This window comes from Zingiber officinale, chromosome 3A, assembly GCF_018446385.1.
Source record: "Zingiber officinale cultivar Zhangliang chromosome 3A, Zo_v1.1, whole genome shotgun sequence".
NCBI classification, from domain to species: Eukaryota; Viridiplantae; Streptophyta; class Magnoliopsida; order Zingiberales; family Zingiberaceae; genus Zingiber; species Zingiber officinale.
The window spans coordinates 135320488-135379295 of record NC_055990.1 but is presented as its reverse complement, the minus strand read 5'-3'; the positions used below and the strand labels follow the sequence as shown (position 1 = coordinate 135379295).

General features: G+C 39.9%; 1 protein-coding gene and 1 long non-coding RNA gene across 6 annotated transcripts; both read right to left on the bottom strand.

Annotated features, from left to right (window-relative positions):
- Positions 1 to 834: 834 nt before the first annotated feature.
- LOC122052505 (receptor-like protein 4) lies at positions 835 to 4699 on the bottom strand. Of its 4 annotated transcripts, none has more exons than XM_042614052.1 (9): positions 4399 to 4699; positions 3051 to 4106; positions 2734 to 2881; positions 2320 to 2391; positions 2126 to 2197; positions 1663 to 1734; positions 1507 to 1584; positions 1193 to 1377; positions 835 to 1075 (listed from the first exon to the last, which is right to left on the bottom strand). In XM_042614052.1, exons 1-9 carry the CDS (start codon positions 4514 to 4516, stop codon positions 960 to 962), a joined length of 1917 nt encoding a protein of 638 aa, XP_042469986.1. In that variant the 5' UTR covers positions 4517 to 4699; the 3' UTR covers positions 835 to 959. The 4 variants fall into 4 exon arrangements, 2 of the variants coding, with proteins under 2 accessions (XP_042469986.1, XP_042469985.1); XM_042614051.1 differs by having other exon boundaries at positions 835 to 1079; positions 4399 to 4697; XR_006132038.1 differs by having other exon boundaries at positions 934 to 1075; positions 1193 to 1360.
- Positions 4700 to 36240: 31541 nt separating this feature from the next.
- LOC122052504 lies at positions 36241 to 38863 on the bottom strand. 2 transcript variants are annotated; one of them, XR_006132036.1, is made up of 3 exons: positions 37911 to 38863; positions 36630 to 37681; positions 36241 to 36468 (listed from the first exon to the last, which is right to left on the bottom strand). It is a non-coding gene; the product is annotated as an uncharacterized LOC122052504 (long non-coding RNA). The 2 variants fall into 2 exon arrangements; XR_006132035.1 differs by having other exon boundaries at positions 36241 to 37681.
- Positions 38864 to 58808: the final 19945 nt, after the last annotated feature.

Genomic DNA, 58808 nt, shown 5'->3' with positions numbered 1-58808 from the left:
GTTTAATTTTGGTGGTCTAAATTTTTGTCAATTAAAATTGTATTGCAGTAAAATATGGTCAATTACTTTGATACTATAAATAAATGATGAAGTAATACGACAAACAAGACTTCGCTAAATTTAAATAGTGGTGTAGTTAAAGAAACTATTTACTTCACTACTGATCAAATTTATGAAGTAGTTCATATAAATTACTTCGCTACATTGAATTTTTTGTTGTAGTAAAATATACTCTATTACTGCTATACTACCATGAAGTAATACAATAATAAATACTTCAACCAAGAAAAATTATGCAGAAGTAAAATTAAACTTTTACTGCACCAGAATTCAAAAATTGTGAAGTTGTATACCTATTTTACTTCGTCAAACAACGAAACCTATGAAGTAATATATCATCAACTACTTCAGTCATTTTACTGGTCTCGATGAAGTAATAGGGTTTTTTTACTTCGAAAATAGTCCGATTTTGAATCGATTTTGGACCGGTGATAGACTTCGATAAAAGTGCGGTGAAGTAAAAAATTGACCCTTTTACTTCACGTGCGTCTAATTCAGTAATTATCTACCTATTACTTCGGATAATATCCGAAGTCTATTGTCGATTTTCACATACTCTTTTTTTTTTCCCTTTCCATCCTTGATTCTCTTCTATTTATTTGACAAGGATGCTTTACTAGGATGGAATATAGGAGACGAGTTGAAAAAGCAAAAGACTCACAAAACTATACATACATTTTCATGCCATTTCTCCTCCTCCCCTTTTCCCTCCAATCTTTCCATCCAAGTAAATCCATCCTAAAATAGTCTCTAACAGCTTTTATGTTTTCTTAGGATAAAACTTCTTGTGTATTAACTCTCTTAAGTCAAAAAGTTACAATCTAACCTTACTAATATAAAATAATTACTATAATTGCAATGCAAACATTTAAAGGGGTACATAAACTCAAGTTATAAGATCAAGTTGGATCCGCTCTCAGTGTGATTCTGAGCAGCTGATTCGTGTTTTCGATGATGCTTCGCCATTTGAACATCGCGCGTAAAATGTGTTCTTGCTTTGGCGTAGGGTGCTTCTCTTGCTTCAACAAAAGAACAAGAAAGAAGTCAAGTCACAATTAGTTCATGCAAAGTCTTCAATTTTTTATTTTTTGCCTTTCTTTTTGATTTTTGAATATAGAAGATGTTCAAGTACCGGCGGCTATCATTTGGGCGCGAAGGATGTTCTCTCTTCGTTTCCACCAGACGAGAACGATAACAAGTGCTAGAAGGAATGCAAACAAAGCCCCAAAAGCAATGCCAAGTTTAGCTCCAGGAGATAGATGAGGGCCACAAGCCGGCAATCCAGGAATTCCACAGAGACCTGCATTACCAGTAAAACTGATACATTTCATCTCAGTAAGCATTCTCATAGTGCACAGCGAAGATTTATCGATCAATCAATATCCATCCTGAACACTACAAACCCTCAGAAGTTCACATCATAAAGTCATAAGAGAGAGTTCTTACTTGAAGCTAGCCCGGTGCAGTGGAGCTCCTCCGAGGCTTGCAGGAACTCTTCCGGATAAAAGGTTTCCATTGAGATTTCTGCAAGAATGTGAAGCAAAAATTCAGAATCACTGAGCAACGTCGAATAATAAATTCCTGCTTTGTAATCCTTCTTACAGAATCTGTAACAATGTTAGCTGGCCAAGGCTCTCTGGAATTGATCCATTCAATTGGTTGTAGGAGAGGTCTCTAACAATGGAGAAACATAGAGTTAAGAAATAATTCATCTCATTCGCAGAGTTGCAGTTAAGATTGTGAAAGACCGAATCTCATAGCTTCAGAATGGTAACCTTAAAACATGAACAAGAGAATCATTCTTAGCATTCCTAGTACTTACTACAGTTTTGAAAGTATGAACAGCTTAATCCTAAGAGAAGATGAATTCATTCTTAGCATTCCTGGTACTTACTACACTTTTGAAAGTCTGAACAGCTTAATCCTAAGAGAAGATGAATATTGAACTTTGTTTAGACAGATACCGAATGAATGAGTGAATGAGTGATGTTCAATGACTACGACCATTTACAGTAACTGCAGTGTATAAAGAAGTTTTCATGTCAAGGATGGTAGATTAACTTACAGTATTTGCAACCCAGTAATATTGCCAAGAGAGGATGGTATTGACCCAAATAGGGAGTTCTCGCTTAAGTTTCTGCAGAAAATAAGGAAAGAAACAAGTAAATTAACTATTAGCTTCTCGCTTAAATTGTTTTTTAGACGGATAATGGAGACACTAAAACACACAAAAGACACAAATCTACTAGATACACTTACAAGTTCTGCAAATGTTGCAACGTAGCAATATCATCAGGCAAGGAACCTTTCAATCCTTGATTATCAAGACCTCTGCACATTAAAAAAAAGTACATATCGTTAGCATTCTCGATGTTGTTAAATGGCAAATCTCTTCAGATGTATGCAGAACAATGCTGAAGGTCTAATGTCAGTACTGAAGATTCAATTAGTAAGTAACTTTGTATGAACTTAAGTCAGTGTCATGAAGGTGCCAAGTGGTATAGTTCACTAAAATCCTCTATTGCCTTGTTAATAGGTGGTCACTTGGAAATTCTAAAACAAAACGAAGAAGACAATACCACAAAACTAACCTCTAAACAATGTAAACTAAGCATTCAGTTTGTGTGAATATTAGAGACTAAAAGGGAGGAAAATATAAGGTTGAGAAAGTACAATCCGTAGATGACCCAATTGTTACTAGCGCTGTCGAATTGGCATTCAACTACACTCCATGGATGTTCTTGAGGAACACATGGATCACCGTGCCAGCCAAAACGACTTGGAAGCCCCAAAGAGCTCTTCAAAATTTGCAAAGCGCTCACTGCAAGAAAGGGTTTCAAAGATAGTTAAACTGTGAAAAACATGAGCTATATATGCCATAACCACTGATTCACTTAGCATGCAGGACCATGAATTCTGAACAAATGTGAGCAACAAGAACCAATAGTACACAAAAGATGCAATTTCTTATTTTACAAAATGAGATTTACCTTCCTCAGCTGAAGTTTTAAACTCTGCCAAAATAACCTCAAGAACCTCAATTGCGCTTATGATTGCATGACTTCCATCCGCACAGCGTAGCTCAACTGTGAGTGTCCTTCCACTCATCTGGACAGTTTTATTCAGCACAAGGGCTACATGACTTCCCCCTGCCATACTAATAATGTCAACACTTTCAAAAGCAACATCACCATTTATCACTATGTCGAAAACTCTTTGCTGTTCTTTAGTTATTCCCGGATCAATCTCACAAAAGTGAAGCCACAATGAGTAGTTATTATTTGGATCAAGGTCCATTTGGAATGATAAATCAGGCTGTAGATCATCCCCTACAATGGCAGATTGATATAGCATCTCTGAGTAGTAGTTTGGCGAAACTGATGCGCGAGTGATATTATGTTCGGTCGAGATTGACTGACTAGAATCTGCAAATGATGAAACTCCAAACCAGAATCTATCACCACCCCAATGGTTGCCCCCGTAATCTTCGTCATATGCCGACTTCCCAGTACCACATGTCAATCTTCTTGCTGTTCTAAGAACTGTCCCCTTACTCCATATCGGACCGATACCATAAGCATCGTCATCTACTTGAAGGATCTCAATTGTGAGAATGGATGGATCACCATGGCCAGTGCTATGAAAACAGGTAGTCAAAGATGTGTTGTTAGCAAATACCAAAGCATCCACAAATGACTGCTCATCAGTGGTGCTCCAACCAGACTGCAAAGAGTAGATTTGGGTCCCTTCTATCGATACATCGAAAATGGGTTCACTGTCATAGTTTGAATCGTTGATGAGCGCAAAAAACAATCTCACTTGGTAATGACCTCTAGTGATGTTACCAATGGTGTAGCAGTTCTCAGGGCCATCCGACAGAGGAAAATACCGAAGAGTGGTCAGATGAGGTTCGATATAACTAGGAATCTTGGCGTTCGCCGATTTTCCACCAGTGTAACCAAAGTCTCTGTGCCATAAGGTACTTGTAGGACTAGTAGTAACATCCTGTTGAGATCCACAGCTTATGCGCATTGAGTATGGTTCTCCTATTCAAGAACAAACAAGTCAATGGAAACCCCAACAACACGTCTCTCAACAATAGTTTCTGGAAAATGAACTGAAAATTTTAACATAATTGCATTGTAGATTCATAACCATTTTTGAATCACTGAAAGAAAAGAACAAATGTGATTCATTACGATTCCAAATCTTCTGCTTCTTCCACACAGATCAAGGCCAATAAATTATCGCAAAGAAGAGAGGGGAAGAAAAGAACAAACCATGCCAAAAAAAACCAGAACGAAGAGAAGAAAGGAAAATTAGTTTATAAGCTCTAACCATTTTGAGCAGCTGCAGTCCCAATAGCAGATAAAATGGTGGAGAGAAGGAAACACCGGTAAACAAGAGACCTAGGAGGCATTATTGATGTTTGCAACTCCTGTTTTTTTCTTTGCATCAACCCTTCAAGAACTTAATCTCTGTCAAAAGAAGAATGGAAGATTGTTGAAGGCATTGAGGGGGGAGGAGAGTGCTTGCAGTGATTGTTGGAGCACGCGTAGATTTTTCTTCTATTCTCTGCAGTGGAAGTGGGGATGGAAAGGAAGAAGCATGAAAAGGCAGGAGTTGTGATCATGTTGTCTTTTTTGAAAACTTAAATTTTGTGGAATCGTAGTTTATTCTTCTTGGATTGATTAAAGTTAGTCAATTAGTGGTGCGATTTTTGATGATCGTGTGTTGTCTGGCATGGAGTTGGCAAGCAGAGTTGACTTGGGTAAACAGCGGCTTGATTACCGGCAGTCGTGCCGGCCGGCACTACACGTCCAAAAGGTCGTGTGGACGTTTTTTGCAGATATTTTTTTCAGAATATAATGCGATTTCGCGTGGACGTTGGATTTGGAGTGGGGTAATCATTGCCGCACGATCACGCTTTGCAGGCTTATTTAGTTTTGGACAGGATTCAATTAAGATAAATTAGAGAAAAATCTCTCATCATAATTTTAAATTTTACATGTAATCCTCAATCATAAAAAATAAAATTTTATTTCCACTCTCTACATATAAAATTATATTTACTTCAACTTCCTCATCGTAATTTTAAATTTTACATGTAATCCTTAATAATAAAAAATAAAATTTTATTTCCACTCTCTACATATAAAATTTTATTTATTTCAATTTTTTCATGTAAAAATTATAATCTAATTACCCTTCAAATTTTTGAAATATAAAAGGTCAAAAAATAATATAATTCCCTTTAAAGTCAATATTTATATTAGAATCGAGCATACTTTCTATCAAATTTGCCCATTATATTTTTTATATCAAAAAAATCTAAAAATAAATATAATTCTTATTAAATTTAGCACTTTATACTAAAATGAGTATATTTTCTATTAAAGAGCAAGATTTTTTTTCTGTTTAATATAATTTCTCCTAAATTCAACATCATTTAAAGAAAATCTAGTATATTTTCCATTCAGTTGAATATCATTTAAAGAAAATCTAGTATATTTTCCATTCAGTTGAATATCATTTAAAGTAAATCTAGTATATTTTCTATTCAATTGAGGTGGAAAAAGAATCGTGCTCAATTTGATAGAAAATATACTAAAATTAATTCTCTTAAAGTTAGCACTTTATACTAGAATTGAGTATATTTTTTATTAAAATTACTCCTCACATTTTGTAGGTACAAATAGTCTAAAAACGAGTATAATTCCGGTTAAATTCAATACTTTAAAATAGAATCGAGTATATTTTCTAATAAATTGAGTATGATTTTTTTCCTGCGTAATATAATTCCTCCAAAATTCAACACCATTTAAAATAAATGTAGTATATTTTTTATCCATTGAGTATCATTTAAAAAAAATCTAGTATATTTATCATCCAATTGAGGTGGAAAAATCGTACATAATTTGATAGAAAATATACTAGATCTAATTGAGGTGAGAAACAAAATTGTACTCAATTTGATAGAAAATATACTAAATTTTAATTTAATGTACTGAATTTAAGAAAAATTATATTTTTTATGATTTTTTATAAATAAAAATATAGATAATTATGTAAATATATTTAACTAGAGAGAGTAGAATTTTTTTTTAATACGTACCACATGTAAAATTTTATTTACTAAAATCTAGCATGTAAAATTTTATTTACTAAAATTTAGCAGCATCTTCCCTATACCGATGATATTTTTTTGATATCAGAGTATGATTCGAATCAAATGTTGAGTTATGTGTTTACTTTCAGTGGTGTGAACTTATTATACTGTGTGATTGTGTATTTACTTTCAGTCGTGTGAACTTATTATATTGTATGATTGTATTTATATCCAACTGTATGAACTGTTGAATATATTATTTGTCATGTATATGTATATTATTTTGTATTATCATCGGTACAGAAGAACTCCTATCGGGGATGACACACTGTCAAATGTTGGAACTGCAGGTAAATTTTCAACGATGTCACTGAATTGACAACAGCAGCTTAATTTAAGATGAGAAATGATAGTTTTAAATTAAATATAAAATGACTCTTGGCTCTATACTTTTTCAATCCAGACATAAAAGATTAAAATTAAAATTTACTATTTATTATAATAATTAAATTATCTAAAATTTAATTTTATATTTATCATAATAATAATAATAATAACTTTTTTTAAGCAAACATGTTTTCACAATTTTTTTAAATGTGATTCCGTTGTACGAAGAATGGGCAAATTAAAGCAACCGTGTCTGCATCGTCCCTGCTCCAACTCACCTTCCTCGGCCGCCGCCATCGCCGGAGCCGCTTTCAATCCATCCTCCTCCTTCTTGAGTCCTCGGAACATTCGTCCCAAGCCCTTCCTCCGATTCCGTCCACAGAAGCTAGGAGACGGCGGCCCGATCACCTCCAGATTAGGTCGTGATGATATCCTTCCACAATCTGCCTCCTTCGAGGCTCGAGGCCCCTGCGAACCTTTTGGTTCTCTCCTCCTCCAGAGAAACCTCTGTAAGTTCAGGTAGTTCCTCTTCCTCTTTCGAGTGCTAAATTCGAAAGGGTTGTTATAGGAATGTAGTCATAGATTGAGAATCGGAAGCAAAGTGCAATTTTGATTCATCATCCTCTTTCAACTTCTGAGGAATTCGCTATAAATTTATATTCTCTGTTGTTTCCTGATGCTCATCCAAGCAATTAGCTACAAATTATGCTTTTCATGCTCGATCTCCTCGTCGATAATATTGCCCTTGATATCATTCCTGATTGTAATACTGACAAAACAGTCCGAGAAAGCTACGTACTCATCTTCTCACTTACGTTTACTGAAAATCCAAATGCATACAAGACGAAACTCTACCTCATTCAGTCACACTTGAGATGACTCTTTGAGTCTCGAGGCTTGATTTAAGAAGAGTCATTTGATGACTTTTGCCTTAGATTTAACTTGAGAACGAAATTTGAAAGAAGATCGAGTGATGCCATGTTTAATTACTACTTAATTCAGGAAATAATTGTTGCAACCCATCTCATATTCTCATTTAGTCATTCTCCTCCTCAGATAAAAAAATCTTTCGTGAGATGGATGAATCTCACATTTGAGAAATGTTCAATATTTTAATATTAGTCTGCGCTAATACTTCGCACTGGTGTAGGATCGTGAACAAAGAAAAACTAAACAAACTAAATAAACACGATGAGGTATTAGAAATATGAATTCTTTTACCAACTGATCATAAACAATTATATTAAAATATTTACCATGAGATTCCACTTGCAGCCATTTATTGATATAAAGCTTGTTAACATGGTTGTGCATGTGTGCGTGCCTTTTTTTGTTTTTTTAGTTTTTTCATATATATATATATATGAATTGTGCTTGCCTATGTTAGAGGAAAAATTACATTGCGTGATGAGTATAATTTACATGCTGATTCACCTCCTAGATTGTAACTTGTGTGCATTAGTTCCTACTTCCTAACAATCCTTAAATAAACTTGGACACTGAAAAAGTTTGATTTTGACACATTCATTTGATATATTGACCAACTTAACCTTTATGAGTATAAATCCTCCCATTGAAGTTTTCTGTAATCAATAGTACTGAACTGTGTTCAGACATTCCAAGAACATGCTCCTCCACCTCTCTGCACGATGACTCAAGATAATTAGTTAGCTTAGCTAATATGACAATCTAAGTTAAGAGACAGTGGTGAAAGTTAGGATATATATAGTTGAACGAACCATTTTTCTTGGATAGGGCTTTCAGAATAAATTCGGGCAACCCTAGAGTCGGTCGGATTTATGGGACTTAACTTCCACTTCTCATGGACAATGCTCCTAATATAAATCCGAGTGGCCCTAGAGCCGGTTGGACCTACGAGGCTCAGCTCCACACTCCTCATGGACAAGGCGCCGAACATAAACCCAGGTGACCCTAGAGCCGGCCGGACCTATGAGGCTCAGCTCCTCACTTTTTATGGGTAAGACTCCCAGCATAAACTTGGGCGACCCTAGAGCTGATCAGACTATAGGGCTCAGCTCCTCAAGGCTTCCAGCATAAATCCGGGCGGCCCTAGAGCTAGCCGGACCTACGGGGCTTATCTCTCCACTTCTCATGGGCAAGACTCCCAATATAAACCCTAGTGACCCTAGAGCTGGTCAGACTCCCTCGAGGAGACAGTGTTGTCAGAGAATCGCAACTGCCTATCAGATAATAACGGCTACTCGTCAAAGAATATTCTATTACTCTGACATATACACACAATGGAGCATTCCTCTATCTAGAGGAAGACTGTTGTACATCCTCCATCATCCGACATATTCTGACACCAGACAGTCTTTGACGTCTCATTATTACGGAGGTTATGAGAGGCAGTATAAAAAGGGAATCCTTTCCGTTGGCCAGGTGCGTGCACTAATGCACACACATCCATATTTACTGTTCTACTGTTCATCTTCTTCTCCATTTTTGCTCGACTACTATTCTGATTTGAGCATTAGAGTGCATGCACAAGGGATCCTGATAAGATCTTACTGTCGTGATACAATATCAAAAAAATTAAGTACCGAATCTATCTACGCTAGTATAGTGTAGGGTCAACTCGAGTCATCTCCCAATAAATGCAACGATGGAATGATAACTATAAGATTGTATGCTATTTATGTTTTTAGTTTTTTGATATGAAAATGGAGATTTTGGATTTTGATTCTAAATCTAACAAATGAGATAGTAAAACAAGTATAAAATTTACTCTAATGAAATAGACAACATCCGATCTACCTATTAATAGTGATCTCATAACACATTGTCACTCTATGCTACGATTTCACCATCAATGTAATTAAACTACGGAATGAAATTATGAACACTAAAAGGAATTGTAAACAAATAGAAATATGATCTAAAGCAATCTAATGCAAGTAAGCAAACTATGAAACTGAACTAATTGGCTCTTAAGAAATGACTAAACTACTTAATGAAAATTCAATTACAACTAAACAAACAAAAATACTAAGTCTATGGAATTTAACTTAGCAACTAGCAAAAGAAATTTGTTCTACAATTGAAATACATGAACTAAACAACAAATGCAGGAAATGAAATGAACCAATCTCTCAATCGCAACTTTACAAGCAAACCCTCTTGCTATCACACAAGAGGCCGAAGATGAAATTGTTGGACCCTTTGACAGTCAGCAAGAGGGGGGTTAATTACCCTGCAAATACAAAGACACCTTTCTCGTACTTTACAGCGTAATTAAAACTAACACTTGCATAAAAGGAATTAAGAAACTAATTAAGAAAAAGAGGCACAGAATTTACTTGGTTTGCAATTAGAAGATTGCTAATCCAAGACCTTGAAAAGCGCACTAAGATTCTCTTTTAGGCGGAGTAGCCTCTTACAACGTTGAAGCACATAATTACAAAGCTAGACAAAAGAAATTGATTACAAGTGTTTTGTTTAAGCTTTTGGAACCAGGGCAGTATTTATAGCCTGGTCGGAATGCCTGGAAGGGGGTCTAGATGTCTGGAAGGGGATAAACTTTTATCCCCGTCGCAACAGGATGCGCCATGTCACGTTCAGGATAATTTTTGGTTTCGGGTGACCAAACCAGAAAGTCAACTTCTAGTTGTCTTTTTGGTTCGGGTCTTCTGCTCTGGTCCCGCTCGAATTGGTCTGGATCTTTCACTCCAGCTTCGTTCGCTTGGGTGATCTCGGCCATCCGGAATAGGGCTCACCCAAACCCAACTTCTGGCCTTCGAGTAAATTTTTGCTCCGGCTTCTTGTCCCTCGGAAACGTCACACACCTTCTTCTCGTTCACTCGCGTACTATTACACAGCATCTCATACCTCGGACGCATCGAGCCCGTTGGCTCTCTCCCATGTCATCCTTCTCGCTAGCTGTTTCTTTCGATCTACTTCCTACGCTCCTAAGTTCCTGCACACTTAGACACAAGAGTTAAATACTAACAGGACCTAACATGACTTGGTTGATCACGTTAAAACTACCACGAGGTACTTACAATCTCCCCCTTTTTAATGTGAGCAAATCCAAGTTAAGTTAGGATAATCCACAAACAACTAATAGTTATAATTTTTGCAAGTCAGAATTTGCAAGTAATGCGCAAAAAAAAATTTGTAAGTACAAAACTTAAGAATTTGTACTACCCTCTCCCTATATTTAATTTTCACTACTCTCCTTTTGATCACATTAAAAATGGAGGTACTGTTAAAATGACTTTAGAAAATTTAAATTAAAAGTCTAAGGAAAAACCAAAATTTAAAAAAAAAAACTCCTTAAAATATTAACAAGGGTTGAACAGGAAAAAAAATTTCTTTAATTTTAGGCAAAATTTTTAAAAAAACTACATTTTGATAATTTTTTAAAAAATTTCCAATGGGCAAAAAAAAAATTTCAAAAATTGATCGTTAACATGATAAGAATTCACAGAAAAATAAGATTTACAAAAAAAAATTCACTACAAGATATAATTTAAAAAAAAAACGATTCAAAGATAAAAAAATTCTAAATTTTTCTTACTGATCGGTGTTGAACTCCTCTTTATCATAAGAATTTTGGATCAAATTAATTTCAAAAAGAAAAGTGATATGCTCAAGGAAAAAATCTCAATGAAATGCTCAAGGATAGACACATAAAATAATGGGACCCACAAAAAGTGAAATGGTGGGCCATGAATTTATGTGTCTATCTTTGAGCATTTCATTAAGATTTTTCCTTGGGCGTATCATAGCTCTTTCAAAAAATTGACAACTCTAAGTAAGAAAATTAAGTCAAGTAAAATCTGCAAGAAGAATTTAATTTAAGCATGAATGATGTTTTTTCAATTTAAAACTGACTTTAGAACTCAATATAGGTTCCTACCTACTAGATTAATAAAAAAGTTATTAGGAATATATTTTCTATCAACTTTTGCAATATGACCCTTATGATATTTAAAATACCAATTAGGCCTTCGATGATGTTTGTAATTTCTTTCTAGAAAATGCCAAAAATTTGAACATAAAATTTTCTTTTTTATTTTATCTTTTAATTTTACATTTTCATCTATTAATTTATGAAATTCTTCTTTTAAGTATGCATATTCTTTCTTTATTTTTACATACTTTGTTCTCTTTTTATATAATGATTTACTTAGTATTTGCACCATTTTAAATAATTACTTTGGAGGAAGTTTACTTACCTGACTTACCATATATTCATTGGTAGATGCTCCCCCTACATTGTTGCTTTCTTTTGTAGTGTCTTCTCCTTCATCGATGCTCATTTTTGAGGTACTTTCTTTATCTTCTAGTAGATATTCGGCTATGAGTGTTGTTTCGGCAGATTCCTCGATCTCGGATTCTTCCGTCGATAACTCAATGCCCATCGAGGAGTTGGATTCGACTTCTTTTAGTTTTTTGTAGAGCTCCAAGAACTTTTTCCAAAGTTCTTTTACACATTGGTAGTTACCAATTTTGTTGAGTTCTTGAGCAAGAAGAAAACTCAGTAGGTGGAACTCAGCCTACCATTTGCTATGAATTTATCACGTTGTATCTGAGTCCAAAGATGCTCCTCGAGTTCTTTTCCATCTTTTTTTTTGGGGACATCAAAATCAAATTTCATAGAAAGTATTATATCAAAATTAGTTTTAAAAAATACTTTCATTTTTCGTTTCCAGAATAAGAACTCCCCCTCAAATGTTGGCGGGTAGATGCTCGGTCTGACCATCGATTTTGCTTCGGTCGATGGTTAGTCTTTCTGAAGTGAACCTTGCTTTGATACCACTTGTTGGACTCTTTGACGGCTGACAAGAGGGGGTTAATTACCCTGCAATTAGAAAGGCACCTTTCTCGTACTTTACAGCGTAATTAAAACTAACACTTGCATAAAAGAAATTAAGAAACTAATTAAGAAAAAGAGGCACCGAATTTACTTGGTTTGCAATTAGGGGATTGCTAATCCAAGACCTTAACAAGCACACTAAGATTCTCCTCTGGGCAGAGTAGCCTCATACAACGTTGAAGCACACAATTACAAAGCTAGACAAAATAAATTGATTACAAGTGTTTTGTCGAAGCTTTTGGGACCATGTCTGTATTTATAACCCTAGTCGGGGAGATTAGAAGGGGTCCAAGCATCTGGAAAGGGATAAACTTTTATCCCCATCGTAACGGGATGCACCACATCATGTTCTGGATAATTTTTGGTTTCTAGTGCCCGGAGTCCGGGCGCTCGGACCAAGTCTGGGCGCATGGATCAGAAAGTCAATTTCTAGTTGACTTTTTGGTCCAGGTCTTTCACTCTAGTCCTGCTCGCATTGGTCTGAATTTTCTGCTCCGGCTCCACTCACTTGGGTGATCTGGCCATCCGGAATAGGGCTCACCCAAACCCAACTTTCAACCTTCGAGCAAACTTCCGCTCCGGCTTCTAGTCCCTCAGAAATATCGCGCGCCTCCTTCTTGTCCACTCGCGTACTCTTCCGCAGCACCGAGCCCGTCAGCTCTCTCTTGTGCCGTCCTTCTCACTAGCTAGATCTTTCGCTCGACTTCCTACACACTTAGACATAGGGATTAAATACCAACAGGATCTAATCTGACTTGGTTGATCACATCAAAACTACCACGGGGTACTTATAGAAACCCTCATCTCTGGTAGTCAGGGAAGAAGCACTAGTAAGCTCTGAACTCTGGAATCAATTTGAAGCTTGCAATCTCTCTTGAAGAAACCCTCTCCAATGAATCTTACAAGAACAAATCGAAATTGAAAATTCAGATATGGAATCTGAAATTCTGAGCTGACTGGATGAAATGGGATGTTGTGAATGAACAAAGAGCTTCCAGGAATCACCAAAGAACCACTCTGATGATCACTAATGTCCAGATGATGAAGAAGCTGAGGTATGGTGGAAATTCAAGAACGGTCCATAATTCAGCAAACTCGTCATTAAAATCCTCTTCGACGAGCTTCTAGCTGATTGAAGGTGATCCAGAAGCTGCCTTTAGCCTCCACTCCAATGTTGTAGCTTGAGAAGAAGGAAGGAAGAAGAGATCGGAGGCTGTGGTGAAGAAAATGTGGATGAATACTAACCCGTGCCACTGTTCATCCATATAAAATTGGGTTTTTATACTATGACCTGAATTGAGATTTGAGTGGGGTTTAGGTTTTTGGAGCAAGTGAGGTTTTAGGGATTTGGTGTAGGAGGGTTAACTTGGGTTAAGATCAAGGTAATGGTGTGGGATAAAATTGAACCAAGTAGGGGTTTAAGCTCCTTAATTTAGTTGGATGAACCAAGATTCCCCTTGCGATTCCATCTTCTCTTAAACCATGTAGCAATTTGAACCAACTTCTTTGTTCTACAAGATCAAGTTCAAATATGTATCGGATAATATCATAAATCAAGGAAGAAAATACAATGATGTTAAAAATAATCTTCAACTCATAAACATAGTTTAAGACGTACTTTAAGTATGCAAATGGATACAAAATACCAAATCACCACCCAAAACAAAGTATCAAATAATGACTTATCATTCCCCCACACTTATTCTTGTATGTCTCGTGCAAGTGAACAAAACTAAGGAAACAACTAAGGTTGTACCCCCTAATCATTTTCAATCATGTTTAGAAGATATTAAAAGAAAGTTACTTAGGATTGTCAAGTTTCAACAATTCAAGCATTCATGGTTTCAATTCTTACCTTGGTTAGACATAATGACTTCAAACTATCATGAATAAACTGAAAATGATATCAATAAACTAATCCTCACAAGGAAATTTTTGGTGGCTCTCAATCCTAATCTCAAATTCATGTAATGGTGGAGCAACTCAAGCTACTCATGTTCATGTACTACCATATGTTTGCTTATCTTCTACTCTTCACCACTATCCTGAGCCTTTGAATACATAATTATGAAGGTTGATGACTAAGAAATAATGGATCAAATGAAATCAAATTATAAGTGTTAAGGCAAGAAAAGAAGTCAATATGATTCAAATGAAAGTGGAAGACATGAATACAATGAATGCTATATAGATGAATGCCCTGCCATATTTCCTTCTTTTCTTTACTTCGTAAACTTACTTCCCAATGTATTGATCAGTACTACGAAGAGGGCTTGACACACAACCAAGTTTCAATTTTAGAATTCCAGAATTTAGATTTTAAGTTCAGTGGTGTCGTTTCCTAACTATTTCCCATTTCAAGTTCAGGTTTTGGCTATAACTTTCCAATATCCAAGGTTCAGCTTCAGGATTTAGTTCTAAAATTCAGGATCAGAAAGGGAAATTCTGATATGAAATTGATTTTTGTACTTTTAGTTTTTTAATTCCCAATTTCAGAATTTGAACTTAAAGTGATTCTTGCCTTGAACCATGAAGAATTAAACTCGATAAAAAGTTTCATTTAGCATTGAGTTGATAGAAATTTCAATTCAAAACAATGTTATTCAAAAATAGGATAAGGATTTGGCACACATAATCAGGCTTTGGAGTAGACTACTGTAACAATTCAAAAATTAGATTCATGCTTCAGTTCCTGGCTTCAAAAATCAGATCTGTAGAATCAAATTTCTTTGAACTTTATACACTATATTCCTTTCATTTCTGAAACTAGGAAATCAGAGAAATCCAGAAATAAACTGTATTTTGGATGTTGAATTTTATTTCTCAACTTTAGTTTCAGAATTCCTTGACTGAATTCCAGACCTCATACAATGAGTGTAACTTGTTGTTTCTTTTAATTTTAGCATCAGAAATTTTACCCCACTTACTGTATCATAGAAATCTAATCATATTCTGAATCCACTAGGTGCAAGGATTGGATTCCTTCATCGTTGATTCTTGTTCTGCAATTCTAGATTTCAAATTCAGCAACTCTGGTTTTCTTCTTCCTTTTTCTTATCCTGATGTAGAAATTGGAATTAATGTTAAATAGTTTGAGGCATATGTTCATATAGTATAAGTGGGGATTTCTAAATTTCATCAGCTTAGAAATCTAGTTTTAAAATTTAGATTTAGATCTTCAAGAGTGATATTCAGATAAAGAAATAACCAAACAATCCAATAGCTAGTTAAGTCTATTACATTTCTTAAACAACTCTGATTTCTGGATTCCCAATTCAGATTCAGAATTTGACACGGTTTCAATTTTAACCTTCTTGTTCTTTGTACTTGTTTGCTTTTGTTGTCTTATTGTGCATTCAATCAATGAAACAACTTGGGCCATACCTCCTCCACACTTAAAACTTTGGTCATCTCAAGCAATGAAACTCAACAAGATCACTCCAAGTTGATACACTAGTTCCAAATCTATAATTTTTTATACTATTAACAATTTTCTTTTCTTTATAACAATGAGGTTGTCATACATAATCTATCATTCTTTCTCCTATTGTTAAATACCTTTTGGTTGAAGGATTAAATTCAACCCAGCAATGTGTAGTTCAAATTTGACAGCCTTCATCTTCAAGAGTGCTATTCAGAAAAACCTTTAAATAGATGGTACATCTGCTGTGTAGAATTTAGTCATTCCAGCATATTTCAACACTTACAAACCATAGTCGATATAGCAAGGCTCGAAAATAAAAGCATTAATCCCCCCCCCCCCCCCCCCCCCCAAACAATAGCTGCATAGTTTTCCTTCAAGAGTTTATAGTAAAGAACTATCTAAATGAATAGGACCAGCAATGATAATTGTCCAATTCCTTGGTGGTTCCATTTACTTCCTCAAATAGCATCAACTATGTCATTCTTACTTGTCAATTTCTAAACATAAATCCAAATCCTGATCTCCCTGATTCCCTGATGATCAAGCTTTACATTTAAGTTCTATAGTAACATCTCATTAAACATTCAATCAATTCTAGCTTGAATCCAATCGATTTCAAATCAGGTGATCCTGTTCGAAAGCGTAAAGTTGGAAAGCCGGGGATGTGGCAGCTTTTCTGACTGGATGAACACCTCGCTCCTCCCAAAATGATCCTATCTGAAAGCGTGAAGCTGGAAAGCCGGGGATGTGGCAGCTCTTCTGACTAGATGAAGACCTCGCTCCTCTGTAAAACAAACCGAGCCAGGGAAGGGGTCACTGGTGTTGGCCCTCCGACGATCAAGTTAGAAACAATAGTAGGAAAAGAAATCAAGAATAATATAGACAGAGATCAATCCTCCCTTCTTCATAGTTAGCATACTCTTTTATACCTTTCTTAGTGACCCTCGATCTCCCCCCATTTAATGATATTAATTACCGACAAAAGACATCTTTGTTTTGGCTTCTCACATTCATGGAATTAGTATTAATCATCGACAAAAGACTATTTTGTCTTGACTTCTTTGCATTCAATGATAGATGGAATGTTTTCTTTTACTTTCTCTTCCCTTTATTAAGTATCTTAGTTTTTTCCTCTTTTATTATTTTATCAGTTCGTTATTAATACATACAATTCCATATCCTGAGCCAGACGGGTAGCCCACTCGGCCCATTCTCCTACTAAATGGGCTGACCAAATACTGGTTATCCGGTCGACAGATTGGATAGTGGTTCATCTGATCAATCGATGTAGCCACCTTCCCCCCGGGTTATGTAGACGAGCCTTGCTTAAGCCCTAGCGTTGAACGCCCTAGCTTTGACCTACACCGTGGCAATTGACTCGTGCTAGGTGGGCTCTTCCTTATCGTTGCATCACAAGCCTCCCTATTAAGTCTAGTCGAAGTAGGTTGCAAGTCTGACTGACTGGACAGGTTATGTCTTAGGCGGATTCCACGTCCGATCAGACTGTAAGTGATCCCCAATCTCTGATCGATCCATAAGATAATGCCACTCAGCTTCATTTTGTCGTGTTGGGCCTGTAGCTCTCTCGGGTCATGGCTGGGGCATATGGTGCATTGGATGTTAGGCCCTATGACCCATCCTCTGTGTCGATCAGGATGATGGGTAGCCCTGACCCATCCCCGATGTCAACAAAACGATGGGCAGCAACACTTGGCTAAAACTTCTCCTTTCCCTGCGCTTCCATGGGCGAACGTGGGCTCGGCTGACATCATCCAAATTTCTTGAAGATCGTGTAAATCCATGATAATTATGGCTGAGCACACAACCATATCTTTTAATTAAGTTCATTAAATGTTGTCTGATGATCGAAGGACATGTGTCCCACACTGCTATTGCACGCTTGATGTGACATGCGAATATCTGCTCGCTACGCGATGTGGGCCTTTTCAAATTCAACGGCTAGATCTGTTTCTAGGTTTTCGCAACCCTGGATCGGACGATGTAGGTCGATTGGCCGCGAGGTTTATAAACTGCGTGTCCGTCACCTTCCTCCACACACCTTCGTCTTCGAGTTCTCCGGTGACATTTCATTTTCTTCTGTTTCTTCGGCGATCTTTCCAGTAAGTTTCCTTCCCCTTTCAATCGGATCTTTTTGTTGCACCTTTTCAATCTCTTCATTTTTCGATGTCTAGCTCCTCACCACCTCCCGTCACCATTCCTGGGCTCTGGTACACGCCCATCAAGTCCAGGTTTGACGGTAGCGACGCTGAGAGTTTAAGAGCTGCTTATAAATTCCCAACCGACTATCAAATCGGTCTTCCTTCGACTTTTGACCGTTTGAACGAACTGCTGCCGGGTTTTTTATGCTTCTTTAGGGACCAATTTAACGCTGGTCTGTGGTTCCCGATCCACCCTTTCTTTTCTACCGTTTGTAAATATTTTCATATTTCTCTCCATTAATTAGTGTCGAACTCCTTTCGACTACTGTGCGGGGTCGTCGTTCTATTCCGCTTGCACTATATTCCTCTTACTGCTCGACTCTTCCACTATTTCTATTATCCCAAATTGTCTGAGTTGGGGACTTTTCTCTTTCAAGCCCGAGTGGGCCTAGTCTTCTTTGACAAGATGTCATCCTCCAATAAGCATTGGAAGGACTACTTCTTTTATATTCGCTTTCCTGAACGACCGAACTTTCCAACCAGCAGGCAATTTGAGGCACTGAATCCTCCAGAGCTCAAGAAATACAAGAGTCGATCGGACTACCTCTATACAACTTCCATATTGGCCGATCAGAAGTACCATATCCATAAGTTGATGTTGGTGGCCGTCCTCTACGTGTTCGGCCTGAGCCCGATCCGTACAAGGCTTTCGTGCAGCTTAGGCATGCTCTTTCTTTTCCCCAACTTTTGAATCTAACTGATTTTTCTTCCTTTTGTGCAGCTTGAATCATGTTGTGAGCGCATCTAGCCGGCAAGTGTAAGCTTGTGGATGCAGACATCAACGCCGAGGCTATAGCTGAGCTGGAGAGCTACGGTCTGCAACTGGTCGACTCCAACAAGGATCTGCTCACGCTAGGAGGAGGGAACCCAAGTGCCGGGGAGCGGCGCTGGGGGAAGCCGGACAACCGCAAGCGATGCAGTGGTTGCAACAGTGGACCTTCCGCCCAGATGACCGTCCATGGTCTCGATAGTGGTCGCTTCGGAGTCGGCAACTTCAGACGAGCCCCTTCGACAACGCAAGAGACGCCGAGCAGAGGGGTCTTCCCGAACTACCACTTCTGCTCACAGACTCTAGTACCGACCGTCTCTTGACCTCCTTCCGAGTGGGGCGAGACCTCCACGCCTGCTCCCAATCAAGGACTCGCTGCGCTCCCAGGCTCTATATCTTTTGACCAGACACTGTCATTGTCTGGGCTGCTTGAGGGGTTTCTAGCTTCACCACTGGTCGCCTTCATGTCACCCTCATTACTAGCGGCCCAAGTGTCCCGCATTTAACTAACGTCAGTGCCTCAGTCGGCTAGCAGAGAAACTTCAACCCTGTCCGCTCTGAGTGGCCGACTCTATATAACGACAGTCATCCATCTGCCTATGGACGAGTGGCTTGCCTCCAACGACGCTGAATCCCAAGCCCCTGAGCACCAAATAATTATCCAGGGGCCACTTGCACAGATATGGGTTGACGCTTGAGCCCGCGCGGCGATCATGCCTCCAAGGGTACTCGCCGACAGTTATACCTAGATGCCCACTGGGGTAAGTATTTTACTTGTATGTTCCTATTCATTTCCGCTCAACCCTAATAATTTCCTAGTTGTAATATTAGGCAGCGAGCCTGACCATATGCCAAAGGCTCACATTTTTGGAGCAGGAAATTAAGCAGCTGCGTGCATCGAGCAACCAATCGTCTGCTTCTCAGGCGTAGCTAGAGCAGATGAGTGCTGAGATGGCTCAACTGAGAGACGATATGGCTACGAGCTCCGAGCAGCTGGAGACGGAGAAGGGCAAGAGTGCCGAGTAGGCAACACAGCTGGCTTGACTTAATAAACATGACACCTCTTTCAAAGCGAAGATCCACTCGGCCAACACCAGGAAGCTCTAAGCTATAGAAGACTTGGAAATAAAAAATAAGGAGTTTCGGGTGTTGGCTTAGAACTTGAAGGATGCAGAGGCCTTGCTGAGCGTTGAACGAGAGGGCAGGTCGGCCGATCGGTCTGCGGTGAAGGCTCAGCTTGATGCCAAGGATGAGGAGCTGGTCCAGTTGAAGGCAGACTTGGAAGCCTCCCGTGTGGCGCTGCAAGTTTACCAAGACGCAGAATCCACTCGGTTCAAGGCGTAGAAAAAGGCTTACCTCTGCACGGACGCCTTCAATGACAAGGTCACCGATTAGGCGCTCCGTCTCTTCAACCTTGCGATCGATGGGACTCTCGATCAACTGAAGGACGACTACTACATTCGAACTGCCCTAACGAGCAAGGTCATTAGCTGGGACAAGATGACTGAGTCGCTGCTCGACGATGTTCTAGATTATCTTGAATAAGCCTACTCCCACACGCCTTATTTTTTGTACTACATTTTTTGGGCTTGAAAAAACTATCCAAGTGCTAATGAGTAGTCGCCCATTCGCCCGTTCGGCAAACCTTTTTACTTAATGTCACTTTTTTGTTCTACGTCGTTTGACTCTTTCTTTTCATATTTTCCGCTTTGCGAATCGCTAACCATAACACACTCACTCGTGTAGCTTCGTGACCTTCCAATCTGTTAGTTAGAGCCCTAGAGTCAATCATATGATGATTATTGTATGTACTCGATGTATCATATTCCTATATACTAATAAAGGTATTTCTTTATGATTATTATACTTACTTGTATTAGTGTCAAATAACTAAGTATAATAGCGTCCTTGAGTAGAAGGTTCTTATCTATGTCAATCGATTGGTTGAATTGATAGTGAGATGATATAGAGAACACTACTCTTAATCATTCCTAGTCAAGTATTAACATTCAGGGACAATGTTAATGCGATGAGACTAGCATGTAGGTCAACTCGATGACTTGATCTCACAAGTCATGGATATAGAGATATCAAATTGACACATAAGTATACATTGGAGAATGTATACTGATTGACCCTCCATGAGAAAGTATCATGGATCGTTATATGAGTGTCATATACTTTCTCATGTGACTATTAGTATGACTATCAGTTCTTGGACCTGAAGTCACCATGGTTCCCTACATAAGGAGTTGCATACTTTGACTTTGTCAAACGTCACCCGTAAATGGGTGGACTATAAAGGCGACTACTGGGTATGTAACAAATTGTATGAAGGGATGTGAGTGATGTAGATGGGATATATCCCTCCTATATGATGGGAGTGACATCATGATTCTTGATAGAGTGAGACCACTAAGTGCATGACCATGCCCAAATGAGTCAATATGAGATATTGAGCTCATTTGATTAGAGTGAGTCTACTTAGAGTTCAAGACATAAATTGATTAGAGGATGACACGGTCTATGCCTCAGTCGATCAATTTAGATGTCAAGGATAGAAGGACATTATCATATATTGTGAGAGTCACAATTAGTAGTCACAAAGGTGATGTTGGATCTCAACATTCTTGTAACTTGGGTAGTAATGATGTGTTGCTAGATACCGCTCATTACTTATGTTTCTAAATGAGTTTAGGAGCATTTCCAACGTTACAAGAACCTATAGGGTCACACACAAAGGGCAATTAGATGGAGAATAGGTTCATATGATGGACCAAGAGGATTAAGTTCATATGATGAACCAAATTGGATTAAGAGTAATCCAAATTACACTAATTGAGTTGGACTCAATTTCATTCATGTGTCTAATGAGTCTAATTTAGATTATGATTCATTGAGTTAATTTAAATCAATGAATAGAGATTCATTGAATTAGGTTGACTTGAATTAAAGGTTGGATTTGATCAACTATGTGAGATAAGAGGTCAAGTTTGACTTGACTTGAGAGGGAAGATGAAGGGTCAAGTTTGACTTGACCAATTGCCACCTCATTGTGACTTGGCATAGGGTCGGCCAATGATGATGACCCACATCATCAAGGCTACATCAAGTATGTGCCACCTCATGAGGGAGACCAAGAGTCATGACTCTTGGTATTACATGGAGGTTTAAAACCTCTCAAGAGTGGCCAGCCACATATTGATTGGAATTCAAGTTGGAATTCAAGTCTTCTCCTTCCTCCTCTCTTCTTCCCTCTCCCTCATCCTCCATTTCCGAAACCCCTTGAGAGTGCTAACACACTCTAAGTAGTTTTTCTCCATCTCTTGTTCGTGTGGATACATATAAAGGAGTGTTCACTTGACACTCTACGAGATCCGGCAACTTTTGGACAAGCGGGATAAGCGAAGGGCTTCGCTACAAAGGTATAATCTCTACCATGTAGATCTAGTGTAGATCTAGGAGAAAACTAAGTATATTTAAATTTTTATCTTCTCAAGGATCCGTGGCAAGAACTTTGATCTTTTCCGTAACGCAAAAAAGCAGTTTTTGTGGCTCGAAGGTTCCTACAGTGGTATCAGAGTCATGTGCGAAGCATATACTAGTTTTATTTGCATTTTATTGGATATTTGCAGATCTGTAAATTTCTATAAATTTACTAAATTTTAACATTTTTATGAGTATTTTTCTCTTGGGAGTGAAACAACAAGTGTATAGTCACTTGGAGGTTTTCGGCCACTAAGAAAAATTTTTCACAACGAGTTGGTCTCGACCATATCGGTGATCTAAGTGATTTTAGGTGCTGTATGGTCTATGTAACACTCACAAAATTAATTTTGTGAGTAGGAGTCCTGCCCCTAACCCCGCAAGGGGAATTGTTATTTGACCTCGGCTGAAAAATCAACAAGCGAGATCGCTCCGAAGTTGCGGCTCATAAAGGGTTGTTAGAATGGTAGTAAATTTATGAAAATTTATGAAAAATGCATATTTTTAATATGTGTGTGATGTGTTCATGGTTATGGCCCAAAAGGCCCAATATGATTGGAAATTGTGTGTTGTAATTCATAATACGGCCTACGAGCCGTCAGTTGGTTGTGCGTGTTGTATTTTGTTACACGACCTGTGTGTCGTGCCCTCCTTCTTTTAATATTCCTATTGTAAAATAATTTTAGACTTGAATGTAACTCGAGTTTCACTTTTGTAATGAACAATTGAAGATGGAGTTACAAGAAGGGAGCCGACAACACAAGGTGGTCAAATGAAGACCTTAGAGAAGGTGCTATCCCTAAGTTGACCATTCGATCTTCTCTTTGACTAGAGAGGATCGTAGTAGGGCCATAACCATGTCACATTATTTTTGAATATTGATATATTCTTTGTCTGTGTGTGATGCATGCTGTTGTAGGGTAATTAGTACCTTGATGCGTATATGATACACATTGACGATTAGATTAGATCTTAATCAAGTCAACTCGAAATGCCTACCAAGTTTTGATACCCATCACTACCTCGATCATTTGTTGTTGTTGAATCTGCCAAAGCAGAGTAACACATATTATCTTGGTAGGGTGCGGAGGGACAATCTTGGTCCCGCCTATCAAAGCTTGGGTGAGTACAAACTCAATTAGATTGAGTATAACTAGTTAACTCAATTGGATCGGGTATAACTATAGGTATTTTCCAACGGTTGGAAGATAGGATACAAATCACATTTATACTAAGTCTTGGGTGATTTAGCCAAAGCTAACTCAAGTTTTAGTATAAATGAGGATCTTGATCCTATAAACAAGAGTTGCATAGAGATGTAATTGATAATTAGTTATCTACCGATTATACTAAGTCTTGGGCGATTTAGCCAAAGCTAACTCAAGGCGTAGTATGATGTGGATCTTGTCCCACGAGAATTATAGCTAATTGGTATGAATCTAGTAGTGTGGTTTGACCACATCCATGACTTGATTCTACAAAAACCCTATAATTCAATGGGAGCATCATTTAGTTAAAGGTCTAATTAAATGATAAATAGAATATGATATTTACTTTCTGCGTTATTTTTGTTGTAGATTGTCATGTCGACAAACGCGAACACTTTCTCCCTGCGTTCTGTCCTTGATAAGGACAAGCTCAATGGAGCTAGTTTCCTGGACTGGTACAGGAATCTGAGAATCATTCTCACACAAAAAAAAGAAAACTGTACGTCCTGAAACAGCCCATTCCCGAGGCACCTCCTGCCACTGCCACGCGAGCTGACCGAGATGCTTATAAGAAGCATCAAGATGATGCATTAGATGTGTTATGCCTTATGCTCGCGACCATGAACTCTGAGTTTCAGAAGCAACACGAGTTGATGTCTGCTTATGATATGGTTGAACATCTTCATCAACTATATCAAGGACAAGCGAGGCACGAGAGATTCAAGATCTCCAAGGCACTGTTTTAGTGCAAGATGCAAGATGGGACTCCCGTTTACATATGTGCTCAAGATGATTGGGTACATAGAAAACCTACAGAGGCTGGGATTCCCACTTGGCCAAGAACTGACCACTGACTTGATTTTGCAATCCTTGCTAGAGAGCTACAGTCAATTTGTCATGAATTACAACATGAACGAAATTGACAAGCCACTGCCTAAACTGCTAAGCATGTTAAGAACTACTGAGCTCAACCTTAAGAAGGTAAAGCCCAACTCCATTTTGATGGTGCAAAAGCATCAAGGCAAGGGCAAGCCTAAAGGTAAAGGAAATTCCCAAGCCAAGGGCAAAGGCAAGATAATGAAACCTAAAGGAGGGGTTGCCAAGGATGCTACCTACTTCCACTGCGGTCAGACCGGGCACTGGAAGAGGAACTGCAAAGGATACCTGGAAGATCTTAAGAAGAAGAGAAGTGAGACTTCTGCTTAAGGTATATATGTTATAGAAGTCAATCTATCTATTTCTGCATCATGGGTATTGGATACGGATGTGCTTCTCACATTTGTACTAATGTGCAGGCGCTGAGAAATAGCAGGGCATTGACGAAGGGTGAGGTGGACCTACGAGTAGGCAATGGAGCACGGGTTGCTGCTGTTGCTGTAGGAACTTACTATCTATCTCTGCCCTCTGGACTTGTACTAGAATTAGATGAATGTTGTTATGTGTCTGCTCTTACAAAGAACATCATTTCAATATCTTGTTTAGACAAGAAAGATTTTTCATTTATAATAAAGAACAAATGTTGTTCCGTTTATTTAAACGATATGTTCTATTGTAGTGCACCTCTGATGAACAAATTCTATATTCTAGACTTAGAGAACCCCATCTATAACATAAGTACCAAAAGGTTCAAGTCAAATGAAATGAACCGAACCTATCTCTAGCATTGTCGCTTAGGTCATATAAATGAGAATCGCTTATCCCAGCTCCATAAAGATGGTTTACTGGACTCATTTGATTTTGAATCATATGAGACATGCGAGTCATGCCTACTAGGCAAGATGACCAAGACTCCCTTTAGTGGACACAACGAGAGAGCAACTGACTTGTTAGGACTTATACATAGTGATGTATGTGGCCCTTTCAATGTCACTGCCAGAGGTGGTTATAGGTACTTCATTACATTTACTGATGACTTCAGTAGATATGGTTATGTATATCTGATGACAAATAAGTCATAATCCTTTGAAAAGTTCAAAGAATTCAAGAATGAAGTACAAAACCAGCTAGGCAAGAGTATTAAAATACTTCGATCAGATCGAGGTGATGAATACCTTAGCCATGAGTTTCGTGACTATCTAGCTGAGTGTTGGATTCTATCCCAGCTCACTCCTCCTGGAACACCATAGTGGAATGGTGTATCCGAAAGGAGGAATCATACCCTATTAGATATGACACGATCCATGATGAGTCACACAGATCTTCCTATATCCTTTTGGGGATATGCTCTAGACACAGCAGCCTTCACACTTAACTGTGTTCCATCTAAAGCTGTGATAAAGACACCATATAGGATATGGACTGGGAGAGATGCCTAGGTATCTTTTATGAGGATTTGGGGTTGTGAGGCTTATGTTCGACGTCAAGTCTCAGATAAGCTGGGACCCAAATCTGACAAGTGCTATTTTATAGGATATCCCAAGGAAACGAAGGGATATTACTTCTACATTTCCAGTCAACACAAAGTGTTTGTGGCTAAGAATGAGGTATTTCTAGAAAAGGACTTTGTTTCTAGAAAAACTAGTGGGAGTACGTATGATCTTGAAGAAGTTCAAGATATGGACCATAGCACTGAGGCCTTGATGGAAGTTGAATTGGAACCACAAAGTGTTGTGGATGATGACATTATTCCACAAAGAGTTGAGGAACAACAACCAGTTCAAGTAGATCTACCTCTTCGCAGGTCTGATAGGGTACATCGTCAGCTTGAGAGATACTCATTTCTCTTGTCTGACCATGATAACGTTATGCTCGTTGAGAATGAGCCTACCTCCTATCAAGAAGCTGTGATGTGACCAGATTATGAGAAATGGCTAGAGGCCATGAGATCCGAGATGGAATCCATGTACACCAACCAAGTATGGACTTTGGTTGATCCACCTGAAGGTGTCAAACCCATTGGGTGTAAGTGGGTCTTTAAGAGAAAGACTGACATGGATGGACATTTGCATACCTATAAGGGACGTTTGGTAGCTAAAGGTTTCAAGCAAATTCATGGTATTGACTATGATGAAACATTTTCTCCAGTAATGATGTTTAAGTCCATTCGGATCATGCTTGCTATTGCAGCATACCACGATTATGAGATCTTGCAGATGGATGTCAAAACCGCATTTCTGAATGGAAACTTGCTCGAGGATGTGTACATGACACAACCTGAGGGTTTTGTAGATCCATTGCATTCTGGCAGAGTATGCAAGCTGCATAAGTTCATTTATGGACTAAAGCAAGCTTTTCGGAGCTGGAATCTTCGATTCGATGATGCGATCAAACAGTTTGGTTTCATCAAGAATGAAGATGAACCCTGTATCTACAAGAAGGTTATTGGGAACACAGTTATTTTGCTTGTATTATATGTGGATAACATACTACTCATTGGAAATAACATCCCTTTGCTGCAGTCTGTAAAGATTGGATGGGGAATTATTTCTCAATGAAGGACTTAGGTGAAGCAGCCTGTATTCTAGGTATAAAGATCTATAGAGATAGATCTAAGAGATTTCTTGGCCTAAGTCAAAGTACATATATTGACACGGTATTACTATGGTTTGCCATGCAGAATTCCAAAAAAGGATTTCTACCAATGTCACATGGTGTGAGTCTTTCGAAGACTCAAAGTCCCTCTTCTAGAGAGGAGAGAGACCGCATGGATAAGATCCCTTATGCTTCAGCTATAGGATCTATCATGTACGTCATGCTATGTACTCGTCCTGATGTTTCATATGCTTTGAGCATGACTAGCAGATACCAGTCAGATCCAAGTGAGTGTCACTGGATAGCAGTCAAGAATATTCTTAAGTACTTGAGAAGGACTAAAGAATATTTCTTGATATTTGGAGGCGATGACGAGCAAGCTGTAAAGGGTTATAGTGATGCCAGCTTCCAAACTGACCAGGATGATTATAGATCGCAGTCTGGGTTCGTGTTTTTCTTGAATGGTGGTGCTGTGAGCTGGAAGAGTTCGAAGCAGGACACAGTTGCTGATTCTACAACAGAGGCCAAGTATATTGCTGCATCAGAAGCAGCAAAGGAGGCAGTTTGGATCCGCAAGTTCATTACAGAACTTGGGGTGGTTCCTAGCATAGCCGATCCTATAGAGCTCTATTGTGACAACAATGGAGCAATTACACAGGCTAAGGAACCTCGCTCACACCAGCGGACCAAACACATACTACGGCGCTTCCATCTCATTCAAGAGATCATCGATAGAGGAGATGTGAAGATTTGTAAAGTACCCACAGAAGCTAACGTCGCTGATCCCTTGACCAAGGCTTTGGCACAGAGAAAGCATGATGGTCACACTAGGTCATTAGGCCTTAAAGCCTACACTGATTGACACTAGTGCTAGTGGGAGATTGTTAGTTAGAGCCCTAGAGTCAATCATATGATGATTGTTGTATGGACTCGATGTGTCATATTCCTATATACTAATAAAGGCATTTCTTTATGGTTATTATACTTACTTGTATTGGTTCCAAATAACTAAGTATAATAGCGTCCTTGAGTAGAAGGTTTTTATCTATATCAATCGATTGGTTGAATTGATAGTGAGATGATATAGAGAACACTACTCTTAATCATTCATAGTCAAGTATTAACATTCAGGGACAATGTTAATGCGGTGAGACTAGCATGTAGGTCAACTCGATGACTTGATCTTACAAGTCATGGATATAGAGATATCAAGTTGACACATGGGTATGCATTGGAGAATGTATACCGAATGACCCGCCATGATAAAGTATCATGGATCGTTATATGAGTGTCATATACTTTCTTATGTGACTATTAGTATGACTATCAGTTCTTGGACCTGAAGTCACCATGGTTCCCTACATAAGGAGTTGCATACTTTGGCTTCGTCAAATGTCACCCGTAAATGGGTGGACTAAAAAGGTGACTACTGGGTATGTAACAAATTGTGCGGAGGGATGTGAGTGATGTAGATGAGATCTATCCCTCCTATATGACGGGAGTGACATCATGATTCTTGATAGAGTGAGACCATTAAGTGCATGACCATGCCCAAATGAGTCAATATGAGATATTGAGCTCATTTGATTAGAGTGAATCTACTTGGAGTTCAAGACATAAATTGATTAGAGGATGACACGGTCTATGTCTCAGTTGATTAATTTAGATGTCAAGGATAGAAGGACATTATCATATATTGTGAGAGTCACAATTAGTAGTCACAAAGGTGATGTTGGATCTCAACATTCTTGTAACTTGGGTAGTAATGATGTGTTGCTAGATACCGCTCATTACTTATGTTTCTAAATAGGTTTAGGAGCATTGCCAATGTTACAAGAACCTATAGGGTCACACACAAAGGGTAATTAGATGGAGAATAAGTTCATATGATTGACCAAGAGGATTAGGTTCATATGATGAACCAAATTGGATTAAGAGTAATCCAAATTAGACTAATTGAGTTGGACTCAATTTGATTCATGTGTCTAATGAGTCTAATTTAGATTATGATTCATTGAATCAATTTAAATCAATGAATAGAGATTCATTGAATTAAGTTGACTTGAATCAAAGGTTGGATTTGATCAACCATAGGAGATAAGAGGTCAAGTTTGACTTAACTTGAGAGGGAAGATGAAGGGTCAAGTTTGACTTGACCAATTGCCACCTCATTGTGACTTGGAATAGGACTGGCCAATGATGATAGTCCACATCATCAAGTCTACATCAAATGTGTGTCACCTCATGAGGGAGACCAAAAGTCATGACTTTTGTTGTTACATGGAGGTTTAAAACCTCCCAAGAGTGGCCGACCACATATTGATTGGAATTCAAGTTGGAATTCAGTCTTCTTCTTCCTCCTCTCTTCTTCCCTCTCCCTCATCCTCCATTACCGAAACCCCTTGAGAGTGCTAGCACACTCTATGTGGTTTTTCTCCATCTCTTGTCCGTGTGGATACATATAGAGGAGTGTTCACTTGATACTCTACGATATCCGACAACTTTTGGACGAGCGAGATAAGCAAAGGGCTTCGCTACAAAGGTATAATCTCTACCATGTAGATCTAGTGTAGATCTAGGAGAAAACTAAGTATATGTAAATTTTTATCTTCGCACGGATCCGTGGCAAGAACTTCGAGGTTTTTTGCAACGTAAAAAAATGGTTTTTGTGGCTCGTAGGTTCCTACACGATCGGCAATGAACTATCCATTTTCATAGTCGATCAGCTAATTCATCATTGCAGCATTTCTGGGTTATCCTTTAACATCGATTGAAGTCTCAGGTTTAAGGTCGTTGCTCGATCCTTGAATGGCGTAGACATGGGTTTAAGGTCGCTGCTCGATTATTGAATGTTGTAAACATGAGTTTAAGGTCGTCGCTCGACTGTTGATGAAGATAGGGGTTTAACATCGCCGCTTGATGGTTGACGAAGACAAGGGTTTAACATCGCCGCTCGATGATTGACGAAGATAGGAGTTTAACGTCACCGCTTGATAGTTGATGAAGATAGGAGTTTAATATCGCCGCTCGACAATTGACGAAGATAAGGGTTTAACGTCGCCGCTCGAAGGTTGACGAAGATAGGGGTTTAACATTGTCGCTTGACGTTTAACTTGGTCGATCAACTCAAGTACATCTATATCCATGTCTGTCCTGCATCTAGAAGGCATATACACAAGTACATCTATATTTACTCATGTACCTCTCACCTGGGTCTGTAGGGTTGGAGATGATTCATGTAGCGTGGTGAGTAAAATCCTGCACTTCACCCCATCCGTGTATTGGTGAAGTGTGGTCGTGTTATCAAACTTGGCCAAGTGGTCGTTCGGATCGGTTGCTCCATTATATCCCCTATCGTCAGGGGATTGTAATACTTTGGCAGAGGATCATCCAGAATCTCCTGCGAGAACTGTTGATTGACTTGCTCGGGCGAATCATCTAACCTTGCCGCTTTTCCCTTTCATGTATTCTGGACGGGCGCTTCATCCAAGGAAGATCCCCGGTCTCTATCCGCTCGGCCCCCTCTTCTGATGGAGCCCAAAATAGCATTTGGTGGAATGAGATCGGTGCATTAGGGGCTTCCCCATAGGTGTCGATCAACTTCTTATTCGGTTCCCAAGTGGAAATTTGTTCTACTCGGTCTCCTCGCTTAGCCTAATGACCTACTTCTTGTTAGTGCGGGAAGCATCCGACGATCGAACCTAAGTTTTGATAATGGCAAAGGATTCAAAGTTAAGGTTATTTGTGGTCTAACATGTTTGAATGAGTTTCCAAGAAAGTTCTAAGTATACTTAGGCAAAAGTCTTAGCTGCGGTTAGGTAGGTGGAAAATCCTAGGAGGTGGTAACCCTAGGTCCTAGGGGGTGGTAATCCTAGGAGGAAAGTCTTGGCATGTCGAGTGCTTCAGGCAAAAATCCTAGAGTCGGGGACTCTAGGTTGAAATCCTGATGTCGCAAACTAGGTGGAAGTCTGGGCGGGTCGTGGAGTGGATGTCCAGCATGAAGACCGGAAGCCTCGGGTGCTGAGCAAAAGTCCAGTTAGTCTGGAGGACCGGATTGACAATAGGTAAACTCTCCTGAGTGGAGTAGATGAGGACGCGTTCCCCGGTGAGGGAACAGTAGGTGTCTGTTCGACCTAGGATTTCCAGATGGAAATCCAAAGTCAGAACCGGACAGTCCGGAGATTGTCAAAACGACTTATTATTTCTTATATTATTGTGCTAAACTCTGTTTTGCAGAATATGTTTTGTATTTTGGATTAACACATCTTGCAGGGAGTGAAAAAGCCTTAAGCCTCGGATGAACAGTACCCGAGACGCCCTCCATGGAGCTTAGAGGCGCCTCGGGTGCACTGCTTGAAGACTCTACGTAGCAGAGCAAGAGGTGCCCTCCATGGAGCTGGAGGGGCCCTGAACGCTGGGTGGAGGGCGCCCTCCATGGGCTTGGAGGCGCCCTTAGGCGGATAAGCTGCGAGCAGTGCGGAGCTCATCCACATGTGGCTGACCTGGAGCTTAAGGGTGCCCTCCATACAGTTGGAGGCACCCTCAATGACCTACTTAAGGTCGGTTCGATCAGCAGCAAAGACAGATCTCTGAAAATGCAATCTTTCTTCCATGTGCTGCTTAAAGGACGATTCAATAAGCTGTAACAAGACTCCGATGACCCGAAGCTTTGAATTTACTGTTTTAATCATTGGTATATTTTACTGCACTTAATTTCTATATTCTAAATTGTAAAATTACAAATTGATAGTGATTGGCCAAAGTAAACACTCAACAAGTGTGGGCCTTGGAGTAGGAGTCGTCACGGGCTCTGAACTAAGTAAATCTTGGTGTTCGAGTTTGCAATTGTTTCTTTTATTTTTGTTGCATAACGTTTACTCCGATCGATTGCTTTAAAATGATATGAAAGCCATGAGCGCTATTCACCTCCTCTAGCGCTTTCGATCCTACAATTTGTATCAGAGTAGGGTCGCTTTGAATTGATGAAACCACCATTCAAGAAATTTTTCGTGGTAATTTTTAATTTTTTGGAGTCGATCAGAATCGGTAAAATTACCGCCTTTCGATATGTTTTTATCGCAATCGAAATTTTCTCTTGAAGTTGGTGCAACACCACTCGAGTTCGCACATTTATTTTTAATCTTGCACTACTAATCCAAGACCAAGTCTTGGAACAAAGTTTCTTGTTTTTGTTCGTGCGAGATTTTACTTCTACAATGGCCCACCAAGAAGTCTACAACACAGCCCGCCCGCCTCTCTTCTCCGGTGAGGACTTCGACTACTAGAAGGGGCGAATGGAGACCTACCTCCAAATTCAGTTCGAGACGTGGATGATCATCAAACCGGCATCTCACTCCCACTCGACGGCACGGGAAAACCGGTATCATGCGAGAACTGAGACGCAAGTATAATAAAGAAGGTCAAGGCCAACGGCAAAGCAATGTGCACTCTTCAATGTTGTCTAACAAAGGAAGAGCTGAATCGAATCGGTCCATTCTCAAGCGCAAAATAACTATGGGAGAAGCTGATCGAACTGCACGAAGGCACCGCCGATATGAAAGTAAGTAAGTGCGATCTAATTTTAAATAAGTTATATAATATAAAGATACAAGAAGATGAGACAGCTAGCCAACTTCACGCGCGGATACAAGATCTACTGAACGGACTCCATGGGATCAGACAAAAGATGGAGAATCGAGACATAATAAGGTACGTACTCAACGCCTTTTTGAGGAATACTTTATGGGCATCCATGGTAGATGCTTACAAAGTATCCAAGGATCTTTCATCAATTAAGTTAGATGAGTTATTTTCAGAATTTGAATTGCACGAACGGACTAATGCACGTCCAGTTGAGAAAGGTATTGCATTGATTGCAGGTACAAGCAAGGCAAAGGAGGTTAGAAAGAAGCATCAGATGGAACCCGAGTCTGAAGATGAATCAAACTCAGAAGACGACGATGACAAAATTACTGCCAAGCTCATAAAATTGGTATGAAAAATGTGCAAAAAGAAGAAGGTGACTCAATCGAACATGAAGGTCAAGTCTGGAGTTACCTGCTATGGCTGTAACTAGAAGGGACACTACAAACTGGAGTGTCCGAACCAGAAGCAAGAAAGAAGGAAGTCCTTCAAGGCAATGTGGTCCGAGTCATCAGAAGAGTCTGATGAAGAAGAACACGAGCAAGCAAGCTTTCTTGCTCTACTAGCACAAGCGTACGTTGTCGAAACTGACTCTGACTCTGAAATCGAGAGCGAATCGGAAACTGAGTCAGAAATAAGCCATGGTTCCGTATCCATTTCCGAAGGGCCAAACATCGCTGTAAGACCTTCTCAAGTAGATAAATTGTATAATTTAATTAACTATTTAATGCAAAAATTAGCTAAATCTAATGTCCGGGTCAAATCACTTCAAAAGGAGATAACAACGCTTAAAGAAGTGACTAACCCTAGCTCCTTGACTGACCTTATTTAGACTAGAACCTCAACTCAAGTCCAAAAGCTTGATGAAGAGAATTCTAACCTGAAAAATCAAGTCAAGGAACTAAAGGACACATTGGAATAATTCACTTTGGATTCCAAGAATCTTGATATGATTCTTGGAAAACAGAGAGCCGTCTACAATCGATCCGGACTTGGATCTAAAGCTAAATGAAATAACAAGTCTTACCTATCACTTGTAAATAAAACTAATAGAAAATTAGTCCAAGCATGGATTCCCAAGCCAAACTTGATTAATTAAGTTGGACTTGGACAATATTGGGTCCCCAAGGATCAAATCCATTACCTTAATAGACCTTATTGAGGATATGATCCAGGGGAAGCCAATAGAAAAACCATCTTTATTTATAAATAGAATTGTTTGATGCTTATCTTACTATTATTATATATGCTTAGATTAGGCTAGATAAGGACCTAGTGTGATTTACACTTAACTAGTTAGACCTAGGGGTTTCAAAAAGAAAATTAAATATCCAATTTGTTTGAAAGGCTTGGTCTAGAAGTGGTGGATAATCTCATACCCAAGAAGGTCTAGTGCCTCGCCACAGCCTAGAAGCCAATCTTTGAAATGAATATTTAATTGATTGATTGTAAAACCTAAGTCTAACTCAATTATAAATCAATTCTTAGATTAGAATTTAAATTGAAAATTAAATTAACCATCTCACAATAACCCATAAGGTTCCTGATTGACAATTTAAAAAAGGGTGAGGTGGACTTAGGATAAATTTAGTCAACTTAATAGATTAAACTCAACTTAATAGACTTAACTTAATTTCAAAATTCTTAATTAATTTCAAAACTCTTAATTAATTTCAAAAGTTTCATTAATTTCAAAACTTTAATTAATTACAAAATTTTAATTAATTATAAAACTTTAATTAATTTCAAAACTTTAATTTCAAAAGTTTAAGTAATTAACTTTCATATCTAATTAAGGTTCAAATATCAATTAACTTTCAAATTCAATTAATTTTCAAAGTGTTAATGTTAATTGATTTTCAAAGTATAAGTAACCTTCAAAATCTTAATGATTTCTAAATGCTAATTAATCCTTAAATTTTAAATTTATACTTATATTTTAAAATTTGAAATTCAAACTCATTCAAAAATCAAACTTAAGTTTCTAAATCTTATTTTCAATATTTTTGAAATTCAAATTCTAAATCAAACTTAAATATTTTTCAAATACATCAAACTTAAATATTTTCAAAATTTAATATTTTTGAAATCCAAATTTAAAGTCAAATTTAAAATTCAAAATTCTCTAAATTTAAGTTCAAACATAAACATTTTCAATATCTTTAAATATTTATAAACTTAAAATTAAGTTGAAAATTAACTTAAGTTCATCTCACAAACTCATAAGCTGAACATGTTTGATAACTTAGAAAGGGTGAGATGGAAAATTAGGATAAGAAATAACTACTTCTATTTTAAACTTGTATATTTTTGAATTTTCATGCCTGGACTCTAGGACACCCTAAAATATTTTTGACATTAATTAAGGAGGTGTGAAAGAAAGTTAAAGCATTAATTATTTTTCAAAATTTCCAAAATTAATTTTTTTAAAAAGGGAATCCAATTTTTTTTAAAAAATATAAACATTAGATATTTCATCAAGTTCAAATATTTTTTATCTAGAAAAATAAGTTTTGAAAAAGTATTTTTCACTAATTTTCAATGTACTTAACTAAGCTTTTATTAAAAATCTTTTCAAAAGTTAAGTACTTGATAAGTACTTTTCAAAGAAATCATTTTCTTAGCTAAGTATTTTTAGAAGAAAATCTTTTAAAACTAAGTATCTTATCAAAATCTTTTGAAAAACTAAGTACTTAAACTAAGTTTTTAAACTAAGCTTTTATAAAAAAAAACTGAGTACTTTTAACTAAACCTTTTATTAAAACTTTTATAAAGCTAAGTCCTTTACTAAAACTAAGCTTTTATCAACATCTTTTTAAAGGTAAGGACTTAACAAAGTTTTATCAAAATTTTTAAAAGCTAAAGTACTTAACTATCCTTTTTATCTAAATCTCTTCAAAAGGTTAAATTTTTTTTTTGTTAAACTAATATTTTTGAAGTAAAGAGCTACCTTTCAAGGGGAGCTAAATATTAAGGGAGATAGAAAAGTAAAAGTTAAGTATGTTAAGTAATTAAATAAGTGATTAAGGGGGAGATACAACAGATATAATAAGTTACAACTAAATATTTATATTTTTTGCACCTACATAACTTGAATCTTGATTTTATGCCTGTACACATTTATATTACTTTCATATTTTACTTAACTTTGAATTTTATTGTCATAATCAAAAAGGGAAAGATTGTTGGTGCGGAAAGCATCCGACGATCGAACCTAAGTTTTGATAATGACAAAGGGTTCAAAGTTAAGATTATTTGTGGTCTAACATGTTTGAATGAGTTTGCAGGAAAGTCCTAAGTGTACTTAGGAAAAAGTCCTAGCTGCAGTTAGGCAAGTGGAAAACCCTAGGGGGTAGTAACCCTAGGCGGAAAGTCTTGGCAGGTCGTGTCACACCCCAGAGGAGTCTCTGCCAAAGGAAAATCCGACAACATCTCCCCTGTACCGGTGATAATCTGAAGCATGAATACATCAACACACAAAATACCCCAGCCCACACGGCTGAAATATACACAACCATGCAATTATATAAACTAAACAACCCACACGACTGTACTAAAAACACAACCACGTAGTTATATATTTAACAACCCACTCAGCTGTACTAAAAACACAACGAAAAAATAAACGGAAAGCCCATACAAACCAAAACAAGATAATGCATGTTGGCACGACTTAAACACAAATACAACACCAAAAATCAAAGACAATAACCACATGGCTAAACACCAATACAATGCTAAAACATTAAAGAATATATATAAAAGAAAATAAAAGCGAAGTAAAACCGTCTTCTAATATGACGAGGGACCGACATACAGGATTCCTCCAAGCAACTGCTTAATCATCTACCTGTAATAGGAATAATGCAACGGAGTGAGTTCAACAACTCAATGTGTATCAATCTAACATGCATAGTAAGAAATAACTACTAGTAATAATCATGGAGTATAGTCTCTTGAACAATAACATGTAATGCAAAATTGAAACAAGGAAAGAAGAACTGTACTCACCAGAGTCTCCTATCATGACATAAGGGTGGGAGCCACACCAATAGATGCAGGGTCACCAAACCAAATACATAATGTATCCTGTATGCATGTCAATCATATGCAACCACCAAAATGCAACATACATAATGTAGCAAGCACAAACAATAGATACAATCCATGCATATGATGCAAAAATGACATGACCACCCTTGACCCCAGTCAGCCATCTCACACGCAATGATGAGACCGAGTGGGTAGGACTATGACAACTGTACACTCTACCATCACTACTCCTGAGTGACCGAGTGGACAGGATGCTGTTGAAGTACACCTATACTCCTACTCCAAATCATAAGTGGGGGAGCTCAATGCTCTCATCTCCTTGAGACAGTCTAGAGGAGGGATCTCTGTCATGCTATCACGCCGCGTCATACTACCCATGAGTGGACCAACAGAGCACTTACAGAGCAAACTACCACATACCCTGCCTAATATACCACTAACCCATGAGTGGTTGTATGTGCAGATCCATGTAACTGGCGATGTGCTCAACAATAATGGAGCCGACAATCGCTCAGCATGCAATCATGCAAAATAATGCATGACACTAAGCATGTAAATCCTGAAAATACCAACCTTCCCATAATGTGTACCAAAAGGAAACCAAGTCCATAACAATGATCTAGATACACATGCCAGAAAACAAACCTATGTACACATGCAAAGAAATACACCTAGGTACACATGACAGGTAATAAAGCTAGGTACACATGCTAGGAAATAAACTAGTAGCTAGACCTGTATCCGGTAATACATTGAATGCCACTACATAAGTACACATGGCAAGAAATAAGAGAACATAAGCATGAATGCACAATAGATAATAATAAGGGCAAACTACGACTATCAAGTGGTGACATACTAAGCAGATATAAACATAACCATTACTACTAGTTATAACCTACTAAATATATCATAATGACAATATCTAAAGAGATAAGTCAAACGTACCCGCCTTTATTTGTCTATCGTGCTAACAATCCCACGTCGAGATGCTCGTCTCGAATCAACGTCTTGCAAATCACATGATATACCGATTTAGCTAATTACATATAAATTAAATAACTAAATCAAATTCCTAAACCTATTTTGGATAATCCCTATTGAAACATGATCATTAATTAACCCTAATTAATGATTAACCCCAATTAATTCCCTTTTTCCTTTTAGATCCACAAATTGCTAATTATCCAAGCAATAACTGATTACCAAAATTTCTAACATAATCTGATACACACATACCCTAATGTGATTGCTCCTCTATTGCTCATGGCCAAAGATCTTGGCGTTGGAAATTTGTGGCCGGAGCTGTGGATTGCCCACTGATCCTCACATCAATTACCCTAAAATCATAATCGGTAAATTAACATTGCAATCCACTTCAAGCTCAGTTCAACAGTCTTATCTAAATGTGTCGACAGATTCCTCTAACCAACTCCTGATAGCCAAGCCTGCGGCCAACGATAGTCCTGGATCGGTGATTGCTGCTAGCAGCCAACAATGACTGCTACTGTGGTGGCAGTACACAGTTGCGATGGTGGTTCACAGAAAGCAGCAACGAGTTTATGGAAGGAAGGGGCGCCGATGTTGATCTAGGGCTAGCTGCGTCCAATAGAGACTGGGAGGAGGTGGCGAAGATCCAGATCAGACTCTAGAGGCTGAGATTTCACTCTGATGGAGGAAGTGGGTGCGGCAATGGCAAGGGGGTGGAGGACTTGACGCTACCACTTGTAGAGGTCAGAGAAGAGAAGGGTCGGTTGTAGCAAGTTCCCCCCTCAACGCACTAATAGTAGCTTTGCGCCGGCGACGTCGAGAGGAGAAAGAGAGTAAGCCCTAGCCTCCCCTTTGCGTCAATCCTTCCTCCGGCGACAGCGGCACCCAACGGCGAAGCAACTTCAATGGTGATCAAGTGGAAAGAAGCGCTGACGAGGCAGATCTGCTTCAGCCTCGATCGATCAGAAGGAGCAATGACAAGGCAGAGTGGCTTTGACGTCGAGGTCGGCGGCGCACGGGCAGAGGCAAAAGAGAAGAGGGGAATCAGGGTTTGCGGCGGTGAGAGGAGAAGGAAATTGTTGGACGACACCGACATTGTCGGCTCAATCCTGCGCGGGGAGGCGGCGGTGGAGTGGCGTTGGCGAAGTGGAGAAGGGAGAGAAGGGGATCGGGCGTATGAGGATCGGGAGGGGAAGGGAAAGGATGAGATTAGGTTTTATATTTTATATAATATGAACTTAGATTTAAGTAAAACAAAACATAAGTTCATTCCTCAATCAACTCCCATATTTAGATATTCCAAATAAATTTCTTCCCAACCTATAAATTCATCTCTTCAAAATACGTCATACGAGCTCCGATAAATTCTAAGAAAAATCCTAAAATTTTTTAAAAATTCTGGTAATGTTATTCATCCATTAAACCTTATTATTATTATTATTATTATTATTATTATTATTATATTTTACATTCTTCCCCACTAATAAAACTTTGGTCCCCAAATTTCGTTACTTACAATAAGCAAGTACTAGTAATAGATAAACAAATAAATGCTGAACGGAACTCTAACCCACATACCTAAAGTAAAAAGATGGGGGTATCGAGCTCGGATCGTATTCTCGAGCTCCCAGGTAGCCTCCTCTTCAGAATGATACTGTTATCCTACTTTAACCAGCCGGATAGTCTTGTTCCGCAACTGACGCTCTTTATAGTCTAGAATCTGCACCGAAACCTCCTCGTAGGTAACGTCAGGATGAATGAGAACTGATATATCTGACAAACGTGTGCGGGGTCGGGCACATATCTCCTCAGCATGGACATATGAAATACACCGTGAACGCCTGCCAGAGCCGGTGGTAGCGTCAGACGGTAAGCTACCGCTCCAATCCTCTCCAAGATCTGGAAAGGTCCAATGTATCGTGGAGCTAGCTTAACTTGGAGACCAAATCTCTTTACCCCTTTCGTGGGCGTGACTCTAAAAAATACATGGTCGCCAGTAGAGAACTCCAGAGGTCTCCGTTTTCAATCCGTATAACTCTTCTGACGGTCCTGTGCCTCAGACATCCTCCATCGGATAGTGAGGACCAACTCTGCCTCCTACTGAGCTCTATGAGGTCCTAGCAGCTAGGCCCCTGCAATCTCCACCCAGAGGGTGGGTGTTCGACAAGGTCTACCATACAACGCTTCAAACGATACCATCTGGATAGCCAAATGATAACTGTTATTGTAGGTGAACTCTACTAATGGCAAGTGGTCCCCCCAGCTACCTCCGAAATCCTTAATGTAAGACCTCAACAAGTCCTCTAAAGTCTGGATGGTCTGCTTTGACTATTCATCAATCTATGGATAGAATGTTGTACTGAAACAGAGCTGTGTGCCCTAGGCAATCCCACCATAAAATCCATGGTGATGTGCTCCTATTTCCACTCCAGAATATTAACCCTCTGAAGTAATCCGGCAGGTCTCTGGTGCTCAACCTTCATCTACTGATAGACTAGACACCTAGCTACAAACTCTGCGATGTCTTTCTTCATGCCGTTCCACCAATAAGAATGCCTCAAATCTCGATACATGTGTGTTCCACCTGGGTGGATAGCAAATCGGGAGCGATGAGCCTCTTGAAGTAACTCCTCTAAGACCGGGTGAGATTGAGGTACGCATAATCTGCCTCAGAAATAAGTAATACCCTCGTCATCTCGGGTGAACTCAGTCTACCGCCCAGAAGCTATCTAGCTGCCAGTGGACTATAAGCGCTGATCACCGGCCTGGGCCTCTAGGATCCTCATTCTGATCGACGATTGAGCAACCATGGAAACCAGAATACCCTGCTCTGTCTATCCCTGCTCCTCAAGGTCCAACTCGGAGAAACCTTGAATCAAGTCCGTGACCAAAACTTGGTGGCAAGCTAAATTCCCTCTGGACTTCTGGCTAAGTGCATCGGCAACCACACTAGCTTTCCCTATGTGGTAGGTAATGGTACAATCATAATCCTTCAGGAACTCCATCAATCTCCTCTGTCGGAGATTGAGTTCCTTCTGAGTGAAAAGATATTTGAGACTCTTATGATCAATGAAAATATCAAATGTAATACCATACATACGATGCCGCTAAATCTTCAAAGCAAGATAATGGCAGCCAACTCTAGATCATGTACTGGGTAGTTCTTCTCATGCTTCTTCAACTGACGAGAAGCATAGGAGACTACCCTACTATGCTGCATCAAAATATCACCCTAACCCTGTAGAGATGTGTCGGCGTAGAGTACGAATCCGTCTTCTCTAGAGGGTAAAGCCAGAACTGGTGCCGACTCTAATATCCTCTTCAGCTCCTGGAAGCTGGTCTCACAGGCTTCTAACCATGTAAACTTCATGCCTTTCTTGGTCTAGTGTGTTAGTGGCATAGCAATGCGAGAGAAACCGTCAACGAATCATCTGTAGATCTCCTGAACTGATTTCGGCTATTCCCAGCTAGTGATAACCTCGATCTTTTGAGAATCTACCAAAATACCTCGGCTAGAAACCACGTGTCCCTGAAAACCGACTGAGGGTAACCAAAAACACACTTGTTGAGCTTTGCATATAGACGATGTCGTCGAAGAGGCTCCAAGACTATGCGAAGATGTTGTGTGTGTTCCTCCTCGGAACACGAGTAGATCAGAATGTCGTCGATGAAGATGATAACGAACCGATCCGGATACTCCTAAAAAATGTGGTTCATAAAATCCCTAAATACCGTTGGAGCACCGACAAACTCAAATGGCATTACCAAAACTCATAATGTCCGTATATAAGGCATACTCAACCATAAGGTTACTAGCAATGAATCTATAATCCGATCACCAACTACATATCACCAAATCCATAAATATCACACATGATACTCACTATGTCTCCATCAATGACAAACATAAATAATAGATCATCAAAATAAATATCCACTAATAGATCATCAAACAACCACATAACTCAACATTTAATCCAATAAATAATTAGAAATCAACATATCACCATATCTGATCTCACCATATCCCTTAATAAATCATTATAAAATAACAAATCATAATATTTGATCTAACAATATCAATCAATCTCAAACCATCCTCAACATCAATCAAACCTGATAATTTTCCAATAACAAATTCTCATCTATGTGTACTATCAAGATGTATAGATATATCACAATCCCACCTAAGATGTATGACTACTGAAATCCAAGGGATATCCTTAACTTCCTGATTGATAATCAACAACTCTCCAAGTAGTAGAAATACGATCAATCCAAAAGATGAGTATAAAAACTCTACTAATCTCATCCAAAAATGTCCAAAGAGTATATCAACTCTCATCCTTAAGATACTCAAATATCTACAATAAAAGAATCACAATCCAAATTTCAAAGGGTCACTCAACCTTCTGACTGAGAGTCTACCTATCAAGAGGGTATCCCCACAACTCTCATAGTCATGCTCATAAATATCCTCCAACAACTACCAACAAAAGATCGAACACTCCAATCTGAATTATAATCTTCAAGACCTTGGTAAAATGATCATGTGGTCAAGGTCTCGAGCTACTCAATGGAGACAATGCTAGTTGAGTCAACGAACCATTATCTTATAACACATCATACTACGATCACTCCGCCTGAGGTTCAGTAATATCTACTGACGAACAATGCCCACAAGGGTAGAGAAGTACTATCAGCAAATAGCTAACCGACATAACTGTCGATCGGCGCTCTGCTCCTCGTAAATCATCATAAAATATTTTCACTCAGTGAAGGTGAAACTTCCTAGGTGTTAATCAACTAACACCACCTTTGTATCACTGCGGGTCATAAATCCCTAGATACTATCAAGGATATCTGCGATCGGTCCATGAGTCAGGATCCCCCATGGAATAGCATTAGGCGAGTCAACTGACCATCACCTTATAATTCATCATGCTACCGAAAGAGGTAGTGAAGTACTCGCTCTCAAAATGCCTCAACGTAATCATCAAATGATGCCTTGATCTAAAAAATCATCATCTGCTTCTTCCTTCATATGATGTCTGGTCACGTAAAAGATAAGCAGCTAACTTCACCTTTTCCTACGCCAGTACAAGTTATATATCCGAATGTACTCACCAATTTATACGCCCATGAAATGGTTGTATCTCCTAAGTGTTAAGCAAGTAGCTTTACACCTTTCCACATCAGTGGGGGGTATCCTATCTGAATGTACCTTATAAATCATCCTACTAGGTACAGACGGTCCAAGGTCAATGTCCACATGGAATAGGATACGTCGATCCTCTATAGGTTGACCAAGCCGCAATGGTATACGACTAATTCAGTCTTCTCTACATTGGTACAAGTCATGTACCTAAATGTGCCTCAAAATATCTAACCAAGCACGAGCAACCCAAAAATTAGAATCTCTATAAAAATAGAGTAAGTCGGTCCCCTACTGATCGAACCAACAAAAATAGATCGGTCATCTATTAACTGATCCAATAAGAGTACATCAATCCTCGACAAAAGAAACTAAGATAAATCAATCCTCAACTACCCAAGTCAATAAGGGTAAATCAGTCCTCTACAGACAGAACCAAAGAGAATACAAATTAATCCTTTACAGACTAAGTCAACATGATTATTACTGGTAGTATGATAAGACGAATCCCCTGAGACTGTTATCCTTGATCTCTAGTAGGGTCGACCGTGATCAGTGGTTGACCCATCACATGAAATATATGTTACAAACAACTAGACAGGTACTAAAAGAGTACTAACACATGTCATAACTAACTATCATAGACAACTATATATACTAAAAGAAGTGCATGATAACAATATCAACATACCTCCTATAGCTTGGAAATGTCCTACTGCTGCCTGGTCCTAAAACCTGAAAAGTCACATTGAGAAAACCAAAACACGAAATCCAAAATATAAAAAAATAGGCATCATAAACCTGTGGCTTTGATACTAAATAAATTGTCACACCCCAGAGGAGTCTCTGCTAGAGGAAAATCCGACAGCATCTCCCCTGTACCGGTGATAATCTAAAGCATGAATACATCAACACACAAAATACCTTAGCCTACACAGTTGGAATTGTAGGATTGAAAAGAATTTAGATATCTCCACAATTGCATGATATTGTCCACTTTGGGCCTAAGCCCTCATGGTTTTGCTCTTGGGCTCTCCCCAAAAGACCTCATGCCAATGGAGATATCGTTTCTCTTATAAACCCATGATCTTTCCCATGTGTTTCCAATATGGGACTATGTTTGCAACCTTGCAACCCCAACAATCCCCCCCTCAAACAAAGGACCATAGGCTTCCCACGTCCGATCCTCGACCCACCAGGTCTTCTTGCCCCTCGGTCCATCCGACCTACTAGGACTTCCTTGCCTAGTCGCAACTAGGACTTCCTGCCTGGTATCTGGTCCTCTTGATCCGAACATAGGAGCCCCCACTTTCTTTGTTCGAGGTTAATATTGTACCCACATGGCTCAATCAGACCATAGCTCTTGTGCACAGTCGGCGGTTAAACCTTCTGGCAGTCCGAGCTCTGATACCAATTGTAGGATCGAAAAGAATTTAGATATTTCCACAATGGCATGATATTGTCCACTTTGGGCCTAGGCCCTCATGGCTTTGCTCTTGGACTCTCCCCAAAAGGCCTCATTCCAATGGAGATATCTTTTCTCTTATAAACCCATGATCTTTCCCATGTGTTTCTGATATGGGACTATATTTGTAACTGTAACGCCCGAAAATTCTCAAAACTGTTTTAGAAATATAGTATGATTTTTCTGGAATTTTTAGATATTTTTCCGGAATTTTCCGAGTAGCGGAAGTAGCAAAAATAAATATAAACGAAAACGGCCTAAGCGGGAATCGAACCCGAGACCTATGGTTTAGGGGATACTGCTAGTAACCAGTGAACCCAGCAGGGCCGTGCTGAAAGGAAAGGGAGACAACTTAATTTATATTAGAGTTGGTTCGGGTTAACCACTTAATATAAATAGAGGGTTTAAGTGGGGTTTGGTTTATTTTGGTTCGGCAGCCCTTCCTCACAAAAACCTCACGCAACTCTCCCTCTCCAAACCCTCAACGCCGAACACCCCTCTTCCTCCTCCTCTCTCGGCGCCCAAGCCCCAAGGGCTCTCGGATCACTTTCCGGCGAGGACTCCAACACGAAAAAGGTTCATCTCAGCGAGAGGAACGCGAAGACGTGAACGGATCGTCGAGAGGATCAGTTTTCCGGAAAACCTAGCGGATAGAATCGTAAGAAAACCTTACGATTGAGGTAAGAAACCCCTCACCTGCAGTATAATAGCTCCGTTTGGTTTTCTACGCATTAGTTTGGCTATATGCAGTTTTTTTCCGACACATAGGGTGGGTTTAAACCCTCCTCGAGGATTAGGGATCTAGTTGAGCACCTCTAGATGGGCCGGACGCGTTGGTCTCCTTTAGTTGGAGATTCTAGACGTTGTCGGGTGCCTAGAGGTGATCTCCCTATTAGAGGAGAGAGTTGGAGCACCCCAAGTGTTCGGTAAAATGTTAGTATAGCTAGAATACCACCTCAGTATGTTTAATAGCTCAGTTAAATGCATTAGGAGCATTTAAAACAGCACTTTAGTTTTAGTTCCGTTTATTACAGCTTATATGGATCAGATATCCAATGGGTGGGCTCCCACAGTCGCCTCTAGGTTCAGACAACCTAGCTCTAGGTTCAGATAACCTAGAAACAGCATGTTATATCAGTTAGCTATAGATATCAGTATTTTATTTTCAGTGGCACTGTACCGGATCAGATATCCATTGGGTTGGACTCCCACAGTCGTCCCTAGGTTTAGATAACCTAGTTAACCCTACTAAATTCGGGACTTGCAAACCCGGGTCTAGTTAGGGATGCGCGCACAGCAAGTACAGTTGCCGGGCCCAACAGCATGTTTATTATTTTCACTTACTATGTACTAGTTTTCAAAACTCAAAACAGTTATATCAGTTGAGTTGATTGCAGATTTGTTTTAGTTCAGCTTAGCTCAGCATTATGCTTCAGTTTAGTTTTCCATGTTAGCTCTATGTTCAGCTTATGTTATGCCATGCTTTGTATGATACCATGCCATGCCATGTTTGCATATTCAGTATGTTTTTGAAATAACATGATTTAAAATCATATTCGCATCGTATGCATGATTTAGTGAGGTAGATGGTTTCTTACTAAGCTTTAAGCTTACAGATACTATTTTCCTTATACTGCAGATACAGGTAAAAGGAAAGTGGACTAGTGGAGGCTGGAGGGCGATGCTACGACGATGTGTGTGTGCAAGGGGTCTGGAATAAAGATCCTTGGGATCTAAACACTTTTGTTTCAGTTTTAGCACTTAATATGTCTAGTTTTACTTTTAGACTTGTTACTAATTGTTCTAGCTGAGTAACTATGTCTTGTTTAGCTTAACATGCTTAGAACATTAGTACTTTCATGCTAGAATGTTATTACATGTTGTTAGAATAGTTTATGATGCATTAGTTAGGTGTTATGTGGAATTTTGGCACGCCAAAGTGCTGAAATCAGAATTCTCGAGTGAAATCAGACACTGATCGGTCTCCAGACCGATCAGAGTCTGAGCTGTTCCACTGGATCGGTCAGCCGACCGATCCAGCGAGATACAGTAGCCTCGAAGAGATTTCCAGGTGCCTGGGTCGGTCAGCCGACCGATCCAGCCATTCCTGGATCGGTCTGCCGACCGATCCAGCACGGGACAGTAGCGAACCCAGGATTCTACAGGTTCCTGGATCGGTCAGCCGACCGATCCAGGCATACCTGGATCGGTCTGCCGGCCGATCCAGCCACTCCTGGATCGGTCTGCCGACCGATCCAGCAGCGTACAGAGTCGCAGTATAGCTTGGGGATCGGTCGATGGAACGATCCAGCCCTGAACAGAAGTTGAGCTTTGTGGATCGGTCAGCCGACCGTTCCAGAACCCTTCTTCCGTGCCGGTAGTAAGCTGGAATGATCCTTGGATCGTTTCGATAGCCCAATCGACCCACGGGTCGATTGAAATGTCTGATTACAGTTAGTAGAATATCCGAGAGGCATAGATTGTCTTTCCTAGCACGGGTACAGTAATTAGTTAGCAAAATTTTAATTAGCCCAGCTTTCCGCACAGTATAGTTTAGCACAGTACAACTGTAGCGATTCGCCTTATAGCCTAGTAGTAGAAGGCGGGTCGTTACAGAGTGGTATCAGAGCCGTGTTCCATACTTCCTACACACACATCAGCATTGTACCTGCAGCTTCCAAGTAAGAATACCTCTACTCTCTTAATTGTTCTTGTTTATAGTTACAGTTCATGTTATATGCTTATTGCCGGTTAGTACATGATAGTTTAAACAGGATGTCAGAAATTATATAACTGTGATAGTATTAGTTATACATATGTTCTCTATGTCATTAGAAATGGCACGAGGACGCCCAGCTAGAAGGGCACTAGCTACTGAGCCCCAGCAAGAGGCAGGCAGCTCAGTGCTCAGTTACAGCAGCAGCTAGCTGAACAGCAACAGGAGATAGCCACCTTAAAGGCTAATCAGCAAAGTACCCCCACAGTCACCCCGGAACCGAATTTGACAACTCCGGTAGTCTTAGAGGTTCCACCAGCTCAGCCTACAGCACCAGCACCAGCACCAGCAGCCCCAGCAGCTGAGCCAAGGAAGGAAGCCTATCTAATCCAGTGGCAGCGAGTCAAGCCAGAGAACTTCTCAGGCACTAGTGAACCATGGGATGCTCAAGCCTGGTTCAAAACACTGGAGAGCACGATGGAGCTTCTGGACTGGCCAGAACACGAGAAGGTGAAGTGTGCCTCCTTCTGCTTGACAGGAGATGCACGCATGTGGTGGGAAAGGATCAGAACGAAGCGCCCCGTGAATCAGATGTCATGGGGGGACTTCGAGAGGGAATTCTTCGAGGAGTTCTTTCACATGCGGGTTACAAACCGCCACTACGACGAGTTCACGGAGTTTCGTCAGGGCAACCTTTCAGTGGAGGAAGCCGTGAAGAAATTCAACAGGTTGGCTCGTCTATGTCCAGAGTTAGTCAGCACCGAGAAGGAACGAGTCCGGTTGATGCTCAAGATGCTGAGGCCCGAGATCGCAGTGAACGTGGCAGGTGGCATTCATAGGCCACAGACCACGGAGGAGCTAGTGAGCAGTGCCTTGACCACAGAGCATTACCAGAACAGCATGAAGCAACAGAAGCAAGTCTCCTCAGAGTCCAAAGGCCAAGGAAGCTCTCACACTCAGAAACAGCAGGGCCACAGCTCCAACTGGAAAGGGAACTCCAACAACAAGCGCAAATCAGGGAGTGACTCAAAAGGAGGACCATCTAGCAAGCGACCCAGTTATCCAAAGTGTGTCACTTGTGGGAAATTCCACCCAGGGGTTTGTCGCAAGGGCGCACGAGGATGCTTTGAATGTGGACAAGAAGGGCACATGGCCAAGCAGTGCCCGAACAAGGCCGGTCTTCCTCAGCCACAGCAGATTCAGTATGCAGGCCAGCCAGCTCAGTTATATCAGATGCAGGCCGCTCTAGAAGGCCCACATATCAGCCAGGGCAGATTAGAAGCCCCCCCAGCTATGGCGAATGCGAGGATCTACTCACTCACCAGAGAGGACGTAGCAAATGCCTCGACAGTCGTCACAGGTCAGATTAGCATTTTTCAGTATAGTGCTACTGTTCTATTTGATACTGGGGCAACCCATTCATATATAGCCAGGATGTTCTCCGAAAAATTAGAGGTACCCCCAGAGATACTCAGCGGTCAGTTTTTGACGGCGCTACCTTCAGGAGAGATCATGGCGTCCACGCACTGGCTCAGAGCAGTGCCGGTCATTATAGCAGACAGGGAGCTCTTTTGCGATCTGATAGTGCTAGAAATGACCGACTATGACATTATCTTCGGAATGGACTTTTTGGTCAAATACGGTGCCTCTATCGAGTGCCGTAAACAGAAAGTCACGTTCCAACCTGAAGCGGAAGCACAGTTCGAATTCGTCGGGGAACCAAGGAGAAAGGCCAAGAGGTTTCTCTCAGCTATGAAGGCACAGAAGTTACTGGATTCAGGATGCACGGGATTCCTAGCACACGTAGTCAGCACCAGTCGGGACAGGGACCAACAGCTTTGTGACTACCAGCAGTCTTCCCTGAAGAGCTACCAGGCTTAGCACCAGACAGGGAGATTGAATTTGAGATAGAGCTTATTCCCGGCACAAATCCAATTTCCAAGGCACCATACCGCATGGCTCCAGCAGAACTGAAGGAACTTCAGGAGCAAATACAGGAGCTGCTTGACAAGGGTTTCATACGCCCGAGTCACTCACCATGGGGAGCGCCTGTGTTGTTCGTGAAGAAGAAGGATGGAAGCATGCGACTGTGCATAGACTACAGATCACTGAACCAGGTCACAATCAAAAACAGGTATCCTCTTCCCAGAATAGATGACCTATTCGATCAGCTGAAGGGGGCATCAGTGTTCTCTAAGGTAGATCTCAGATCAGGTTATCATCAAGTAAAGGTTAAAGAAGGGGATATACCAAAGACAGCATTCAGAACCAGATACGGACACTACGAGTTCGTGGTCATGCCCTTTGGCGTGACCAATGCTCCAGCTACATTCATGGATCTCATGAACAGAGTATTCAGGGAGTATTTAGATAAGTTTGTTATTGTGTTTATCGATGACATTCTTATCTACTCAGGAACTCAGGAAGAACATGCAGAGCACCAAACTAATATTGCAGACACTTCAAGAATCCTTTTACGCCAAGTTCACGAAATGCGAATTTTGGCTAGACCAGGTGTCCTTTCCGGGTCACATCATCTCAAAGGATGGTATTATGGTGGATCCCAGCAAGATAGAAGCAGAAAGTAACTGGAAGAGACCAAGAACGCTGAAATCGGGAGCTCGGGATTAGCAGGATATTACGGAAGTTTGTAGAGGATTTCTCGGTAGCCTCCCACCGATGCTCTTACGAAAGAACAGAAATTCCGGATGAGGATCGTGAGAATTGAGCTAAAAGGAGATTGACCGGTGCTCATTTTGGCTCTACAAGACACCAGCTTTGACATCTATAGTGATGCCTCTAAGTTGGGACTAGGAGCAGTCTTGATGCAAACGGCAAGGTGATCGCCTATGCCTCAAACAACTCAAGGATTATGAGAAGAATTACCCTACTCATGACCTTGAGCTTGCAGCTCGTCTTCTCTCTCAAAATTTGGAGACATTACTTATATGGAGCTCAGCAGAGTGTATACAGATTATCAGTCTGAAGTACTTCTTCACTCGGAAGGATCTGAATATGCGACACAGATGGCTTGAGCTGGTCAAGGACTACGATATAGACATCCTCTACCATCCGGGGAAAGCCAATAAGGTAGCAGATGCACTTAGCAGAAATCCAGTGCTACCTTATTGTCTCTTCCAGCCATGTCGCGCCCCTACAGAAGGAGATCGTGGATTTCGGTCTCGAGCTCATCGTGGGACAGCTCTCTACTATGACCTTAGAGTCTACCTTGCTTGGTGATATTCACCGGCTGATCGGACCACGAGATTCGTAAAATCAAGCAAGGGCCAGCGTAATCAAAGTAGAGAATTGAGTGTCCGATATGGCGGGTGTTGTATTTTGGGCGATGCACTGTGTTCCGCATCGGGAGGAGCTACGAGATGCATTTTAGATGAGGCTCACAGGACTCCCTTTGCGATGCATCAGGCTCCACCAAATGTATCAAGACCTGAAGAACCAGTTTTGGTGGCCCGGGATGAAGCGAGACATCGCCAGATATGTTAGCATCTGCCTCACCTGTCAGAGGGTCAAGGCAGAACATCAGCGACCAGGAGGAGTTCTGCAGCCTATACAGATTCCAGAATGGAAGTGGGAGGATATCTCCATGGATTTCATAGTGGGACTACCCAGAACCACGAATGGTTTTGACGCCATCTGGGTAATAGTCGACAGGTTGACTAAATCAGCCCACTTCTTAGCTATCAAGATATCCTACTCCATGGAGAAGCTAGCTCAGTTGTATCTCCAGGAGATCGTCAGACTACATGGAGTCCCACGAACCATCATTTCAGACAGAGACAGCAGATTCACATCACACTTCCGGGAGTGTGTACAGTAAGCATTAGGCACGGTTAAAATACAGCTTTCCATCCTCAGACGGATGGTCGAATGGAGCGAGTAAATTAGGTACTCGAAGATATGCTCCGAGCTTGTGCCTAGATTTCAAGGAAGTTGGTGCAAATATCCGAGTCTAGCGAATTTGCATACAACAACAGCTTTCGAGCCACTATCGGCATGGCACCTTATGAGGCACTCTATGGGCGGAGGTGCAGATCACCAATCTGCTGTGGTGAACAGAAGGAACTAGAGCTTCAGACGGATCTAGTAGCAGCTACCACAGCAGCACAACAGATTCGCCAGAGGATAGAGACGGCCAGAGCCGGCAGAAGATGCACGACGCAGACCCCTAGAGTTCTCAGTTGGGGATACAGTCTTCCAGTAGCTCCCATGAAGGGAGTCATGCGTTTTGGAAAGAAGGGCAAGCTAGCCCCGGATATGTGGGACCATACCTTATCACGAGGAGAGTGGGCAAGGTAGCATATGAGCTAGAGCTACCTCAGAAAATGTCACCGTCCACAACGTATTTCACGCTCCATGTCAAGAAGCATATTCCGACGCCACCGGTGATTGAGCCCGGTACAGTCCGTGATGATCTCAGTATGATCGGCCTATTCGGATAATAGACCGAGCAAGTAAAGAAATTGCGGAACAAGGAAGTACCATTAGTTAAAGTCACCTGGCAAAATCACATGCAGCAGAGGCGACTTGGGAGACGGAAGCTAGTAAGTACCCAGGATTGTTCTAAGTTCGAGGACGAACTTTTTATAAGGTATGGGGGATTGTAACGCCCGAAAATTCTCAAAACTGTTTTAGAAATATAGTATGATTTTTCTGGAATTTTTAGATATTTTTCCGGAATTTTCCGAGTAGCGGAAGTAGCAAAAATAAATATAAACGAAAACGGCCTAAGCGGGAATCGAACCCGAGACCTATGGTTTAGGGGATAATGCTAGTAACCAGTGAACCCAGCAGGGCCGTGCTGAAAGGAAAGGGAGACAACTTAATTTATATTAGAGTTGGTTCGGGTTAACCACTTAATATAAATAGAGGGTTTAAGTGGGGTTTGGTTTATTTTGGTTCGGCAGCCCTTCCTCACAAAAACCTCACGCAACTCTCCCTCTCCAAACCCTCAACGCCGGCCACCCCGCTTCCTCCTCCTCTCTCGGCGCCCAAGCCCCAAGGGCTCTCGGATCACTTTCCGGCGAGGACTCCAACACGAAAAAGGTTCATCTCAGCGAGAGGAACGCGAAGACGTGAACGGATCGTCGAGAGGATCAGTTTTCCGGAAAACCTAGCGGATAGAATCGTAAGAAAACCTTACGATTGAGGTAAGAAACCCCTCACCTGCAGTATAATAGCTCCGTTTGGTTTTCTACGCATTAGTTTGGCTATATGCAGTTTTTTTCCGACACATAGGGTGGGTTTAAACCCTCCTCGAGGATTAGGGATCTAGTTGAGCACCTCTAGATGGGCCGGACGCGTTGGTCTCCTTTAGTTGGAGATTCTAGACGTTGTCGGGTGCCTAGAGGTGATCTCCCTATTAGAGGAGAGAGTTGGAGCACCCCAAGTGTTCGGTAAAATGTTAGTATAGCTAGAATACCACCTCAGTATGTTTAATAGCTCAGTTAAATGCATTAGGAGCATTTAAAACAGCACTTTAGTTTTAGTTCCGTTTATTACAGCTTATATGGATCAGATATCCAATGGGTGGGCTCCCACAGTCGCCTCTAGGTTCAGACAACCTAGCTCTAGGTTCGATAACCTAGAAACAGCAATATAAGATTAGCTCAGATATAAGTATTTTATTTTCAGTGGCACTGCACTGGATCGATATCCATTGGGTTGGACTCCACATCGTCCCTAGGTTTAGATAACCTAGTTAACCCTACTAAATTCGGACTTGCAAACCCGGGTCTAGTTAGGGATGCGCCCAACAGCATGTTTATTATTTTCACTTACTATGTACTAGTTTTCAAAACTCAAAACAGTTATATCAGTTGAGTTGATTGCAGATTTGTTTTAGTTCAGCTTAGCTCAGCATTATGCTTCAGTTTAGTTTTCCATGTTAGCTCTATGTTCAGCTTATGTTATGCCATGCTTTGTATGATACCATGCCATGCCATGTTTGCATATTCAGTATGTTTTTGAAATAACATGATTTAAAATCATATTCGCATCGTATGCATGATTTAGTGAGGTAGATGGTTTCTTACTAAGCTTTAAGCTTACAGATACTATTTTCCTTATACTGCAGATACAGGTAAAAGGAAAGTGGACTAGTGGAGGCTGGAGGGCGATGCTACGACGATGTGTGTGTGCAAGGGGTCTGGAATAAAGATCCTTGGGATCTAAACACTTTTGTTTCAGTTTTAGCACTTAATATGTCTAGTTTTACTTTTAGACTTGTTACTAATTGTTCTAGCTGAGTAACTATGTCTTGTTTAGCTTAACATGCTTAGAACATTAGTACTTTCATGCTAGAATGTTATTACATGTTGTTAGAATAGTTTATGATGCATTAGTTAGGTGTTATGTGGAATTTTGGCACGCCAAAGTGCTGAAATCAGAATTCTCGAGTGAAATCAGACACTGATCGGTCTCCAGACCGATCAGAGTCTGAGCTGTTCCACTGGATCGGTCAGCCGACCGATCCAGCGAGATACAGTAGCCTCGAAGAGATTTCCAGGTGCCTGGGTCGGTCAGCCGACCGATCCAGCCATTCCTGGATCGGTCTGCCGACCGATCCAGCACGGGACAGTAGCGAACCCAGGATTCTACAGGTTCCTGGATCGGTCAGCCGACCGATCCAGGCATACCTGGATCGGTCTGCCGGCCGATCCAGCCACTCCTGGATCGGTCTGCCGACCGATCCAGCAGCGTACAGAGTCGCAGTATAGCTTGGGGATCGGTCGATGGAACGATCCAGCCCTGAACAGAAGTTGAGCTTTGTGGATCGGTCAGCCGACCGTTCCAGAACCCTTCTTCCGTGCCGGTAGTAAGCTGGAATGATCCTTGGATCGTTTCGATAGCCCAATCGACCCACGGGTCGATTGAAATGTCTGATTACAGTTAGTAGAATATCCGAGAGGCATAGATTGTCTTTCCTAGCACGGGTACAGTAATTAGTTAGCAAAATTTTAATTAGCCCAGCTTTCCGCACAGTATAGTTTAGCACAGTACAACTGTAGCGATTCGCCTTATAGCCTAGTAGTAGAAGGCGGGTCGTTACAGTAACCTTGCAACCCCAACAGGAATATACACAACCACGCAGTTATATAAATTAAACAACCCACACGGTTGTATTAAAAATACAACCACGCAGTTATATATTTAACTACCCACTCGGCTGTACTAAAAACACAACAGAAAAATAAACGGAAAGCCTATACTGTTGGATCAAAATGTGCTGGGGGGGTGAATAGCGCTTGTGGCTTTCACTTTTCGTATTCGAAATGATCGAGTAAAATGCAGCGAAAATTTAAATAAAACACAGGAGGATGCCAAGATTTACTTGGTTCGGAGCTTAGGGCGACTCCTATTCCAAGGCCGATGCTTGTTGAGCGTTTACTTTAAGCAACAACTATAATCACGAAATAGTACAAGAGATTATTACAATTTAGATGCATAAAAACTTATACCAACAACAAGAATTTAAAATTCGCAACTCCGGGTCATCGAGGTTGTGTTATGGCTCAGCCGGAACGTCTCGTTAGCAGCAAACAGTTGTATGATCACTTGGGAGTTGATTGTCTAGGCTGCTGGTCGAGACTGCCTTATAAAGGCTGTTGAGGGTGTCTTCAACGTCCTTGAGAGCGCCTTCAATCCCCAGGTCAACTGCGCGTGGATAAGGCTGACTTCTTCGTCGCTTATCCTCTTGAAGGCGCCTCTATACATCTTGAGTGTGCCTTCAAGGCTGTCCGAGGTGTCTCAACTCTCCTTGAGGGCACCTCTGGCTCCTCTGTGCACGCTCCCTCTGCCTTGCACCTGAGGCGCCTCCAAGCTCCATGGAGGGCGCCTTGGGCACTGTTCATCCGAGGCAACACTTGTTCTTTTGTCCCTGCAAGATACGTCAGTCCACAAAACAACAACATATCCTACAAAACAAAGTTAGAACATAAAAATACCATCAATATAAATGTTTGATAGTTAACGGACTGCCCGATTCTGACTTCAGATTTCTGACCGAAAACCCTAGGTCGAACAGACGCCTACTGTTTCCTCACCGAGGAGCGTGTCCTCACCTACTCCACACAGGAGAGTATACTTATTGCTAGACCGGTCCTCTAGACTGACTGGACTTTCTACCTAGGGTTACCACCCCCTAGGACCTAGGGTTACCACTCCCTAAGATTTTCCTCCACCTAGGGTTACCTCCCCCTAGGACCTAAGATTACCACCCGTTAGGATTTTCCATCACCTAGGGTTACCTCCCCCTAGAACCTGAGGTTACCATCCCTTAGGATTTACCACCACCTAGGATTATCATCCCCTAGGACATAAGGTTGTCGTCCCTTAGGGTTTTCCATCACCTAGGGTTACCACCCCCTAGGACCTAAGGTTGTCACCTCTTAGGGGGTTCCACCTACCTAACTGCAGTTAGGACTTTCCTGCAAACTCATTCACACATATCAGATAACAATTAACCTTAAGTTTGAATCCTTTGCCATTATTAAAACTTGGGTTCGATCATCGGATGCTTCCCGCACCAACAATCTCCCCATTTTTGATTATGGCAACTAAAATTTAAAGTTAAGCAAGAAGACATAAATAATAAAAAAATGCTATAAAGAACTTTGAATAACAGTACAAGCATAACTGAATAAATAACAACATAAGCATAAATTTAGTGCAAGCTCCCCCTTAATAGAAGCTTAAGTGAAAAACACTCCCCCTGAATAAAAGCTCCTCTTTCTAGAAATTTTTATTTATTATTTATACTTATTTGCCCCTTAATAACTGAATTTATTATATATACTCTCCCCCTTTATCATATATCAAAAAACAAAAGGAAGATATAATCAATAAAAATAGGCAAGTTGAGAAGTTGATCATGGCCTTAGTTAGGGTTTAGGGATTTAGCTCTAAAAAAATATGGTTTTGAGAAATATATTAGATTTTAAAACTTAGCTTTTCAGAAGGTTTTGAAAAACTTAGCTTTCAAAAACATAGTTTTAAAAATTTAGCCTTAGAAAACTTAGCTTTTCACAAAAACTTTTTTTTGCTAAAACTAACTTAAAGAAAATTTAATAGAAGACACATACTTAAAATATTTTGATAAATACTTAGCTTCTAGAATAAAGTTTCTTGTAGACTTTTTAGCTAAGTGAATGATTAGAAAAACCTTTATCAAAAAGTTCTTTAAAAGTAATCTAATTTTTGAGAAAGAAAACCTTTTCCTTAAAAAAATTCAGAAAGTAAGTATGGAAAGTAGTTTTTAGCTAAGGAAAAGTTTGAAAATATTTTGTGTTATAAAAATTTAGTTTATAAGAGCGAACAAAAATATTTGTTAAAACTTTTTTTAAAAATTTTTAGAGGTTCAAAAATTAATTTTACTTAGTTAAATTTGAAAAATACTTAGCTTAAATAGTATCAACTTGTAAAACTTTAACTAAGGTCACTTTCACTTAGAACCATAAAGAGTAAGTCAAAATTTAAAAAAAAAAAAATAGTTCTCTTTTCCAAGAATCCTAAAGTCCAGGCATGAGTAATTAAAAGTTAAACAAAATACTTAGTATCCTTAGCCAAATGTCAAACTATTAGCTACTGACTGTTCACCTAGTGGGTAACAACTTTCACTTGGTTAGTCAAGTTAAGTTAGTGACCTAGTTAGATTTGACTAATACAGGATAACTTAACTTGATTAATGTAAGTTGGTATTTATCGCCCAGACTTATGTCGATGCACAGACATAAGCATTCTTAAGTCAAGGCAGTACTCTATGCATCTCACACCATTCTAAGTGTTTTCATACACAAGCGAGTTAAACTTAGTGTGATTGTGAGATGCTCTGGTTGATATCTAGGGGTACACGATTTCTAGGGGTAAATTCTTAGGCTGAGTCCAAATTTTTGAAAACTATCAAAATTGGAATTTTGGAAAATATTTTTCCTAGAATTTTTAAGGGCAATTTTAAAAGTAAGCTGATTTAAAAACATAGTAAGCAGAAATAAGTTCTATTCTACTAAGCACATCCCTATTTGTCTTCTAAGTGCACTGAACTCAAGTTCAAGTAAGGGCTTTGTGAATATGTCAGCCAGGTTTGAATTGGACTCAACATAGTTAAGCACAACGTCACCCTTAGCTACGTGATCCCTTACAAAATGGTGTTTTACTTCTATATGTTTAGTTCTTGAGTGGTGAATTGGGTCCTTGGTTAGATTAATTGAACTTATGTTATCAATTAAAATTTTCATATTTTGATATTTTAGTTGATAGTCTTTTAGGGTATGCATCATCCATAGTAATTGAGATGCACATTCACCTAGGGCTATGTCCTCAGCTTCAGTAGTGGATAAAGCAACACAGTGTTGCTTTCTGCTTGACCAACTTACTAGGCATTTACCTAGAAATTGGCAGCTACCACTTGTGCTCTTTCTATCTAGTTTGCACCTGGCATAATCTGAGTCAGAATAGGCTGTTAGATCAAAGGTGCAAGACCTAGGGTACCAGAGTCCTACGTTTAGGGTTCCCTTAATATACCTAAGTATTCTTTTGACGTGTGTTAGATGTGACTCTTTTGAACAAGATTGGTATCTTGCATACATACCTACTGCAAAAAAGAATATCCGGTTGACTTACAGTTAGGTATAGTAGACTCCCTACCGCACTTCGATAGTATTTCAAGTCTACCTGTTTTCCTTCCAAGTCCGAGTCAATTTTAATGTTAGTAGCCATTGGTGTATTAATATTTTTTGAATTTTCCATTCCAAATTTCCTAATTTATTCCTTAGCACATTTTGTTTGAAAAATGTAAATACTATCTTTGATTTGTTTAATTTGTAGGCCTAAGAAAAAATTGAGTTATCTTACTAGGCTCATTTCAAACTCATTTACCATTAACTTGGTAAATTCTTTTAAAAATTTAGATTTGGTGGAACCAAAAATTATGTCATCTACATAAATTTATGCTATAAATATGTCTTTTTCTAGGGTTTTTACAAACAATGTTGGATCTATTTGACCTTGATTAAATCCTTTAGATATCAAATGATTCGGTAAACGTTCATACCAAGCCCTAGGTGCTTGTTTTAGTCCATACAGAACTTTTTTTTAACCTAAAAACATGGTTTGGATGTTCTAAGTTCTTAAATCCTGGAGGTTGACTTACATATACCTCTTCTTTAATAAATCCATTTAGGAAGGCGGATTTTACATCCATTTGATATAGCTTGAATCTTTTATGTGCTGCATAGGCCAACGACATCCTAATAGATTCAAGTCTAGCTACAGGGGCATAGGTTTCATCATAGTTTAACCCTTCTACTTGGCTAAACCCTTTATCTACTAATCTTGCTTTGTTTCTAATTATTTCACCCTGATCATCTAATTTGTTCCTAAAAATCCACTTAGTGTCAATTATGATTTTGTTAATGGGTTTAGGTACTAGTTCCCAAACCTAGTTTCTTTCAAATTGAGCTAACTCCTCTTGCATTGCTAATGTCCAGTCTGGGTCTGGTAGGGCTTCGTCTATAGTTTTGGGTTCAATTTTGGAGATCAGGGCTATTTGACTTAGGTTCCTAAAATAGGACCTAGTTCTGACTCCTAGAGTTGGGTCACCCAAAATTTGGTCAGATGGGTGATAGGTACTTGCTCTTGTTGGTCTTATATTTGAGTCAGTAACTGGTTCTTGTAATTCACTCGGTTTAGGTTGAATTTCTTCATCATCTTCTATATTTCTTGAGTTAATATTTTCTGTATTAATATTTTCATTTATTACACTGGGTAAGTTATTTTCTTCATCAAAAATTACAT

Coding starts and splice junctions, on each gene's coding strand:
- LOC122052505 (XM_042614051.1), bottom strand. CDS start 4,516: ATGCAAAGAAAAAAACAGGAGTTGCAAACATCAATAATGCCTCCTAGG. Junction 4,107..4,398: donor GACTGCAGCTGCTCAAAATG/GTTAGAGCTTAT, acceptor GTTCTTGAATAG/GAGAACCATACTCAATGCGC. Junction 1,585..1,662: donor CTAACATTGTTACAGATTCT/GTAAGAAGGATT, acceptor ACATTCTTGCAG/AAATCTCAATGGAAACCTTT.